Here is a 72,089-nt window from a genome sequence, read left to right on the forward strand (position 1 = left end):
TAATGTAGGTGTTCTTAGAATAATGTTGAATTTGTTTTAAGTGTATTTAAAAGAGTTTTAGGTGTTTTAGTTGTTTTAGGTGTAGTTAACAGAATTTTAGGTGGTTTAGTTGTTTTAGGTGTGGTTAACAGAATTTTAGGTGTTTTAGTTGTTTTAGGTGTAGCTAACAGAATTCTAGGTATTTTTTTAGTTAAAGCAATTGTTGTTATTTTTTAGATAAAGCAATTTTTCCTGTTATATGCAAATTTGCAGTGGACATGTCATATTTTGAACGTGTCACATTTTGGACATGTCATATTTTTTCGAGTGGCCTATGTTTTGCTAGAAATGTCGATTCGTTTACATTCTGCCAAATTTCAGGCGCTCGATTAGTCCTGTTTTTAGCAAAGGTCATGTCAAATTTTGCTAAGTGTTTATTAATTTTGTTTTCATAATTAAGCATTTTGTTCTCAACATCGACGATGCCTATCCCGCATCCTCGTCGTCGACTCGGCGGAGGAGTCCTGCTTGAGCCGAGGGCCATGTCCGGGACTGGGCTCCGTCGGGCTGGTACTGGGTTGTGCTACCTTCTGGTGAGCGCAGCTTAGTGAGGAGCCAGCCTATTGTCGACCCGGAGCTTCTTTGGTGGCGGTCACGTGGGCCTGCATCGATGGAGAGGCTTCAGTCCCCCGCGCAGGTGGTACAACACCGTGTCACGGAGGAGAACACGCACGTCCAGCACTACTTGGTTGCGTTGGCGAACGGCCGGTTCTCCAATACCTGCCAGATTATTTGGGGATCTCACCGGAGCTATGATCCGGTGATGGTTCCTTCTCTTTGGGTGTCCACCGCGGCCCACTCAACCTAGAGGAGCTATTATTCGAGGTGTATTAGTGATATTATATGATGATCTTTGCTACAAACTACTATATATGTATTCGATGATGGATTATCAATTACCTATTAGTTATTTGCTTATTGGATGCAAAAGATGAGCGCGGTTTGTGCTACAAACTACTACATATGTATTCATGATGGATTATTAATTACCTATTAGGAAATTTCTAACGACGAAAGGGAATTCGCTATGTGCGATTACTGCGAAGATGAGCGCGGTCTGTGCGACAGGCCTCACCTGGTAGAAGGTCGGCGCTTCAGCATCAAGCTCCAAGAGACCTTCGATGTTGATACGGTACGCAACGATGACAAGTGTTTTTTGTTATTTTTGCACGACTTCTCTACTTCTTCAACGTGTAATTTCCGTCTTTTACAATTCGACTAGCTTATCCCATGCCATGCAAGATGCGATGTCTTAGAGAATATGGGTTTTGAAGATCATGAAAGCACGGAGACAAAGATAATTCAACTAAGGACCCATCATGGTTATGATTTTGTTGTAAAACTATACAATTCTGTGAACTCATCCAATTTTGGTTGCCCGAATTGGGAAGCCCTTTCCAAGGCGTATGATTTTCATTAGGGTATGCTTCTCACCTTCGATCTTGGTGATCCTGACATCGACGAAAATGATATGACCATTTGGGTCCTTCTTGACACGCTTCCAGTTCTACCGATGTGTGAGTTTCTTAAACATATTTACTAAGTAATTTATATTGTTTATTTCAAAATATTTGACAGCTTATTTCCATTGACAGCTTATTTTCATTCTTCAAAAAATGTACGGAAGATGGTAGACAGAACCTGCTACTACAATGATGAAGCACAATTAACTTATAAGGAGAAAGATGGTCTTATCACATTTTTTACTGATCTTGAGAATTACAATAGCTATTATCGAATTCCTCAAAATTATGGTCAATATGTGCCACTAGTGCATGCGGTGTGCTATGGTAATATCAATGGAGATAGCATGGTAAGATTTTCTACTATTACGACATCCGTGCATATTTTGCATAAATTTTTCTAAAACTAAACTACATTGCTAACTACAAAGTTATTACTATGTTTTAGAATAGAAAATCCCGATGGATTGTGTGCCTCATCTGATGTTGCCAAGAGGTCGCGTTGATGTTATGAGCTTACGGCCACCACGGCCAGGTCAGCCACAGTATCCACATCACTCATGTCCATACCGGATTTCTAAAAGCGAGGAAGCCATGATAATAAATGATTGCAAAAAATGTTTCAACCATCGTAGAGAGCTACTTGGAAGCATCATTATGCATAGGCCAAGACTTGGAGACAAGATGATCTCCGTTCTTCATTATGGAGAGTTCATTTTCCTTAATGAAGAGTCAATGCCTATCGTGTTTTATGATATTTTACCTAAGAGAGGGTAGAGTAGGTCCTATGAGAGGAGTAGGTCCTAGGTAGAATGTGTTATTATGTGCTATAATGTGTTAGAGTTGATGAGGAGGATGAGGAGTTGTGATTATGACTAGTGACCAACTTGTTATATATATGATGTCTCATTGACGAACATTGTTTGGTGGTGATGACTACTGGTAAGGAATATGCTATTTAAACAGACTAGTTCATGATGAGTTGTTATTGTATAAAAGATATATTTGTTTAAACATGTACAACGCCAAAATATTAAAAAAACATAAATGTTAGCAGTAGCGCTGGCCTAAAAATGTGCTACTAGTAGTTGAACTTACCAGTAGTGCTGGTCTAGAAACGCGCTACTGCTACAAAATAGCTGTAGCGCCATAGCAGTAGCGCTGGTCCCCGCGCTACTAGTAGCGCAAAAACAAGCGCTACTGGTCCCCGCTACTGATCGTTCAGTTTTATTGCTATTGCTTTCTTCATGTCAAATACTTATTCTTTCGACTATGAGATTATGCAACTCCCGGATACCGGAGGAATGCCTTGTATGCTATCAAACATCACAATGTAACTAGGTGATTATAAAGATGCTCTACAGGTATCTTCGAAGGTGTTTATTGGGTTGGCATAGATCGAGAATAGGATTTGTCACTCCGAGTATCGGAGAGGTATCTCTGGGCCCTCTCAGTAATACACAACATAAGAAGCCTTGCAAGCAAAGTGACTAATGAGTTAGTTACAGTATGATGTATTACAGAATGAGTAAAGAGACTTGCCGGTGACGAGATTGAACTATGTATGAAGATACCGACGATCATATCTCGGGCAAGTAACATACCGATGACAAAGGGAATAACGTATGTTGTCATAACGGTTCGACCGATAAAGATCTTCGTAGAATATGTGGGAGCCAATATGAGCATCCAGATTCCGCTATTGGTTATTAAGCGGAGAGGTGTCTCGGTCATGTATATATAGTTCTCGAACCCATAGGGTCCGCACACTTAACGTTCGATGACGATATTGTATTATATAAGTTATGTGATTTGGTGATCGAATGTTGTTCAGAGTCCCGGGTGACATGGACATGACGAGTAGTCTCGAAATACTCAAGAGGTAAAGATTGATATATAGGACGATAGTGTTCAGACACCGGAAGAGATCCGGAGGGTACCGGGTACATATCGGAGTACCGGGGGGGTTACCGGAACCCCCGCGGAGAAGATATATATGGGCCATATGGGCCATGAGAGGGGAGCACACCAGTCCACAAGGGGTGGCGCGCCCTCCTATGGAAGGAGGCCAAATAGGAGAAGGAGAAGAGGGTGTTTGGGCCCCCCTTCCTTCTCTCTTCCCCCCTTCCCTTTTCTTCTCCGGCAATTATGGAAGGGGGGAGGCCGAATTGGGAAAGACCCCAAGTAGGATTCGGCCTACTTGGGGCACCCCTGGCTACCTCCCCTCCCCTCCAACCTATATATATGTGGGGAGGGGCGCCTAGAACACACAACATCAAGTGTTAGCCGTGTGCGACGCCGCCCTCCATAGTTTACACCCCTGGTCATATTCTCGCGGTGCTTAGGTGAAGCCATGCGCGGATCACTTCACCATGCCATTGTGCTGATGAAACTAATCTACTTCCTCGGCATCTTTCTAGATCAAGAGGGCCGAGAGACGCCATCGAGCTGAATGTGTCAAGAACTCTGAGGTGTCGCACGTGCAGTACTTGATCTGTCGAAGCTAGAAGAAGTTTGACTACATCAATCATGTTATCAAATGCTTCCGCTTATGGTCTACGAGGGTACATAGACACACTCTCCCATTCTCGTTGCTATGCATCTCCTAGATAGATCTTGCATGAGCGTATGATTTTTTTTTTGAAATTGCATGCTACGTTCCCCAACAGTGGCATACGAGCCATGTCTATACGTAGACGATATGCACGAGTAGAACACAAAGAGTTCTGGATGGTCATCGTCATACTGCTTACCACCAATGTCTTATTTTGATTCGACGGTATTGTTGGATGAAGCGGCCCAGACCAACCTTACATGACCACGTTCATGAGACCGGTTCCACCGACAGACATGCAATTAGTTTTGCATAAAGGTGGCTGGCAGGTGTCTGTTTCTCCTACTTTACTTGAATCGAATTTGACTGAGGTCGGTCCTTGTTGAAGGTTAAAACATCAAACTTGAGAAATCACCGTTGTGGTTTTTGTGCCATAGGTAAAAACGGTTATTGCTAGAAGCCCGTAGCAGCCACGTAAAACTGGCAACAACAAAGTAGAGGACATCTAACTTGTTTTTGCAGGGCATGTTGTGATGTGATATGGTCAAGACATGATGTGATATATGTTATTGTATGAGATGATCATGTTTTGTAAAAGTTATCGGCAACCGGCAGGATCCTTATGGTACTCTCTATTGTATGAAATGCAAACGCCATGTAATTGCTTTACTTTATAACTATGAGGTAGCGATAAATGTAGAAGCAATAGTTGGCGAGATGACCATGACGCAACGATGGAGATCAAGGTGTCGAGCCAGTGACAATGGAGATCATGATGATGCTTTGGAGATGGAGATCAAAAGCACAAGATGATGATGGCCGTATCATGTCACATATTTTGATTGCATGTGATGTTTATCTTTTATGCATCTTATTCTGCTTACTACGACGGTAGCATTATAAGATGATCCCTTAACTAAAATTTCAATGTATAAGTGTTCTCCCTGAGTATGCGCCGTTGCGACAGTTCATCGTGTTGAGACACCACGTGATGATCGGGTGTGATAGACTCTACATTCACATACAACGGGTGCAAAACAGTTTTGCACATCTGGAATACTCAGGTTAAACTTGACGAGCCTAGCATGTACAGACATGGCCTCGGAACACTAGAGACTGAAAGGTCGAACGTGAATTATATAGTAGATATGATCAACATAGAGATGTTCACCATTGATGACTACTCCATCTCACGTGATGATCGGACATGGTTTAGTTGATTTGGATCACCTATCATTTAGATGACTTGAGGGATGTCTATCTAAGTGGGAGTTCTTAAGTAATTTGATTAACTAAACTTAATTTATCATGAACTTAGTCATGATAGTATTTGCATATCTATGTTGTAGATCAATGGCACATGCTACCGTTCCCCTGAATTTTAATGCATTCCTAGAGAAAGCAAAGTTGAAAGATGATGGTAGCAACTACAGGACTGGGTCGATAACTTGAGGATTATCCTTATTGCTGCACAGAAGAATTACGTCCTTGATGCACCGCTAGGTGAAAGGCTTGCTGCAGGAGCAGATGCTGGTGTTTTGAACGTCTGGCAACTTCGATCTGATGACTACTCGATAGTTTAGTGTGCCATGCTTTACGGCTTAGAATCGGGACTTCAAGACGTTTTCAACGTCATGGAGCATATGAGATGTTATAAGAGTTGAAGTTAATATTTCAAGAAAATGCCGAGTTGAGAGATATGAAGTCTCCAACAAGTTCTATAGCTGCAAGATAGAGGAGAACAGTTATGTTAGTGAGCACATACTCAGAATGTCTAGATATCATAATTACTTGACTCAGCTGGGAGTTAATCTTCCAGATGATAGTGTTATTGACAAAGTTCTCCAATCACTGCCACCAAGCTACAAAGGCTTTGAGATGAACTATAATATGCAAGGGATGGAGAAGGAAATTGCCGAGCTCTTCGCAATGCTCAAAGCTGCGGAGGTAGAAATCAAGAAGGAGCATCAAGTGTTGATGGTTAACAAGACCACTAGTTTCAAGAAAAAGGGCAAGGGAAGGAAAGTTAACTTCAAGAAGAATGGCAAGCAAGGTGACGATTCGCATCGGGAATGGTTCCAAGGTCGATGTGATTGCCGTCGACACGCTACCTCTACATCTACCTTCGGGATTAGTTTTAGACCTGAATAATTGTTATTTGGTGCCAGCGTTAAGCATGAACATTATATCTGGATCTTGTTTAGTGTGAGATGGTTATTCATTTAAATCAAAGAATAATGGTTGTTCTATTTATATGAGTAATATCTTTTATGGTCATGCACCCTTGAAGAGTGGTCTATTTCTATTGAATCTCAATTGTGGTGATACACATATTCATAATATTGATGCCAAAAGATGCAAAGTTGATAATGATAGTGCAACATATTTGTGCCACTGCCGTTTAGGTCATATTCGTGTAAAACGCATGAAGAAACTCCATGCAGATGGACTTTTGGAATCACTTGATACTTGTGAACCATGCCTCATGGGCAAGATGACTAAAACTCCGTTCTCCAGAACAATGGAGCGAGCCAATGACTTATTGGAAATAATACATACCGATGTATGCGGTCCGATAAGTGTTGAGGCAGGCAGCGGGTATCGTTATTTTCTAACCTTCACAGGTGATTTGAGGAGATATGGGTATATCTACTTAATGAAACACAAGTTTGAAACATTTGAAAAGTTCAAAGAATTTCAGAGAGAAGTGGAGAACCATCGTAACAAGAAAATAAAGTTTCTATGATCTGATCGCGGAGGCAAATATTTGAGTTACGAGTTTGGCCTTCATTTAAAACAATGTGGAACAGTTTCACAACTCACGCCACCTGGAACACCACATCGTAATGGTGTGTCCGAACGTCGTAACCGTATTTTATTAGATATGGTGCGATCTATGATGTCTCTTACCGATTTACCGCTATCGTTTTGGGGTTATGCATTAGAGACAGCTGCATTCATGTTAAATAGGGCACCGTCTAAATCCGTTGAGAGACACCGTAGGCAATAAACCTAAGCTGTTGTTTCTTAAAGTTCGGGGTTGCGACGCTTAAGTCAAAAGGCTTCAGCCTGATAAGCTCAAACCCAAATCGGAGAATTGCGTCTTCATAGGATACCCTAAGGAAACAATTGGGTACACCTTGTACCACAAATCCAAAGGCAAGATTTTTGTTGCCAAGAATGGAACCTTTCTAGAGAAGGAGTTTCTCTCGAAAGAAGTGAGTGGGAGGAAAGTAGAACTTGATGAGGTAACTCTCAATTTGTAAAGTAGCACATAAGAGAAATTCATTCCTGTGAGGCCTACACCAAATATAGAGGAAGCTAATGATAATGATCATGAAACTTCAGATCAAGTTACTACCAAACCTCGTAGGTCATCCAGAACACGGTCGACACCAGAGTGGTATGGTAATCCTATTCTAAAAGTCATGTTACTAGACCATGGAGAACCTACGAACTATGAAGAAGCTATGATGAGCCTAGATTCTGATAAATGGCTTGAGGCCATGAAATCCGAGATAGGATCCATGTATGAGAACAAAGTGTGGACTTTGGTGGATTTGCCCGATGATCGGTGAGCATAGATAATAAATGGATCTTCAAGAAGAAGACTGACGCCGATGGTAATGTTGCTGTCTACAAAGCTCGACTTGCCGCAAAAGGTTTTCGACAAGTTCAAGGAGTTGACTACGATGAGACTTTCTCACTCGTAGCTATGCTTAAGTCTGTCTGAATCATGTTAGCAATTGCCGCATTTTATGATTACAAAATCTGGCAAATGGATGTCAAAACTGCAATCCTTAATGGATTTCTTAAAGAAGAGTTGTATATGATGCAACCAGAAGGTTTTGTTGATCCTAAAGGTGCTAACAAAGTGTGCAAGCTCTAGCGATCCATCTATGTACTGGTGCAAGCATCTCGGAGTTGGAATATACGCTTTGATGAGATGATCAAAGCATATGGTTTTATACAGACTTTCGGAGAAGCCTGTATTTACAAGAAAGTGAGTGTGAGCTCTGTAGCATTTCTAATATTATATGTGGATGACATATTATTGATTGGAAATGATGTAGAATTTCTGGATAGCATAAAAGGATACTTGAATAAAAGTTTTTCAATGAAAGACCTCGGTGAAGCTGCTTATATATTGGGCATCCTGATCTATAGAGATAGATCAAGACGCTTAATAGGACTTTAACAAAGCACATACCTTGACAAAGTTTTGAAGAAGTTCAAAATGGATCAGTCAAAGAAAGCGTTCTTGCCTATGTTGCAAGGCGTGAAATTGAGTCAGACTCAATGCCCGACCACTACAGAAGATAGAGAGAAAATGAAAGTCATTCCCTATGCCTCAGCCATAGGTTCTATCATGTATGCTATGTTGTGTACCAGACCTGATGTGTCCCTTGCCATAAGTCTGGCAGGGAGGTACCAAAGTAATCCAGGAGTGGATCACTAGACAGCGGTCAAGAATATCCTGAAGTACCTAAAAAGGACCAAGGATATGTTTCCTGTTTATGGAGGTGACAAAGAGCTCGTCGTAAATGGTTACGTCGATACTAGTTTTTACACTGATCCGGATGACTCTAAGTCACAAACCGGATATGTATTTATTTTGAATGATGGAGCGGTCAGTTGGTCCAGTTCCAAGCAAAGCGTCGTGGCGGGATCTACGTGTGAAGCAGAGTACATAGTTGCTTCGGAAGCAGCAAATGAAGGAGTCTGGATGAAGGAGCTCATATCCGATCTAGGTGTAATACCTAGTGCATCGGGCCCAATGAAAATCTTTTGTGACAATACTGGAGCCATTGCCTTAGTGAAGGAATCCAGATTTCACAAAAGAACCAAACACATCAAGAGATGCTTCAACTCCATCCGTGATCAAGTCAAGGAGGAAGACATAGAGATTTGCAAAATACATACGGATCTGAATATAGCAGACCCGTTGACTAAGCCTCTTCCACGAGCAAAACATGATCAACACCAAGACTCCGTGGGTGTTAGAATCATTACAATGTAATCTAGATTATTGACTCTAGGGCAAGTGGGAGACTGAAGGAAATATGCCCTTGAGGCAATAATAAAGTTGTTATATTTTCTAATTTCATGATAAATTTGTATTATTCATGCTAGAATTGTATTAACCAGAAACTTGATACATGTGTGGGATACATAGACAAAATACAGTGTCCCTAGGAAGCCTCTACTAAACTAGCTCGTTGATCAAAGATGGTTAAGTTTCCTAACCATAGACATGTGTTGTCATTTGATAAATGGGATCACATCATTAGGAGAATGATGTGATAGACAAGACCCATTCATTACCTTAGCATTATGATCGTTCAGTTTTATTGCTATTGCTTTCTTCATGTCGAATACATATTCCTTCGACTATGAGATTATGCAACTCCCGGATACTGGAGGAATGCCTTGTGTGCTATCAAATGTCACAACGTAACTGGGTGATTATAAATATGGTCTACAGGTATCTCCAAAGGTTTTTGTTGGGTTGGCATAGATCGAGATTAGGATTTGTCACTCCGAGTATCGGAGAGGTATCTCTGGACCCTCTCGGTAATACACATCATAAGAAGCCTTGCAAGCAAAGTGACTAATGAGTTAGTTGCAGGATGATGTATTACAAAACGAGTAAAGAGACTTGCTAGTAATGAAATTGAACTAGGTATGAAGATACCGATGATCAAATCTCAGGCAAGTAACATATCGATGACAAAGGGAATAACGTATGTTGTCATAATGGTTTGACCGATAAAGATCTTCGTAGAATATGTGGGATCCAATATGAGCATCTAGGTTCCGCTATTGGTTATTGACCGGAGAGGTGTCTTGGTCATGTCTACATAGTCCTCGAACACGTAGGGTCCGTATGCTTACCGTTTAATGACGATATTGTATTATATGAGTTATGTGATTTGGTGAGCGAATGTTGTATGGAGTCCCAGATGAGATCATGGACATGACGAGGAGTCTCGAAATGCTCGAGACGTAAAGATTGATATATAGGACAATAGTGTTCGGACACCGGAAGTGTTCCGGAGGGTACCAGGTACATATCGGAGTACCGAAGGGGTTACCGGAACCCCCAGGGAGAAGATATGGACCATATGGGCCATGAGAAGGGAGCAAACCAGCCCACAAGGGGTGGCGCGCCCCCCTATAGGAGGCCTCATAGGAGAAGGAGAAGAGGGGGTTCGCCCCCCCCCCCTTCATTCTCTCTTCCCTCCTTCCCTTTTCTTCTCCGACAATTATGGAATGGGGAAGGCCGAATTGGGGAAGACCCCAATTAGGATTTGGCCTACTTGGGGAGCCCCCTGGCTGCCTCTCCTCCCCTCCAACCTATATATATGTGGGGAGGGGGCGCCTAGAACACACAACATCAATTGTTAGTCGTGTGCGGCGCCCCCTCTACAGTTTACACCCCCGGTCATATTCTCGTGGTGCTTAGGCGAAGCCCTACGCGGATCACTTCACCATCACCGTCACCACTCCATTGTGCTGGCGAAACTTATGTACTTCCTCAACATCTTGCTGCATCAAGAGGGCGAGGGATGTCATCGAGCTGAACGTGTGCAGAACTCGGAGGTGTCGTATGTTCAGAACTTGATCGATTGGAGCTAGAAGAAGTTTGACTACATCAACCGCGTTATCAAAAACTTCCGCTTACAGTCTACGAGGGTACTAGACACACTCTCCCGTTCTCGTTGCTATGCATCTCCTAGATAGATCTTGCGTGAGCGTAAGAAGTTTTTTTTTGAAATTGCATGCTACGTTCCCCAACAATGGGGCTCGTCTTCCAAAGGCCCAAGTGCAGCACACTCAATGTTGCAAACTTTGCACGGAGGCGGGAAGAGATTAGACTGCCTCATGCGCCATCCACCGGCTGCCGAGGCGGCCGATCTGATCCAAGCTTCACCCAGCCGACGCGTAGCTTCAGCCAGTATGTTTTCACTCAAAAAATGTTGAATTGTAGATGGGCCTTGGGCATATACATGAAATAATTCCTAAAAACCCCTCAAGAGCTCATGTGGGATTCATAGCATGGTGGGAAGTTTAGTGCTACAATGGTTTTGGACCTTCGGAAGAGGAGTGGTACACGCGCCATCCTCCGCCGCCCGTCCCGTCCCGGTCCTCGCGCCATGTTTCGTGCCGAGCCGACCGATGGCATGTGTGCTTAGTACATGATGATGATCACATGTTTACATACCAGTATGGGATTACTACTGCGATTGCTATCATCATGATTTTTTATGGATTAAATTAATCGAAAATTTCTAATTTAACCAACAATAATCTTGAGTTTTGTTGGTATCTCTAGGAGAGTCCTTCATGCCCAAGAAATTCGAACTTCAAACTCCTTTCAGATTACACACGATAAAATCAAACTGTGTGCCCTGCCCCTTACGCAAAATTTTAGGGAAGTTTTAAGGTGTCTTTCCATGGACCAACCAAATGGACTAAACAAATTGAAGAGTTTGTAGACATGTATATTTCGCCTTTGTAAAAAACAAAACCCCAAAATTGATTCCTGGTGCATCCCCAAACCACTCCACGGGTTCGCAAACACACACTTATGTGTATTGTTGAGTGTATTTTTCACTCATTCTGGCCTGTGTTTAAACCAGATATTATCATATATATTTTTATCACTTTGATTTGCCTACTAATGACTAATAAATACAAATGATTGCAGTTCTCCTTGTTTATGTTGTTCCTTGCAGAAATGAATGTATTTAGGTGGAAAATCAAGACATATATGGAATATGATGGACATGAAGATCATTTCCATTCAACCGGTCACGCACAAGAGGTTCTAGAAGATCATTTAGCACGCATGTGACTAAAAGTGGTCGTATTACAAGGTGCTACTGCCTTCATGATGTCATCCCTAGCATATTTTGTCAAGGGATTTGAGTCCAATTGGCAATAGAAGCATGTCAAAACAATTCCGCCCATTTGCACTATGTTGAGGAGAAGGACACACTAGCAAAGGAGATTCTCAAACAGAAGAGAGTACCTGCCATTACCATCTACACAACTATCATAACCATCCCATCTCCATAGCCTCCATCTTCATTAGTGTTATTATATGTAATCAAGACTCTATCATGATCAACAACATTCTAAGACTGTGAATCATTCATCTTCAAGTGATAATTTATACAGTGTCAATTTCTTGTGATTTGATCGCTATGTGTGAGCAATTCCCATTGGCTAAGGGGCAAGGCGTAGCCTGAAAGTGCGTTATGTCGACTAGAGGGGGGGTGAATAGGCGAATTTTATGAATTCTTCACTGAGGAATTTGCCGGTGAGGAAATTCCTTAGCGAAGAACTATTAGCAGCGGAATAAGTACTCAAAAGTAAGCATAACAGAATACAAGCATGGTCATCATGATGAAATGAAGACTAGCACAGAGTACAGAAAGCGTAATCACAGGATAACACAAGATGAAGACAAACAGACTGAAGAAATTGAACTGAGGAAATTGAGAAAGTCTTCAGTCAAAGTCTTCAAACACAGATATGAACAAACACTCAACACAGTAATGAGGAAATGCAAGGGTTGAGGAAATAGAACCAGTAGGTTGGTGAAGACAATGATTTGGTAAACCAGTTCCAACTGCTGTCTCAGTTGTACGTCTGGTTGGAGCGGCTGAGTATTTAAACTCGAGGACACGCAGTCCCGGACACCCAGTCTCTGAGAACGCAGCTCAGGACACCCAATCCTCACCGTATTCTCCTTGAACTAAGATCACACAGATCCCGTCCAATCACTTGTGGTAAGTCTTCAAGCGACTTCCAAACCTTCACAGACTTGGTCACTCGGTGCTCCACAATTCCTCTTGGATGCTCTAGACCTTGACGCCTAACCGTCTGGAAGAAGCACAGTCTTCAAAGGTAACAAGCCTCGGATCCACGCAGGATCAATTTCTTCAGTGATGCTCAATCACTTTGGGGTTTGTAGGTGTTTGGGTTTGGGATTTTCCTCACTTGATGATTTTCGCTCAAAGTCCTCGGAGGATGGGTTGCTCTCAAATGACAAGTGTCAAGTTCTCTCGGAGCAGCCAACCAGCTAGTGGTTGTAGGGGGCGGCTATTTATAGCCTAGGGAGCAGCCCGACATGATAAGACATAAATGCCCTTCAATGATATGACCGTTAGGTGGATAAGATATTTTGGGACAGCTGGCGCGCAGCACAGCAACGATCGGAAATTTGACTCTCAAATTCCTCAGGGCTATCATGTTCCTCACTATGTAGGTAATTCGCACTGACGAATTCCTAACTCCTCAGTCAGAACAAATTCATCCGCGACCAGAAGAACTTCGTCTCTATCACTGAAGAAAGTGACTGAAGTGTATGAGATTTCCAAAGGCTTCACTCGAAGGGATTGGTAGGTGTAGGATTTTGAGTTGAGCATCACTTGGAAATTTTTCCTTAGTATTTCCTCGACCCCCTTTAACAGTATGGTGTTTCCTATGAATCAAGAAAGAGAAAATGAAACTACGAAAACAAAAGTCTTCACGCTTCATGTTCCACAAATGAATACCAAGTCTTCAAGGTCACACCAATTTCTTCACTTTCAAAGTCTTTAGAAAGTCTTCAGAATATCAAAGTCTTCAGTTGAAGAACTTCATTTTTAGGGGTCGACTTTCTCTGCAAATATCAAACTCCTCATAGACTTATAGACCTGTGTACACTCACAAACGCATTAGTCCCTTAACCTATAAGTCTTCAATACACCAAAATCACTAAGGGGCACTAGATGCACTTACAATCTCCCCCTTTTTGGTGATTGATGACAACATAGGTTAAGTTTTCAACGGGGATAAATATATGAAGTGTATACACTGATATTGAGGAATTTGATTACAAGATATAGAAGAACTCCCCCTGAAGATGTGCATAGTGAGGAATTTGCTTTTGAAGCATTGCACATTTGAAGAGTTGAATCATGGAGATCTCCCCCTATATCTTGTAATTCATACATGCATTTGATATATAATATGACGAATTTGAAATGCATGATGAAATATGGTGCCTGATGAGATTTAGCATGTGTGCAATGTCATTAACGAGGAAATAAGCATGCAGAGCATAATGCAACAAAAGTATCAGTGCACCATCGGGTTTAAGATTACAACTCGATCCAAATAAAAGTCTCACAAGAACGAGAGTTGTAACTTAAAAAAGTGCCCTTAATATAGACCCGCTTGAAGACTAACTCAGATTTCTCCCCCTTTGTCATCAAATGACCAAAAGGATTGAAACTGAGGACTAACGCCCCTGAAGAATTTCAAGTCGATGGAGGAGCGCCAGCGTTGTCGGGGTTGTTTGTTGTAGTAGGGCCTGCCGCAGTGTCGTCCAAATCTTCATACTCATCAGTGTCACGCGATGAAGAATAAGAGCTGGCCACCAAGGAAGGAACTTTGACCTTCTTGAATTTCTTCGGTGGAGGTGCAGACCAGTCAAATTCTTCCTTGAGACCCATATTCTTCAGATCAGCAGTGCTGTAGACATGAGAGAGAACAGCCCAGGTACGGTTGAAGGTTTCATGGAGGTAGTATTGGTTTTTCTTCACTGCATTGTGTGTTGAGGTCATTTTGTGAAGAATTGAACCAAACTGACGCTTGACCCATTTATGATTGCGATCAACCTTCTGATGAAGACTGAGTAACTCACGGTCAGTCATCACCCTGGGTGCTGTGGCTTGAGGATTTTGCTTGGCTGAGGTATTGGCGGCAGAGTCATGTGTGGCAGAATCGTCATTGGTAGAGTAAGATGCAGCCTTGCAAAATTGACCATCCAAAGGACGAATGCCTTCATCGATCACAGCAGCGGCCTTGCCTTTATCATCAGCTGATGAAACGGTCCGTTTGAGGACTTCAATGGGAGGCAAGTAGCTACCGTGGTTCAGAGTGTCAGCTTTGTAATTCAGTGAAGATCTTGCCCTGATGAATCTCATAATCCAAGGAGCATAGGGCTTCAGCTCGAATGGTGACATAGCAAGATTGGCCAGAGTCCTCATGAAGAAATCATGGAAGTTGATGGGAACGCCATGAATGATGTTGAAAAGCATATTCTTCATGATGCCAACGACTTCTTCATCATTTGAGTCGTGGCCTTTGATGGGACTCATTGTCTTCGTCAGAATTCGATAGACAGTCCGAGGCACATAGAGTAATTCCTTGACGAGGAATTTGGTTCTTGGGGCCTGCCTTGGCTTCAAAGGCTTCATCAGCACTTGCATATAGTGATTTGAAAGTTCTGGTTCGTTGTAGATACAACGAGCATCATCAACTGGAGGACTGAGTGGTAGAGCATGAAGCAATTCAGTTGCAGGTGCCTTGTAGTGAGTATTTTCAGACATCCAGTCTAATACCCAGGAGTTCACGTCTTCAGCGTCTCCGGTGATGTGCAGGGTTGCATAGAATTGAAGAATGAGTTCTTCATTCCAGTCACAGATATCAATGCAGAAATTTAGAAGTCCTGCATCGTGAAGAACACTGAGGACAGGCTCAAAGCCGGGCAGAGACTCCATGTCCACATGAGGAATATGTGCATGATCGAAGACTTTGTCTTTGTTGAAGAGCACTGAGGAATAGAAATTGGCTTGGTTGGCAGTCCAGAAATGCCTCTTCCTTATGCGAGCAGAATCATATGGATTATAATCAGTGAAGAATACATGCTCGGCAAAGAAATCTTCAGCCTTGAACTTCTGTTTGCTTGAGAACGGATTCTTTTGCTTTGGCAGGGGGATGTCAGTGTTGCATCACCACCTCAGGAATCGCGAGCTCAGGTTCTTCAGGCTGAGGAATTTCTTGTTCCTCAATAGGTGCAGTATGAGGACCAGTAGCAGCAGGTTCATCAGCACTAGTGGCTGGAATTTCTTCATGCACAGAGAGAGTGGGTTGAGTTTCTTCAGAGCCCATTTGAACTGTTGGTGCAGGGGACTGAGGAATCTGTTGGATCGGGGTGAAGAGAGGAGTATTGGGATGCTGACTTTCCCAAAAGTCATCATTCATCATAGGTGTGGTGCACCCTATATCCACATCTTCATCTTCAATTTCCTCAACACCAGCCTCTTCAGCTGTGAACTGAGGCATAGCTGAGGAAATGACTGGCGTTGAAGGGATTGCGTCCACTTCAATTTCTTCATCAATCTGCTCTAACGAAGCAGCAGAATGATGTTCTTCATCAGATCCGATGGGGATCTCATAGTCTTATCCAAAAGGAACAAGGTCCTTTGATGGCATGGAGGAAATAGGAACAACATCAATTGGATTTTCGAGTGAGCTGGTCATTGGCTTCAGTTTCTTCGCAGCCGAAGAGTTTGACACAGCTGATGCCTTCCTTTTCTTTACTGCAGCTCGCTCTGCAGCCTTGGTCTTCTTCACAACAAATGCACATGGAAGAATTGGAGTTGGTGTAGGTGCAGATGGAGCTGAGGAATCTGGTTGATTTTCTTCAGGCACAACTGATGCAGTTGCCCTGACTTCTTCAGTTTCTTCAGGCGCACCACTAGTGGATGCCCTGGCAATTTCTTCAGCGGCTGAAATGGGATCATCAGCCCTGGAACTAGCATTTTCATCAGCAGCCTGAACTTCATCAGCGGTGCTGGCATGTTCTTCAGTCGGCTGAGCTGAGACTTCAGCCTGAGGAATTTCATTTTGCGTTGGAGCAGTAACATTGGTGAATTTCTTCGTCAGGTTGACGAATCTAACTTTGGCTCCTTGCCAATCAGCATAGTAGGCATCAAAATCCTTGCTGAGGGCTTGAATTTCAGACTGAGCCTGGAGAAGTTCCTCAGGTGTCATTCTGACAACGTTTTTCTTCAGGAGCTTCTCCTTTCTGTATTGAGCTTTCTTAATCTCTCTTGCCTTTTCAAACTTCCATTTCTCTTCAGTGATGAAATGGGTCAGCATGTGACTTTGACCAGCAGTCAGATGAAAATCAGGCATGGGGGTGTTCGGATCCTTGTGCCAGAGATCAATATAATCGAGGATTTTCCTCGGATCCAACAGCAGTGGCACAGATGTGCCTTTGGCTCTAGCGGCCTTCACCTGTCTGTCTCTGATGATTTCTTCGAGTTCATCATCAGAAGGCACATGGAATGCGACCTGTTTCTTCTTTGAACTTGGCCGAGGACCTCGTCCAGCTGTTGCTTTGGTCTTCAGCAGAGTCGGGCCAGATGATGACTTTGGTGCAGCTGAGGAACTTGCTGAAACACCAGAGGCAATCGAGAAACCCGCAGTCCTTTGACATGTAGTCAGATGCACAGGAGCTGAGGACTTTGAAGGAGCAGTAGCAGTGTGAGGAATTTGCCGTGAGGGCGCTGCTGAGGAACTTGGCCGTGAGGGTGCTGTTGAGGAACTTGGCCGTGAGGGCGCTGTTGGTGAAGCACTTGGCTTACGAGCAGGCTTCTTTGGCATGAATTTCCTCAGTTTGACTGAGGCCTCAGTAGCAGTAGCAGTGGCAGAATCCTCATTGAATTTCTTCACTGCCTCCTTGGCTTGTCTTGCCAATTTGGCTTGGCGCTTAGCCCATTCTTCAGGAAAGTCCTCACCACGTTTGATGCTTGTGGGGTCAGCTACTTGGCCAGGTGCCAATGGAGCTCTTGGGCATGGAGGATTGAGGGCGAATTTCTTCATGTACTTTGGAGTAACATATCTGTATTCCCTCCATTCCCTTGCCCATCTCCGTTCAATCTTCTGAATGCGCACCTTGCACTGATTTTTGTTTTCTTTGCCATATTTTGCTTCATCAGGTGTGCAATAGTCAGCATAAATTTCCTCAGGGATTTCAAACGCAGTCATAACCTCAGGTTTCTTTCCTCCTTTCTGCGGCTTCTTACCATCTGCCATATTCTTCAGTTGAGGAATTTGAACAAATGAGTTCTCTGAAGAAGTATGCAGTTTTTCTTCGAGGAACACTGCAAATGAGTTAAGTTGATGAGAACCTAGTGATTCAGCAGCAGACATGATTACCTGTGAACAGAGTACAGGTGCGAGGAATTTGGAGAGGTCATATGCGTTCTGTGAAGGTTTTTGAAAAGAACAAGTTTTGAGGAATTTGACCAGATGAACCTTGAGGAATTTCACTAAGCGTTCTTATCTTAGGTTCCAGAGTTGTACAGATCGAAGATCCACACAATTAGGGAATCTTGAAGAAAATGGTTGCTTAGAGAAACAGTTCAAGATCATATGAAGTGTGTGGTGTTCGTATGTGTGAAGATTTGAAGAATAAACACCTTTGAAGATTTTCAGGAAAGCTTGAGAATCAAAGCGAGTAATAAAAGTAACTTTTAATTACCTGAAATGAAGAACACGACGAACTAAGAAGAACAGACGGGAAGTTCGTCAGGTTAGATCTTCCTTGCCCTAACTCGGCGGAGGAATACAGCTACGGCGGCGGCGGAGTGAAGATTTCCACGGTCGGCGTGAGTACGACGGCGACGAGGTCGAGGCAGCGAAGCTCTTCCTCACCGGCGGCGATGGAGTAGTGGTGGCGCTAGGATTTGAGGAGCTCGAGCGGGAGAGAGATGGTCGAGCGGAGTAAATGAAGTGAGGAAGGGGAGAGGGGTATTTATAGACACGGTGAAAAACTGTTCGCCCGAAGATTTAGGACGAATGTGCCCCTGCCCTTTCTCCTTCACGCGACATGTGTCACCCACGTACTGTGTAGTGGAGATCGTGTACGATCGTGGGTGAATAGAATAATGCATCGTGGGATGCGGAACAGTTTGAGCGGCAAAATTGAAAATTTGGATAAGATTTGTTTTATCAGTTTCGTTCGCAATTTCTTCAGCTGCCAAGGACACAGTGAACACTTTGAACGAGTTTCAAATAGAACGCACATGAAGAATTTGTGAATAGATTGGGTTGAGTATAGCATAGGGGGGAAGGGTCCGATCACATTCACTTAGCAGAAAAAACAACTTGAAGAAGTAGCTATAAGTGAATGCTGTAGAGGACATAAACTCATATATATATAGCCAATGAAGAAAAACGAAGGAAACAGTGAAGATTTTGCAAAGTTGAAGAATTTAAAAAAACTGAAGAATTTCAAAACTGAGGAAAAACTCAAATTGAAGATTTTCAACTTTTTGTGGTGGCGTGACCCACCGTATAAGAATGATGATTTCAGACACCGCGTACAATTGTCGTAGGGTTCTGAGAATCAAATTCTTCATTAATTTCTTCACACTTAGAGTATTATTCTTCATTGGTTGAAGAAAAACGTTTCTTCATGTGTTGCACATCTAAGTCATCAATTTTGCATAAGTGTTAGGATGTGTGTCCTTTTCAAAGAACATTCGAAGATTCTAAGATATTTAGCTCACACCGCAACTTGCTAAATCTCTTCTCATCCAAGGGCTTAGTGAAGATATCATCTAGCTGTTCTTCAGTCTTCACGTGCTCGATGGAGATGTCGCCCTTCAACACATGATCACGAAGAAAATGATGACGAATTTGAATGTGCTTTGTCTTCGAGTGCTGAACTGGGTTGTGAGCAATCTTGATGGCACTCTCATTGTCGCAGAGGAGAGGCACATTCTTCACGTTGACGCCATAGTCCTTGAGCGTTTGCTTCATCCAAAGCAGTTGAGCACAGCAAGAGCCAACAGCAATGTATTCAGCTTCCGCAGTAGACAGTGATACGCAGTTCTGTTTCTTCGAGGACCAACAGACCAAAGATCGTCCGAGGAAATGACAAGTGCGAGAAGTTGACTTGCGGTCCACACGATCACCAGCATAGTCAGAGTCAGAATATCTAATGAGATCAAAAACAGAGCCCTTGGGGTACCATAATCCTAGTGTTGGTGTGTGAGCTAGATATCGAAGAATGTGCTTCACAACCTTATGGTGTGATTCCTTCGGTGCAGCTTGAAATCGGGCACACATGCAAACACTAAGCATTATATCTGGCCTAGATGCACATAAGTACAATAAAGAACCAATCATGGAGCGATATACCTTGTGATCGAAGTCAATACCATTTTCATCAGTGCATAGATGGCCTTTTGTGGGCATAGGAATTTTGACGTCTTTGCAATCTTGCATGCCGAATTTCCTCAGTACATCTTTGAGGTATTTCTCCTGAGATATGAATATGCCATTGCGCTGTTGACGAATTTGAAGACCTAAGAAAAATTTCAACTCTCCCATCATAGACATTTGATATTCTTCACTCATCATATAGGCAAATTCATCACTATAACGTTGGTCAGTACAGCCAAAGATAATATCATCAACATATATTTGGCACACAAACAGTTCACCATCATAAGATTTAGTAAAGAGAGTAGGGTCGAGTGAACCGGGTGTGAAGCCATTCTTCACGAAGAATTCCTTCAATGTATCATACCACGCCCGAGGGGCTTGCTTGAGGCCATAGAGGGCCTTATTAAGTTTGAAGACTTTGTCAGGATTCTTTGGATCTTCAAAACCTGGGGGTTGAGCAACATATACTTCTTCCTCAAGCTTACCATTAAGGAATGCACTTTTCACATCCATTTGATATAAGATGATATCATGATGATTAGCATAAGCAAGTAATATGCGAATAGCCTCAAGTCTAGCAACAGGTGCAAAAGTTTCATCGAATCAACCTGTGTGTAGCCTTGAGCTACTAGTCGTGCCTTATTCCTTACCACAAGGCCATTTTCATCTTGCTTGTTGCGGTAGATCCACTTAGTGCCAATGATATTATGCTTGCGAGGATCTGGACGCTTAACTAGTTCCCAGACATTGTTGAGCTCGAACTGATGTAATTCTTCTTGCATATCCTGAATCCACTCCGGCTCCAAAAATGCTTCATCTACCTTAGTGGGCTCTGTGATAGAGACAAAAGCATAGTGCCCACAAAAGTTAGATAAATGTGAAGCTTTTGAGCGTGTGAGAGGACCTGGCGCTTCAATGTCATCGATGATCTTGTCAACTTGTACTTCTTTTGCAACGCGAGGATGAGCTGGTTGTCATCGAGGTATTTGATCATTTTCCTCAGCACCATTGTCTTCAGCATTATCTTCAGGTGCGTCAGCTCGACGTTCTTCGTGTACTGGAATGAATTCTTTCAGCAAATTCTTCAGTAGGAATGACATCCTTAGTTGCCTTGAACTTGATAGAATCCTTAGGTGCTGGTTCATCTAACACAGAAGGTAGGTGCTCTCTTTGCGAGCCATTAGTTTCATCGAACCGCACATCTACAGTTTCAACAATCTTGTGAAGAACAATGTTGAAGACTCTGTAGGTGTGCGAGTCCTTTCCGTAACCAAGCATGAAACCTTCATGTGCTTTCGGTGCGAATTTAGAATTGTGGTGAGGATCTCTAATCCAACATTTAGCACCGAAGACTTTAAAATAACTCACATTGGGTTTCTTGTCAGTGAAGAGTTCATAGGCCGTCTTCTTGAAGAATTTGTGAAGATATACTCTGTTGATGATGTGGCACGCAGTATCAATTGCATCAATCCAAAAACGATCAGGCGTTTTGTATTCATCAAGCATAGTGCGAGCCATCTCAACAAGAGTTCTGTTCTTGCGCTCCACGACGCCATTTTGCTGAGGAGTATAAGGAGCAGATAATTCATGAGTAATACCAAGTTCATCAAGATAGTCATCAAGACCGGAATTCTTGAACTCAGTTCCATTGTCACTTCTGATGTGCTTGATCTTCACACCAAAGTTGGTTGAAGCCCTCGAAGAAAATTGTTTGAAGACTTCCTGCACTTCATGTTTGTAAGTAACAATGTGTACCCATGTATATCGAGAGTAATCATCAATAATAACAAAACCATATAGAGAAGTAGCATTAGTGACTGCTGAGTAATGATTAGGTCCGAAGAGGTCCATGTGAAGCAATTCGAATGGACGAGTAGTGGTCATGATAGTCTTCGCTGGATGCTTGGCCTTGGTCATTTTTCCAGCTTCACAGGCTCCGCATAAGTGATCCTTGAGGAATTTGACATTCTCAATGCCAATGGCATGCTTCTTTTTCGCAAGCGTGTGCAAATTCCTCATGCCTGCGTGACCAAGTCGTCGATGCCATAGCCAGCCTTCTGAAGCTTTTGCAAGTAGGCACACGGCTGGTTGTGGTCCTGTAGAGAAATCAACAATATACAAATCTCCTCTCCTAAAGCCTTTGAAGACTTTGGAATTGTCAGCTTCCATAATCACAACACAGTGATACTTGCCAAAGACAACAACCATATCAAGATCACAAAGCATTGAGACTGACATGAGATTGTATCCTAAGGACTCAACAAGCATGACTTTGTCCATGTGTTTATCCTTAGAGATCGCAACCTTACCAAGACCCAATACCTGACTTTTGCCTTTGTCAGCAAAGATGATATGCTTCAGATGTGACGGTGATAAGGGAGCATCCATCAAAAGATTCTTGTCACCAGTCATGTGATTTGTACATCCACTATCGAGGACCCATTCAGTGGTTTTGGGTTGATCATCCTGCAGATGAATTAGTGTAACTTACAATCTCATATGCTTCATCAATGAATAATATGATATCAAGTTCATCAGATCAATTTCATCAAGCAGTAAACAGATATAGCAATATGAGGACGTGTGAAATGAAAGTTCATTTCATCATGGCTAGCCTGCGTCCTTTCAGGCAATTTTGTCAGGTCCCCAGCAAATTCTTCAGACGTTAAGGCACGTCTGGAGACCTGACCCTGCAGAAGAGATTAGTTCTTTTTCTTCACCACCCACATCTGAAGGGGTGGCAAAGAGTTCATCACTCTGCGAGCACCATACGAGAATGGTGGCATAGAAGCCAAACCATTTCGTTTCACATATGAGGGGTTAGGGTAAGCATATGAATAAGCAGAGAAATTCTTCGAGGACTTATGAACATAATGATTTGAAGAATAATGTGCATATTCGTAGCCCTTAGCTTTACCCTGCGAAACAGAGTTGTTAGCACGATGATAGTCATATGAGGACTTTGATCCATTTGAGGAATTTGATCCTCGTGAGGAATTTGGTCCATATGAGGACTTGGATCCATATGAAGAATTAGGTCCATATGAAGAGTTTGTTCTGGGGTTCCTATTCTTCACAGGTGGTGTCATGAGGACATTCACCTGAAGACTTTCAACATAACTTTTGGGAACCCAGATTTTCTTCATAGGGGAACTGTTCCTGCAGTTAGTCCCAACATATCTAGCAAATACTTCACCATTCTGATTTTTGAACAGTTTATAGTTGGAGTCAAATGACTCATCAGAAGAATGAGGAGATTCACATGTAAAGCCAGATAACATGGATGGATCAACTGGAGGTCCCTTTGCAGCAACCCATGAGGTTTTGGGGTACTGCTCAGGCTTCCAATATGTTCCATCAGCATTAAGTTTCCTCTCAAAGGCAATACCCTCTTTCCTAGGGTTTCTGTTGAGGATCTGCTTTTTGACCACATCACAGATAATCTGATGCCCTTTGAGGCTTTTGTACATGCCTGTTGTGTACAGTTCCTTCAGCCCTGCATCGTCAGTGATACTAGTAATGTCCTCAGATGAGGAATTAGTGATAGCAGAGGCAGGTGAAGAATTTGTAACAGTTGAAGCATTTGAACATTCAGGTGAAGAATTGGCAGATTCACGTTCAATGCACTTTAAGCATGGAGGAACAAATTCTTCCTGAGAAGTGCTGATTTGTTGAGCAAGTAATGAATCGCGCTCCTTCTGAAGATCTTCATAACTCACTCTTAGCTTCTCAATATCTTGCTTTCTTTGAAGAAATTCATAAGAAAGTTTCTCATGATCAGATAAGAGAGTGTTATGATGACTTTGAAGGTTATCAAACCTAGACTGAAGTCTCTGAAGATTTTCAGTCAGGGCTTTAGTGCGATCCATTTCTTCACCCAACATATCATCACTTTTGTCTAGCATGTTTTGAACCTTTTCAAGAGCCCTCTGATGTTTTACAGCAATCTTTGCAAGTTTAGAGTAGCTGGGCTTGAGATTCTCATCAGATTCATTTTCACTAGATTCAGAGGAGGTGTATTTGAGTACCTTTGCACCTTTTGCCATGAAGCAATAGGTGGGAGCGTAGTCATCGTTATCTTCATCAGGCTTGTCGGTGGGGTCAGTTTCTTCAGTGTTGAAGATGGACTTGCTAACGAAAGCAGTAGCGAAAGCCAGACTCGCCACCCTAGATTCGGATTCTTCAGACGCCTCCTCTTCCTCATTTTCCTCAGATTCAGCTTCAGAGTCCATTTCCTTGCCAATGAATGCCCGAGCCTTCTTGGAGCTGCTCTTCTTGTGAGATGAAGACTTCGAGGATTTTGATGACGAAGATTTTGATGATTTCTTCTTCTTCTTCGCATCATCAGAACTATAATCCTTGTATTTCTTCTTCTTCAATTCCTTTTCCCACTGAGGACAATCTTGAATATAATGACCAGGTTTCTTGCATTTGTGGCACAGCCTTGTCTTATAGTCACTTGATGAGGAATCACTGCTTCTTGAGGATTTTCCAAAGCGACCACGTCTTGAGAACTTCTGGAATTTCTTCACGAGCAGTGCTAGCTCCTGGCTCAGTTCTTCAGGATCACCAAGGCTACTACCAGAGTCCTCACATTTAGACTCAGACACAACCTTGGCCTTCAGGGCACGTGGTTTGCCATAGCTCGAACCATAGAGATCTCTCTTTTCAGCAAGCTGGAACTCGTGAGTATTTAGCCTTTCGAGGATATCGGCAAGATCAAGAGACTTGTAGTCAGCCTGTTCTTGTATCATCAGACCCAGAGTATCAAATGAGGAATGAAGCGATCTCAACAGTTTCTTCACCACCTCATGGTCAGTGATGTCAGTGGCACCGAGGGCTTGAAGCTCATTTGAGATGTCAGTGAGGCGATCGAAGGTTTGTTGGACATTTTCATTGTCGAGTCTTTTGAAGCGGTTGAAGAGATTTCGAAGAACATCAACTCGAGAGTCGCGCTGAGTTGAGACTCCTTCATTCACTTTGGACAGCCTATCCCAGATAAGCTTAGCAGTTTCCAAAGCACTCACTCTTCCATACTGTCCTTTACTCAGATGGCCACATATGATATTCTTCGCTTGAGAATCGAGTTGCTTGAATCTCTTCACATCGGTAGCGTTCAGTGAGGGTGAAACAGAGGGAACTCCATTTTCCACAACATACCAGAGATCGTTGTCAATTGCCTCGAGATGCATTCGCATCTTGTTTTTCCAGTAGGGGTAGTCCGTTCCATCAAAGGTAGGACACCCAGCCGAGACCTTGATCATACCTGCGGTCGACATAACTAAAACTCCAGGCGGTTAAACCAAAATCACAAAGAACAAGGGAGTACCTTGCTCTGATACCAATTGAAAGTGCGTTATGTCAACTAGAGGGGGGTGAATAGGCGATTTTTATGAATTCTTCACTGAGGAATTTGCCGGTGAGGAAATTCCTTAGAGAAGAACTATTAGCAGCGGAATAAGTACTCAGAAGTAAGCATAACAGAATACAAGCATGGTCATCATGATGAAATGAAGACTAGCACAGAGTACAGAAAGCGTAATCACAGGATAACACAAGATGAAGACAAACAGACTGAAGAAATTGAACTGAGGAAATTGAGAAAGTCTTCAGTCAAAGTCTTCAAACACAGATATGAACAAACACTCAACACAGTAATGAGGAAATGAAAGGGTTGAGGAAATAGAACCAGTAGGTTGGTGAAGACAATGATTTGGTAAACCAGTTCCAACTGCTGTCTCAGTTGTACGTCTGGTTGGAGCGGCTGAGTATCTAAACTCGAGGACACGCAGTCCCGGACACCCAGTCTGTGAGCACGCAGCTCAGGACACCCAGTCCTCACCGTATTCTCCTTGAACTAAGATCACACAGATCCCGTCCAATCACTCGTGGTAAGTCTTCAGGCGACTTCCAAACCTTCACAGACTTGGTCACTCGGCGATCCACAATTCCTCTTGGATGCTCTAGACCTTGACGCCTAACCGTCTGGAAGAAGCACAGTCTTCAAAGGTAACAAGCGTCGGATCCACGCAGGATCAATTTCTTCAGTGATGCTCAATCACTTTGGGGTTTGTAGGTGTTTGGGTTTGGGATTTTCCTCACTTGATGATTTTCGCTCAAAGTCCTCGGAGGATGGGTTGCTCTCAAATGACAAGTGTCAAGTTCTCTCGGAGCAGCCAACCAGCTAGTGGTTGTAGGGGGGGCTATTTATAGCCTAGGGAGCAGCCAGACATGATAAGACATAAATGCCCTTCAATGATATGACCGTTAGGTGGATAAGATATTTTGGGACAGCTGGCGCGCAGCACAGCAACGGTCGGAAATTTGACTCTCAAATTCCTTAGGGCTATCATGTTCCTCACTGTGTAGGTAATTCGCACTGACGAATTCCTAACTCCTCAGTCAGAACAAATTCATCAGCGACCAGAAGAACTTCGTCTATGTCACTGAAGAAAGTGACTGAACTATATGAGATTTCCAAAGGCTTCACTCGAAGGGATTGGTAGGTGTAGGATTTTGAGTTGAGCATCACCTGGAAATTTTTCCTTAGTATTTCCTCGACCCCCTTTAACAGTACGGTGTTTCCTATGACTCAAGAAAGAGAAAATGAAACTACGAAAACAAAAGTCTTCACGCTTCATGTTCCACAAATGAATACCAAGTCTTCAAGGTCACACCAATTTCTTCACTTTCAAAGTCTTCAGAAAGTCTTCAGAATATCAAAGTCCTCAGTTGAAGAACTTCATTTTTAGGGGTCGACTTTCTCTGCAAATATCAAACTCCTCATAGACTTATAGACCTGTGTACACTCACAAACGCATTAGTCCCTTAACCTATAAGTCTTCAATACACCAAAATCACTAAGGGGCACTAGATGCACTTACATAGCCTCACACCCCTGTGTATGCGCAATGAGGGGTCGCCACATTACTTAAAGATAGATTTATTCCATATTATTGTGCAAACTTTTGCCTCTTTGTCTCTACCTCAATCCCAGGGCTCACCGGTACCCGAGACTCCCAAGATCTGGACAGAGAGGTAAAGTGCAGAGGTGAGAGGAAAGCTATGACGAAAGTGGTGACACTAGGCCAGTATGGTAGGCAGAATCAAGTCTCTGGGGAGACTATGACACACTCAATGTGTTAGTCTAGATATTTTGTTAATAAACAAGGTAACTCCACGAATCGGATAGGGCTGAGGTTGAAAAATAGATCCTCAATGTCGGAGGTAGTCGGTCGTGTTGTTATTAGTATGCATCTCCCACATAATATGTTCAGATGATATATGTAATGGTGTTTACCGCTGCCATTGTTGATTAACACTTTGAAATAACAAAGTACTTGAAGGTACTTATTCACTAAGCTTAATTCACTTTCTAGATTTGATAAATCCATTCCTATGGTCTCTAGGGAGGGAGGCTATATCTACATCCGAAACTGGGTCAAAGGTAATCAACCTTTTTTCTGCCATCGTTGTTGGGGAAGTATTTTTCCTACCCTAGTGAGGTTACTAGAGTCTTGTTATTTATTTTATTTTTAGTTTTTATTTATTGTCATTGTTATTTTTATTTCCCAAGTTAAGAAAACACAAAATCATTGTATTAAATCTAACAAAAAGCTTGTGATGTTTGCTACTCCCAATAATGATTATATGTGTGCACTTATTGCACAACATGATGTAAAAAATGAGAATGGGATAAAACCAAACCTACTAACTATGGTTCAGCAAAACCAATTTGAAGGCTCTGCTGTGGAGTACGCAAGTATGCATATGCATATTTTTACAGAACTTTATGACATGACTCGCATAAAAGATATTGATCCCGATGCACATAAACATTACACTTATTTCCTTTCATTAATAATTTTGCCTAAATAATGTCTAATTAGTATTATCTAAAGGAGCAATTAGTTTCTGCAATATGTTCGTGACTAAATATTTTCTACCTGCAAAAATCGTATAACCACATGCTAATATTTCAGCTTTTAGGTAGGAAGACCGCGAGCCATTGGCGCTTGAGTGCAAATGCATGAGGAAGGCGTTAGAAACTTTCCTAAGCATGGCATCAAAGGAATGGCTAATCCTTAATGTATTTTATAATGCCTTAAACACTTTATCAAACAACATGTTTGACATTGTCGCAGGCGAAACTATCATGGGAAAACAGGCTACTCAAGCATATGAACTCCCGGATGATATGTAAGAAAAACCATGCTCAATGGCATGTTAATAGATCCACGTCTAGGAAGGTAAATGACATCAATGAAAAAAAGAATGAAGAGCTTATGGTAAAAATTGGTGAGCTCATAGGGTATGATAAAAGGTAAAGAGAAAGTCCTCATAAATGATTTTGTGAAGCTAATGCCAGTGATGTCAACTTTATTGCTTGCAATACTTACAGTCATGGGTGGAAGGATAAAAAATGGTTCTAATTATAAGAAACAACCATATCCTAACACTGCATGAGCACCGAATAATTATAATTGAGGGGATAATAACACTAATCGCCAAACCCTAGAGAAAACCCTCAAAGCTTTTATTACTACCTAACTTGAGCAAAACAATACCTTTACGCAAACTCTTGAAAGCTCATGATTATTGTCTTCGTCAAATGACCCATAAAGCTAGACTAACAACTGATGTGCATGATCCTCAAGAATGAACGCGCAATATGGAGGCACAAGTTGTTAAAATAGCTAAGAGCAAAACCCTCATCGAAGCCAAATTTCCAGGTAAACTGGAACCAAATCCGATATAAACAGTAAAGATGATGAGGAATGATGAAGACATGTCTGAAATACTTGACAACAATTACATTGTGAAAGATTTCGATAAAATGACAAATTTTTTGAAGAAACCAGTTCTGGAAGGATGAGAATATGAACCCCACAAAAAATGCATTCATCTTGTTCCCACATACTTACACGCATTAAATTGGGAATATAAAAGATTGATTGATAAGTTGTTGGCTCAACAAGAGGACATATTTCAGCCTACTATTGAACTAGAGTTGGGAATTAACAAGTTCAAAGCATGATGTGATCTAGGGGCTAGTGCTTCCATCATTGTAAGTCTTTATATGACAATCTTTTTTTATTAGCAAGCTTAAATTGAACACTGTTGATTCCACTCATAAGCAAGTAGTGGGTGTCAAAAAAACATTTGTGTGCAAATTAATGGACGTCTTACTCTTATTGATCTAGTCATAGTGGATATACATGAAGATCTGATTGACCCTATAATTCGTTGAAGTAAATCACAACACAATGAAAAGGGGATCAGGGTAGGGTTAATAAGGATGTGAGCTCTCGGCCTTTTTTGTGTGAATTGACTGAAAGATGAGGATCAGTGGCGAAGGAACGCCGGCGACTGCCAGAGTAGCTTGTTATGTTGCAGGAACCCAGCGACAACGATGATGGCTACAGATTATGCCCTCCTCTCACTCCCATGTGTTTGAATGGATGAGGAAGGGGAAACTGAGTGAACAGATGAGAAAAAATTGGGTTCCTACCTTTTATATCCCGAGGGATCAGCTCGGAGCCGCACAGACAAGCTCTCGGGAGCGGGGAGGATCATTAACCCCCCCCCCCTAATTTGGAACGAACGGACAGTGAAAACTGTAATTCATCAATGACCACTCTGTAAAACTGGCCGGTCGTTCTTGACTTATTATTAGTGACCCACCTAATGTTTGTGGCCGGTCAGTGATGACTCATGTGTCATCAGTGATCAGTCTAGAACACTAGGGGAATGGGATCAACAATGACAAGTCATCAGTGATCCCCCAAGTTGGTCGTTCAGTGGTGATTGTCATCATTGATGCCTTTAGAGTGGCCGGCTAGTGATGACCCACATCAGTGACCGTCCCAAACTGGTCGGTCACTGATAAGGGGTCATGGTGTTCGGTCCTGTAGTAGTGAATTATAGATACGTTGGAGACGTGTCACGACCCACACGTAATGAGGTCCACTCATCATCCACCTCTTTAGGTTGCACTAATGTAACTAAAGAATCAATGTCCCACCACTTCCTAGACATCGAAAATGTACATCACTAAAAAGATCAGACGGTGCGGACAGAGAAAATCGTCTGGATGGCCCGAGGAGGCGGTTACTCCAGCATTCTTTATAGCATGAGGAGGCGGTTACTCCAGCATCCTTTATAGAAGTAACGACAGGTGGTTTGAACCCTATTTTTGAAGAATGTGGAGAATTGTTGTATATACATAGAAGGAGAAACTGGTATTTATTATATTATTGTTTATGCAAGGGAGTGATATCTAAGCCGTTGCTATAAATATGCCACATTACACGACGAGATTGCCATCAATGGAGCATTATATTGTTACTTAGATAGCTATTTCGTGAGAACCATGGAGAATCAAATCCGCATAAATAAAATGTTCATGTTGTAGCCCGAAGGTGGCCAGAGTGGACCATGGACCCACGCCGACTATTTCTCGCATTAAGCGAGCCTGTAGAAAACTCTCGATGAAGGGTGTAGAATAGTTGGGCCGGCCCATTTTTGCACACAGTTAAACTGTAAAGGGAATGGAAAAATGGGAGAGGTGGGGATCAATCTCTGCTCTTCTTGGAGAGGGCTCGCTAAGCTAGCCACTGCGCCCGTGTCTTGCATGCAACAAGTCGTTGGCGCGATGTGTACTTGTTTAATAGTTTCAAATACATGATTAACATTTTTTCAAATACTTTTCAAACATTTTTTCAAATACTTGTTCAACATTTTTCAAATACTTATTCAATATTTTTACACACATGATCAACATTTTTTCAAATGCTTGTTCAACATTTTTCGAATATTTGTTCAACATTTTTCAAATATTTGATCAACATTTTATATACATGATCAACATTTTTTTAAATACTTGTTTAACCTTTTTCAAATAGTTGTTCAACATTTTATAAATACCTATTCAATATTTTTTTCAAATTTTTTAAGAGTGTTTTTGTAATATATATAAATATATTTAGAATATTTTAAAGTATAAAAAATAGTACAGAAATAAAAGAAAAAAGATGAAAAAAGGACAGCAGTTGTCGTCTCCTAAACTCATGGGCCGGCCAGCTCGCTCACCCCTTCAGCGAGTCTGAAAGCAAACTCGCTGAAGGCGAAATATAAGGGTGCCCCATTGACCACCCTGGGTTTTTGCCATTAGGCCATGTAGGCCGATGTATTGCTTCAGCCCAAAAAACAAACACAACGCCGAAGCCCAGAATGTTTCTTGGTATGGGTAATAGATATTCCAAATTACGTTGCTGAACCCATAAGAGTCGACCCATATCCTTTTTTTTCTATAAAGGGTGTTATTTATTAACACATAATGAAGCATCAAGAGGATACAAACACAATAAGCACACACCTGGTCACTGCACGACTAGAATACACACAACCAATCCCAACGTGCCCACACATAGGATAATGCTAGCAAGGACCAAAAACATGCCAAGACGGAGGGAAATACAAAAGGAGCGGAAAAAGAGCAACATAAATCTTCACCGAATAGTTGCTGGCCCCAAAGAAGACCATGCAAGCCCGCACGATCCAGACATGGACCCAGCCATGCTGCTAAAAACCATGCACACACCAGGCAAGCAGCTAATCACCAAATGTCGCATGTGGGTCCAAGAATATTCGCTGATACACGAGTGATGTTGATCGATGGGACAACAAAAGACACTACCGCAGAAATCTCACGTTGGAGACGCTCTGGCGATCCCTAGCCTTCAAAGCAAGTATATTCAGTGGTAAATCTAGACATGGCAAATAACCCACAAACAATACACCACGGTTCGCCACTACATGTCGCCAACTTGAATCTGACATGTGAAGCTAATCCCATGGTCACTATCTAGCTCCATCAACTTCGATGAGCATCGATGACTTGGTCATTTGCATCGCCCTCAAACATCACCAACACTGCCACCGCACATCACCTTCCAAAGCCAGATTGCAACGGAGAATCGTTGGTACCCACCGCCGTGCATCATCTCCATTCCTCAGCCACCCAAATCACACAAGAGAGACAATGAAGCGGTTGCAGCACAATACTCCCACCAGTCCACGGGTCCCTCAAGCCAAGATCATCTTCAAAATGATGCCCCGGACGGTCCTAACAAAGGTGGCATCATCGTCCAATATGAGGAAATTTGAACCTCATGTTTTCCCCTACAGCAAATGGGGTTGGGACGGGAGAAGCGCGTCTTAGACGATCTATCAACGCGACACCCGTTGGCACCGTCGCCATCATCTTTCGACGGCAGACTCACAACCCAATCCACCGATCGATTGGGCAGGGTCGACTACCATCGCCACCAACATCGGATCTGGGTGTCACACAGACCACGGGCGCTCACGACACCTGTCTACCGAATGTTGCCCGAGCCACCAAAAGGTGCTTGAGCTGCCAGCATCAGCTCCAAGCTAGATCTGAGTCGGACGCTGGTGCCAGCTCCCATGTTTTTCTGCCACCATCGCCTCCGCATAGCGGCCATTAGGAAGGTGGCACCAAAGTCAAGCCTGGGTAGGGCACGACCGTCGCCCCCGAGTATCGTGTCGACCGTTCTCTGTGTCAAAAGTCCACCTATTCACATAGGTCATCTACAACAGGACACACCCATTTTGACACTTTTAACGAGTCAAGTAATTTCTTTTTGCGTATTGTAGCGGTAGTAGACAAAAAATCAGCCACAATAGGTAAAGTTAAAAAGTAAAATAAAAAACGTATTCCTTTTAAACTGTTTTTAATATTTTAAAATTATAAGAAATAGAAAAAAATTGGTGAACATATTCTTAAAAACTAAAATCATGTTTCTAAAAAGAGAACATTTTTTGTGAACCATGAATTTTCTGAACTCTTTTGGAATAATGCAAACATGTTTTAAAAATAATAATAATTTAAATTTTTCAAAAACATTTTTATAAACTGTGATTTTGAGCAATTAAAATGTAAAAAGAAAAAAGAAAAGAAAAATAACAAATTTTGAGGCAAGAGAGAAATAAAAAATGGAAAATCAAAAATAAAAACCGAAAAAACATGTCCCAAGACTGAAAATTGTGCAATAGGAATGTAAACAGGCCGGACCAGTTGGTGGCTGCTGCCGCAACAGTTGTGTGATTGCTAGGCACTTTACTGCAGTGAGCGACAAATAGGATTTCTTCTGTCTACTAGACGAGACCACACGCCTTGATCAGCTGCTTCATGAACTGGCCAACAAGAACATTAAGGTTTATTTGCTAGGGTGCATGGAAGATGCGTGAGGGCAAAAGTTCCCTACCCAGCCCACTTTTGGGTGTTTGGTAGCCTACATAGAGCGTCCTCAACATGCACGAGCTCAACCCAAATACCATCATAGCATGCACAAAGAGAGAACACCCTAGCAGCCATTCGTTGATCAGCATGCACGAGCAAAGTGAGTGACGACGTGAAAGGTCCATAAATTCAAATTATGGTTAGATTTTCAAAAAATGTTCAAAAATTCCAAATTATGTTTAATTTTCAAAAAATGTTCAGATTTTTTAGTTTTTAATTTTCAAAAAAACAGAATTAAAAAAATTATATTTGCACTTTTTTAAATTCCAAAATTTGTTTAAATTTTCAAAAAATCTTCATAATTTTTTTTCATGTTTACATAAATTGTTCACGTTTTAAAAAAATATTTGAAACTCAAAATTGTTCGGCATGTCTAAATATGTATAGGCTATGAACAAAGTCTCAGCTCAGCATGTCTCAGCCCATACACTGCTACCAAACAACTGCAAATGCATGCACTAAGCATATCTACACTCAAGATGTATCAGAGAAGAACAACCATCTTAGGTCAAGAATGATTCCAAATAAACCCTTAGTATCTCGTATAGCATATATGCAGGATTTTTTTAAAAAAAAATTGTTATTATTTTAACAAATTCAAAAATTGTATGTCGTAATTCAATTTTATCAATTATATGACCCCATCGGCCTCGCTAAGGCCAAAGACGAGCTTTTCAGTCTCCCTTAGGCCGAAAAGGCCTTTTCGATCTATGTTATAGACCAAAAACTGAGTGCCCGGGGCTTCGGTCATGCTTAGGCCGAAAAGGCCTCTTCGGCTTTTGCCAGGCCAAATAGTACTTCGGCCCGGCACTTCGCGTGAACGGAAGGACAAAGTTGCATGTACTTCGGCCTAAACCAGGCTGAAGAGTACCTTTTTTTTCTTTAATGGGCTATGTATTCAAGGGCGTGCTGGTCGTGCAAGACTGAAAATATATATAGACTGCCAAACAAAGTCTCAGCTCAGCATGTTTTAACATATACACTGCTACCAAACAAAAACAAATGCATGCATTAAACATGTCTACACTCAACATGCATCAGAGGAGAACAACCATCCTAGGTTGAGAATGCTACCAAACAAACCCATTAACCCAGTATCTCGGATAGCATATATGCAGCGGAAGCCGGCCACACGACAGGTTTCTTACGGTGGACGTCGATCCTAGCAAGTGCACTCGTGCAGCTCAGTGGAGACATAGGATCCTCTTTGGAGCAACGAATGATTGGCGGGGGCAAACGCACATGACAACAGAGCAAGTAGTGCTCCCTACAACTTTATTTGGAAGAGATGGGCTCGCTCTGGAGCTACCTATCGCCATGGCCACAAATTAAACAAGCACGATTATATACTAGAGTACCGTCGTGTGCACGCACATACGCCATGGCGCTTCATGGGCTCGCTTTGCCTCGGGTCGCCCTGCCAGCAGCACGCGCGAGTCCACCGGTCACAGCCGGACTAAGGTCAAGCCCGCTTCGTGCATTCCTCGCCGTCTGCGAACCGCAAGCTCAGCGTTTGCTCGTCGTCCACTGTCTACTCGACAACCGGCGGCAAGGTATGTACGGTATAGTTGTGCTCAAAATGTATATATGTTCCCTCCGTCATTTAGTTCCCGCATAGGAAGAAGGGGAAGCAGGGGCAGACGCGCAAGAGCTAAAGCTTCTGGGGACGTGGAGGGGGCCATTCGCGCTGTGAGTGAAGCTCGCGCTGAACTTCAAGGGCTTGAACTATGAGTATGAGGAAGAGGACCTTGCCAACAAAAGCGATCTTCTCCTCGAGTCCAACCCGGTGAACAAGAAGGTGCCCGTGTTCATCCACAACGGTGTGCCCATCTACGAATCGCTCGCCATGTTGGAGTACATCGACGAGGTCTACCGTGGGATGGGATCATCCCTCCTCCCCGCCGACCCCTACCAACGCGCTAGGGCTTGATTCTGGGCCGCCTACATTGACAACAAGGTTCATCATTTATTACCATTACTAGTCCATGTGCTAGTTTTATTAGTTTGTCGATGTAGTGTGTAATATATATTGTTTGTGTATATGCATATGTGTCTGCAGCTAGTCACTCCATGGTGGAAGATGTTTGTGGACAAGACAGACAAGGAGAAAGATGAAGGGACAAAGCAAACACTTGCAGCAGTGGAGATGCTAGAGGGGGCACTACAAGAAATATGTCAACTTATGACCACCACTATTAGTCACTGAAAGGTCACAAATTTCCATTTATGACCTTTTTGTGACCAAAAACATAAGGTCAAAAGCTGGGCGTCGTAAACTGACTATAGCGACCTTTCTTCTGGAATGGTCGCAAACGTTTATGACCAGAATACGTCTACTGTGGCATTTTGGTCACTAGCAACCTCCCCAGGACACGTAGGCATCCAGCGTGGCAATCTGACGTGGCACAAGATTCAGCCCGGTCCAATTCGGTGTTTATATGGGCCGAGCCCATTAATTCAGCCCATTTATATTTTTTTCCTCTGTGCTTTGATTGGCTAAATGGGCCTGGCCCAACAATTAGGATTTTTTTTCTGAGATGCAGTCTTTTACAATCCATTTTTTTTGGGCCTCAACCTTTTTAGAATCTGAAAGTTATATTGCTCTTTTTAGAAACAAGTCCAACATAGTTTGGGCCATGGCCTTTAGAGCCCAAGTATTGAGTGCAATATAAATTCTGGACATGGCCTTTTTACAATCCAATAGTGGGCCAAGCCCTCTTTTATTTACAGCCAATATTCTCAAGTCAGTATAGTAATAGTACTTCTTTCCCACAATAATAACACAAGTATAGAAAACTTTCTCACACAACTTTATCTCGCATAACATTAGACAAACGAACACATATCAATAACTTATCTCCTATGTTCACAAATACATAACTTTTGGAATAGCGGCACAAGCTGCGGCAATACAAGCATTCAAAAAGCAGAAGCCAGCAAGCAATATCCATCAGGAGGTGCCTTGCATATTGCCTCCTTCGAGCCTGCGAGAGAAAAAACAAGGTGAAGGTCAGTACGCATCAAGGATGCTACTGTTCTGGGTCAAGCCAAGTCAAGCGCATAAGAGAATTTAGTCAACAAAAAGTAATACACTACAAAACAAGGGAGCTCTCAAACCATACATCCTTGATGCTATTAATACACTACAAAACAAGGGAACTCCACAGCAAAACAAGGGAGCAATTCAGGGAAAGGAATACTACAGTTGCTTGAGACATGTGCTACTCGCTCGAAAGTAATCAGTAACCAACGAGTCAATAAAAGTGTGCAAGTAGGCCACTCTACCCAGTGAGATTAATACACTACAGAATCTATCTAAGACAAGACCACCACCGACATTAAACTGTACTATATTTCTGGACAGCAAACTAAATGGACGGCTGCTCTCAAACCATACATCCAAATGAAGCAAACGAGTACTCTACGGAAACCTTAGAGCATGCTTTACAACTCGTATGTAGAGGCCAACTTGAAATTATGAGCATAACAAACTCGTTTTTCAGTTAGAAGCTCGCTTCCCAAAACTGTCAGGTAGTGCAGTTTTTTAACTGAACCAAATTTAGTTTACGAAATGGCCAGAGAAATCCAATTCTACAGGAGACATGATCATATTCCTAATCATCATGCATTTGCCATGCAGATCAACCAATTCTTCTTGAAAAATGAAAATTACAGCAGTGATTCTGAAATGGCATTTACCTTCCATATCAAAGATGAAGCGTTCCCTTCTTTTAACTTCTTCAACCTAGAGCTCGTGTAGAAGAATGAAAATGACCGTTATCATGGCCGCCAATTCAAAATGAAAGCAATACCTTCCAACAGAGAACAGCTAGGAAAAGAATAATTAACAGAATAATAAATAGATACACAAGCAGCTAGGAGTCAATCCTGAAGCATGAGGGCATGGATAACAGTAGCAACCATGAGGAGTAAATGGTAGCAAATATTATATTGGTGGAAAAAGGTAAATACCAGCAAGCTCTAAGAAGACTCCAAGAGCTTGATGGCTCACAATACAATCATGTTTTCGATAACAAATACTACTAGAATTAAGGCACTGAACATATTCTAAGAAGTATCAACATCATGGCAGTAAAAATTAGTAGTAGCAGCTAGCAGGACATCAATCGAACACAACGTAATTATCATTTGAACAATACCGGTCACAACAAGTAATCAGAATATAGCAGCGAGTGGGTGCAAACACCAACCATAACCAGGAATACTGGAGAACTACAAGTTAAATGTACTCAAAGAAACCACCAAAATCTCTCAATACCGGTCACAACAAGTCATCAGAATATAGCAGCAACAAGTACCAGGAATAAATCACGTTAGTAACTAGAACAGAGAAAGAAAATGTAGAAGTGGCACGAGTCATGAATGGTGTCTTGAGTTACTGCTGCATCGTCCGTAACAGAGGTCGAGGAACTCGCTGTGATGGGTTGCAGCATCTATGCTGATGCAGTCTCAGCCACAGGCTCCTCCTCACACCTGAAGTGAAACACGCAGGTTGGTCAGCAGAACTACAACAGTTTAGCTTTTGGAGATGACAAATAACTCAAATTACCCTTGATATCTGTTTCAAAAAAATTAACCTTCTAGTATGGCCATGTTAATACATAAAATTAACCTTTTCCCTTTTACTTTCTATGAAAAATGTAAGAGACCAGAATTCTACATGTAGCTTCTGTAGACATAAATCCTAGAGAAATACAACTCTGTACGAGAATCACCCCAAATATGAAAAGAACAATTCGGTATCGCCTAGACAAGGAATTGAAAATGCATGAGCTGATGCTATTGTATGATACAGTTATATACTCCCATAAAAGAAGTGTTGTTTAAGTACACTCTCTTCTCTTTATTCCATCTATTAATTATATACTCCCATAATAGATAAAAGAAGTATATACTCCCATAAAAGACTTCCAGCTGCCTTTCAGTGCCTACGTATAGTGCTTTGCAGTCAGGTTTAGGACTAGCACAGTGAAAACAAAACTATCTACTTGTTGTACTTGTTATGTTAAACCATCAAAATCAATCTGGTGTGACACAGGTGGGTTATGCTATCCATGACACGAGCACTGCATTTGTTAATATCGACTGCAGTAACGAGGGACTGTTCAATGCTACGATTCAACCACGGAGTAAACTCAAATGAGCATGGAAGAAGAGCTCACCTTGTTGAAGGCGAGGATCTGGCCGTAGCTCTTCTTCACGCATTCTCGAGAGGCTTCCGAATTTGAATCATGTCCTCACCAGAACTTGGACTTTGCGTGGATCTCGCTGGTGGCCCAGAGCTTCATGCGATAGATCCTGGGATGCTCCTCGGTCGGCGTCGGCAGGCCCCTCCCGACAACCTCGTATTGGTGGAACTGCACGAGTGCGAGCGCCAAATGGTTAGTTCAGATCACATGACAAGAACTAATCCCCATGATAATGGTGCGTACGAGTAAGAGGGGCTCACCGTGACCGTGACCATCCTGGCCGGAGTTGCTGAGGTCGCCGTGCGTCGGTCTGGGGCGATGGGATTGCTGTTGTGCGATGCTGCGACGGGCTTCTGTTCGCGGGAGCCGCGCCAGCCCAGGGCCCCGCCGGTGAGCTCCGACGAGGGGAGGGGGGAGGGAGGCGACCCCCATCACCATGGCTGCCAAATCCCTCTGTCCGAATCGAGGCTGTGTCCGCCAGATCGGTGTGGCCAAGGCTGCCAATCCGCCTCGCCTGCTTGAACTGGGCCTCGAGGAGAGGAGGTGGTGGCCATCGACGGTGGGGATGGGGGGCGACGGCGGCGGCGGCGTCCATCTCCGCCTGGATCACGCGCATGGGGGTATGGGGAGGGGAGGGGAATTGGCTCGCGAGATTTGTTCGTGAGGGGGCGACTCGGACAAGAGGGGTGGTGGAAGGAAGGATGGCCGGTGCTGGGGGTGATGAGGAGGTCAGCGGCGGCGGGGGTGGGGGAGGCCGGCGGCGGGGTTGGGATGGCAGGGAGAGGGAGGTCTGGGTCGGGGACAGGGGGATCTGAGAGGAGGTGGCGGCGGTGAGGAGCTGAGGGAGGAGGAGTGTGGGTGCGGGTTAGGGTTTGGGCTGCAGATGGATGGCTGGATGGAGAGGTGGAGAGTTGGACGAATGGATGGGCGCCATGTCATCGATCCGTGTGACAACTAAACCCACCAATGAGAATAGAGCACATATAATTGTGTTTTTCCTTTTGTTTTTCTTCTACTTTTACACATGAAAAAAAATTAAAAAATGGTCTAACATTATGCACAAGTTTGTATCTTGAATGAAAAACAATGTTGCCTAAGAAATTTTTCATTTTCGTTGCATGAAATATTCATTTTCCATTTCTCGAGTGCTCAAAATGAGTTTTTTTGTAAAGAACATACCAAATATTTGTTGCAAAATTGTATCAAATAATTTTTCTAAAATACTAGACCATATTTAATGTACAAATAACCAAATGGTTGGGTGTCAAAACTTTTAATCTACCTCTCGTGAAAAAGACAAATTTCCGTCGATTCAGCTGGAAGCGGGTCAAATTTGAACTACAGTTGCCTCATAGTTTGCTATTTATTTTTTCCAAAAATCATTTCTAGGTACATAAGTATCTATTTAATCAGAGAAACATCAAAAGTTTTCCAAGATTCAACCACTAGCTAGGAACGGTCAAGCCCGCCGTTTTGATCGCATTTTGAAACGGGCATAAAAAATTCAAAAAAAATCAAAAAACTGGAAAACCTTTGCATTGTGTCATCATATGTGGCCAAGTTCGTAGGAAAAATAACAAACTTGTAATACGACAATTATTTTAAAAAAGTGTTCTCAGAAACGAGCTATCATGTGTGGAGATCAATGGCTTTCAAGCCAAATGATCAATCTTATGGCCACATCCATGGCATAGTTTGTTCAAATGATCTCATATTGTGCACAAGGGTGCATATTGGAATGGCAAACAATGTTGCCTAAGGAAGTTTTCGTTTTCGTTGGACGAAAAAACCATTTTCCATTTTTCGAGTGCCCGAAAGGAGGTTTTTTTGTGAAGGAACTACCAAATAATTGTTGCAAAATTGGACCAAATCATTTTTCTAAAATACTAGGCCATATTTAATGCACAATTGACCAAATGGTTGGGTGAAAAAAGTTTTGATCCACCTCTGGTGAAAAAGACAAATTTCCGCCGATTCATTTGGAAGCGGGTCAAATTTTAACTGTAGCTGCCTCGTAGTTTGCTCTTTATTTTTTACAAAAATCATTTCTAGGTACATAAGTATCTTTTTAATCAGAGAAACACCAACAAAATTCCAAGATTCAACCACTAGCTAGGAACGGTCAAGCGTGCCGTTTTGACTGCATTTTGAAACGGGCATAAAAAATTCAAAAAAAATCAAAAAATTGGGAAACCTTTGCATTGTGTCATCATATGTGTCCAAGTTCCTAGGAAAAATAACAAACTTGTAATACGGCAATTATTTTAGAAAAGTGTTCTCTGAAACGAGCTATCATGTGTGGAGATCAATGGCTTTCAAGCCAAATGATCAATCTTATGGCCACATCCATGGCATAGTTTGTTCAAATGATCTCATATTGTGCACAAGGGTGCATATTGGAATGGCAAACAATGTTGCCTAAGGAAGTTTTCATTTTCGTTGGACGAAAAAACCATTTTCCATTTTTCGAGTGCTTGAAAGGAGGTTTTTTTGTGAAGGAACTACCAGATAATTGTTGCAAAATTGGACCAAATAATTTTTATAAAATACTAGGCCATATTTGATGCACAATTGACAAAATGGTCTGGTGTAAAAAATTTTGATCCACCTCTCGTGAAAAAGACAAATTTCCGCCGATTTAGTTGGAAGCGGGTCAAATTTGAACTGCAGCTGCCTCATAGTTTGCTATTTATTTTTTCCAAAAATCATTTCTAGTTACATAAGTATCTATTTAATCATAGAAACACCAAAAAAATTCCAAGATTCAACCACTAGCTAGGAACGGTCAAGCGCGCCGTTTTGACCGCATTTTCAAACGGGCATAAAAAATTCAAAAAAAATCAAAAAATTGGGAAACCTTCGCATTGTGTCATCATATGTGGCCAAGTTTCCAGGAAAAATAATAAACTTGTAATACGGTAATTATTTTAAAAAAGTGTTCCCAGAAATGAGCTATCAAGTGTGAAGATTCATGGCTTTCAAGCCAAATGATCAATCTTATGGCCACATTGATGGCATAGTTTGTTCAAATGATCTCATATTGTGCAAAAGGGTGCATATTGGAATATGAAACAATGTTGCCTAAGGAAGTTTTCATTTTCGTTGGACGAAAAAACCATTTTCCATTTTTCGAGTGCCCGAAAGGAGGTTTTTTTGTGAAGGAACTACCAAATAATTGTTGCAAAATTGGACCAAATAATTTTTATAAAATACTAGGCAATATTTAATGCACAATTGACAAAATGGTCTGGTGTAAAAAAATTTGATCCACCTCTCGTGAAAAAGACAAATTTCTGCCGATTCAGTTGGAAGCGGGTCAAATTTGAACTGCAGCTGCCTCATAGTTTGCTATTTATTTTTCCCAAAAATCATTTCTAGTTACATAAGGACCTATTTAATCATAAATACATGGTTTGGTGGCGATACATCGAGGTTTGGGCGGTAGCCGAGGGCCCCAACTCTAGAGCGCGTAAACTCGCATGCCCGCCGCGTGGTCACCGCGTGACCGTGGCGTTGCCATGTGTTCTGGGCGGCCTAGGCATGTCTAGTGGGTTGGTCACTCCCCAGGTTGGTGCTAGGAAGAAAATTACAACATAAGATTCTCACGAGGAGACCAATCAATGCTCAAACATGAATTAGCAGCCAAGTGTTTGATTAGTGGTACGGGAAATGTACATGGCTAATGGGCGTGAGTTTTGGCTGAGGATGATCAGTTACTAAGAAGACCATTTTCACAAATTTTCAGCTCAAAAGGAGGAGCCTAGGTGGTACTTGCTTTGCAAACTACCACACTGGACATAACTACGAATGTTGAAGCTCGGCTCAAAATAATGAATGGATTGAGCTGGCATTTGGTGGAGGATGGTTATTTGGGCATAGGAAAGCACTGTAGAAAATGGATGCTATTTGGACATGCCAAAGTGGTACCTCCTTCACAAACTGTTACTCTGAACAGAATAGGAAAATGAATATTTTTGAATTATTTTTGAACTAGGCAAGGAAGATTTTTACATATTTAAATGAAGATATGACCCAAAGAATTTATGAGATTTTTTTGGGAATTTTGGGAATGATAGAAATATAGGTTGCTTCACAACCTAGGGCAAAAACTGCCACATGTACATGACACATAGGCAAAACTGATGAGATGGCGCCTAGTCATCACAACCCACCACAATCTACAAGATTATGACCATCTATATTGGTCATTAACAACTAGAAATAAGGCAGCGGACTAGCACTGTTTGCTTTGTGACCATTTTGTGTAAGGAAATTATGACCTTTCTGACCAAAATGGTCGCAATGGTTTAGGGTTTAAAGCCTCCTGAACAGCTTTTGACCAATTGGTCTAAATGGTCATAAATTTATGACCAATTCTTCGAGGGTCACTGACAGAAGGTCATAAGTTGACATATTTCTTGTAGTGGGGCCTTGAGGGAATTCTCCAAGGGAAAGCCATTCTTTGGAGGAGAGAACATCGGCTATGTTGACATTGTGTTGGGTGGTATGGTCGCATGGATGCAAGGAACCAAGGCACTTTGTGGTGTGGAGCTCCTTCATGCCACCAAGACTCCGCTTTTGCTGTCATGGATGGAGCGCTTTGGCAAACTAGAACCTACCAAGGTGGTTCTGCCAGAAGTCAATAGGTTGGTCGAGTTTGCAAAGATGAAACGTGCCCAAAGGACCCTAATCTAAGATGTCTGAATATTCCAAGAATAGTTGAGGATCTTAAAAGGAGTGCACAGAAGTAGTCATAACACCGGATTATTATTGTTCTCTCTCATATGTTTCTTGTGACAACGTAGAGTGTTATTATTCAGACAAGCTAGTATTTGGAGTTCAATCATCTACACGTTATTCCCCTCCTAGTACAAGTAGCACGTTGTCGATAAGCTATGATTTTTATGGAGTGAAAGGATTGTTGAAACATATGTCCTATCACCCCCCCCCCCAAATCAGTCCAGACATTTGGAGTAACTGGACGGAGCATGAACTTAATACGGTTAGAGAAAAGAGATCTTGAGTTCATGACCTTATCAATGCAGTATCTAAAATAATAGTTGCAACTTACATCAATCATATCCTAGATGTATGCACAAGGGAGACCAGTAAGGATCAACGATAAATTATTCTATTAGCCTTGTGTGACTACAGTATGCAGGAGCACAACACCTTTGGACGGTTGGAAACATGCCATGGAGGCAATGGTAAAGTGTTTACATGGTACCATTATGTTCATGTAATGTGATGCATGTAGGATGCGAAACACTTGGTGGAAGAGGCCAAAAATGATCATTGTCTTAGCATAGTTGTAAGAACATAATCAAAACATCGTTTCCATCCACAAAATAGTACCTCTGAGCACGCTTGCGATGAGATGTCACATTGCAAATGGATGTTTGGCTATTTCATTTGCGTTATGGTGGACAGAGGATGTGGCCCCATCATTGCTAGTGATACACTACTAGGGAAAATCCTAGTAGTAGCGCGGGTTTAAAGCCCACTAGTAGCGCGTGCTGTCGCGCTACTAATAAGGCGCTACAGCTATTACTTAGCAGTAGCGCATGTGGCACACGCTACTGCTAAGACACATAGCGTCAGCGCTTCTTCTCTCACGCGCTGCTGCTAATCAAGCTAGTTGCAGCGTGTTTACTATCCATCACTATTAGTATTCTTTTTTTTATTTTTTTAGTGTATTTATACGCCGTTATATAAATTTTGGTACAATACCTATTATGAGGTTTATATCATTATGTCCATAACAGTGTGTCAAATAAAGGTGGATTAGGTTCAAGTGGAGGCAATATGTGGTGCATGTTAAAAGTATACTACTAATCCAAACTTGATCTAGTTTGGACTAATAGTACTTTCGATGTGCACCACATGTTGCCTCCACTTGAATCTAATCCGCCAGCACAAGCTATTTAATCATCATCATAGTCATTACCACCAACAGTATTTATTTAATCACCATAGTCATAGTGTAGCACATAATCATCTTCAAACTCATTCTAGCTAGCTAATCACCACCAACACTAGATGCGGTAGCTATCTAATCACCACTAACACTAGCTAATAATAATCATCATAGTCGTTACCACCAACACTAGCTATTTAATCATCATAGTCATAGTGTAGCACATCATCATCTTCAAACTCATTTCTAGCTAGCTAATCACTCCTGCTGCTCTCTCTTAGGTAAAATAACATAAAACATGTGTAGCTCTCCTCCTTCATCAAGTTGGAGCATGCAGATGAACATGTTTCCTAATCGTGGGCTACACTTCTGATTGCTGCCCCCTAGTACTTCTCTGCGCTCCTCCATCACAAATTTGGTCCAGTCTTTCACTATTAAGAATTCGTCGCTAATCCTGAATGCACTAAAATGCATTATTGGATATCTTGGCCGTAAGCTAACAATACTCATGGTACCTTTAGTCTCGATCCCATGAGGCATAACATTCATCGGGAGTTCCTATTGAAGAACATCGTATGGTAACATACTTAGCAATGAAGTTTAGCTTAAAAATTAATGTATGGAAAAGATGCACTAAGGACAGATAGTAAAAATCTTACCATCTTTCCAAGATAGATGTGACCGTAGTTCATTACGAACACTATTGGTCGCATGTTTTCAGTACTAACATTTCTAAGTGCAGGAAGAAAATTTGTCTTGACAATATCAAGATCCGCAAGCCATGAAACATAATGACTTAGCTCCTCGCAGTTTAGTTCAGCCCCGGGACAGTAGTAGGTCCTGTCTACCAAGCGCTGGACATGTTTGCTTGAACGGAAATAAGCTAACAATAGAAATTAGTTGTCAACTATTTTTGAATAAACAATATCAAAGACATAAATATGATTGAGAAACTCACATAATGGTATAACTGAAGGCGTCTGCACATCGACTCAGATGTCGGTATTACCTTCAATATCATCTTCCGGACGAATATCAAAGGTGATAACCATATCAGGCTCAAATGCATAAGTCGTCCATAGTGCTCGTCATGTTTTGCATCCAAAATAGGTGTAGTCGTCTGTGTTGTATAATTTTGCATGGAAAATATAACCATGCTCGGCCTTCAAGTAAACTTTCTTTACCTCCATAGTACGACTGAAACCTATCTTATCCAATACAAAAACTCTTGCATGGCACGAGATACGCTAGTAGAATGGTAAAATAAATAAATTATAAGTTGAAGCAAATGAAGCAGATGTCATGCTTAATTACGAAAAAAGAATTGTCGTTGTGACTTACTATATCCACTTCAAAGTTCTCGTCCAGCTTGATGTTGTCCTATCATCATCTAGGAAGATTCCGTCGCACAGGCCGCGCTCGTCTTCACACTATTTGCAAATACCGAAATCCTTTTCGTCGTCAGACATTTCCTATGTTCATAGTTGAAACATTAATTGAAAATCGATCGAAGACAACTACCAGGATACTCAACACACAAATCCGAGGCACTCGATATTTCCTACATATTCTGGCACAAGTCATGTCAAAATTCACGGAAAAATCCGGCATGACCTTTGCTAAAATAGGACATATCGAGCGCCTGAAATATGCCGGAACAGAATGAATCAACACTCCGGCAAAACATAGGCCACTCGGAGGTGTAACCTGCAAACATGACCGGCCACTTGGGCAAGCACATATCCTATTTGAGCAACACAAGATAACATTTCAAAATATCTTATAAGACTAAGATTAGCATGCATTCAATAAGCAAAATTAAATCATCTGATGCGTCCGTACATCGTCGAATATTAACACTAATACATCCCGAATAGTATCATACATATAACATCACTAATTACCATCTAATTTGAGGAATCTAGGGGTGGAAAGTGGTAGCGGATATTCCAATTATCCAACTTAAATGTGAAATAAGTGGTCAAATTTTACTCGTTTTATGATTCATCTTAGAAATTTGATTCGTTTTCACCCTTACATGAACCCTAACTAATTTGAGCCGCATCCGCATCTGATTCGTTTCCATCCTTACATGAACCCTAACTAATTTGATGCAAATAAAATATAAAGAAAACCTAGGCAGAGGTAGGGGAGAGGGAGGAGCAGGCGTGCTCACCTTGGGTGCCTGCGACGAGGGAGGGGCAGGCGGCGTCGAGGTCGGGGTCGGGGCTCAGGCGCGCGGCGGAGGGCGGCGTTGAGGTCGAGGTCGGTGGCGGTGTCCGGGGCGGCGTTGAGGTCGGGGGCGGGGGCGGCGTTGAATCCGGGGTCGGGCGGCATAGAGGGTGTGCGTAGAGCGCGCGGCAGCCGACGGGCGACGGCGACGGCGAGAGCTGAGGAGTTGGATTTGCGGGAAGTGGTCGTGGGGAAGGACGAACCCCGTGGTTAAGTCAAAAGTAGCAGTAGCGCGTTCCAGAAAGCGCGCTACTGCTACGTTAGCTACAACGCTTTCTGGGATACGCGCTACTGCTACTCCTTTCTCTTTTTTTCCCTTTTTCATTTTTTCACATTTTATTTTTTTCCTTTCACCTTCTTTTATTTCTTTCATTTTCAATTACCTTTTTATTTGCTTTACATTTAATTTTATATCCTTTAGCAGTAGCGAGTTTAGAATAAAACGCGCTGCTACAAAGAAAGTAGCGGTAGCGCGGTCCGGTATAGATCACTACTACTATGTGTAGCCTATCGGTTAAGCCGTGGAAATTTTAGTAGTAACGTGTTTAGAATAAGGCGCGCTACTGCTAGAACTTTATCTGTAGCGCGGTTTGCACAGGCGCGCTGCTGCTACTTAGCACCAGCGTGCTTTTCTGACCCAGGCTACTGCTAAAGTTTTGTGTATACGATTTTCTTTAGTAGTGATATATAGGACCCCCTCATTGCTCACTTCGATAGCAGTTGTTTACGGATCAACTCACTAGTGGAGTTGGCACAGAAGATCTCATTGCGTGGGCAAGGAAACCTAGCAATATCGCCCCCTACCGGTTGGGGCAGTGTGGACGGCAAAATTCGGCCACGCCTCCCCCTGTTATTGTCGCTAGCAAAGCTTGCATCAAGCATGCAGTGATCCGGCACGATGTGGCCTTTCACATATGGAGCTTAAACAAGTTTTTAAATCTAAGTTTTAGAACTATTTTAGCCTTTGCCGAAATCACCAAATTTCTGTGAGTTTCAGATTTCGGTTTCATTTTGGCCAAAGGAACGAAATTTTCACTTGAATTTGATTGAGTCTGAACCAAAACATTCTAAAAAATGTAAAACTACTTAATGAAAATAATATGTGCTGAATTAATGAAATTTCATTGAAAAAGTGAGAACCATGCTATGCCCAATCATGCATGAGGTGGCACTAGCGGCACATAAAGATGTTGTAATTTTAGTGAGCATCTGATTTACATTTGTAATCGAAAATATTCAGCACTTCCTTTGCAAAAATGAAACAAGCCCCGGCAAGAAGAGCATTCTATCCGATCCATATGCTAATCACTTGTGGCCGGCTGCTGAAAAGCATGGGACCCACATACCGTATGAATGCAAGTGTCAGAAATGTGCAGAGTGTATTGTCGTGTATTTCATTTGGGAAACGATTTACAAGTTATACAGCAATTCGACGCTTGAATCTTGAGAACTGAACGAATGGCCGAGGATCTGCCGGTATCTAGTCGTTACCGCTCAATTTTCCGTTTCACTAAACTTGGCCCGTCAATGCACGTCTGGTCCAAATCTTCCGACACGGAAGCAAGACATGCATAGTCTCGAACATTATTGCAGCAGTGGCACCCTATACCCTATGGACTACACGTAATAAGATGGTGATGAAGAGGGCTTATGGCATGCTTCACACTTTGTGTTTAATCTTGGCATTTTTGCAACAGTGGCACCCGATATGTATGCGGTGGTACATGGACCGACTAGGCGGCACGATGGATGGTATTCAGGTGGTCGACCGTCGCCAGCTCGGTGCGCCTCTAACAGTTGATTCCTCGTATTGACTTGTTTTTCACTTTTGGCATGTCTTTATGTTGTTTTCCCAAGTGATTTTGTTAATTCATATTTAGATCTCTTGTTGTATGAACTTAGAGGACTTAATAATAATAATAATGCAGTTTTTAGAGAGAACTCTTGTCCGGTAGAGAAATCATAGTGCAGTTAATTTCCTACAATGAGCTGGGTAGAAATGATCTGTGATGTCGGGGCTGTTTGGATTGTGACTATGTTTGTCATATATTGCCACATTATTTTTACCACACTTGCCTAACTTGAGTTGCTCAAATTGTTAGCCACACTTTGGCTTGCCTAAGGGAATCTTGCCACACCTTTTGTGTCTATGACACGTGGGGTTCACTTTTCATAAAAAAAAAAAACTCTTACCTTAGGTGTGGCTAGAACCAAACACCCACCTAACTTGGTCAAACTTGCCTAACGTGAGGTGTGGCAAAGTGTGGCAAGATGTGGCTAGAAACCAAACAGCCCCGTAGTGCAGTTCGATGGAGACATGGGATGATTTGTACTCCAATGGGTTTTCCCGGTGCATGGTTGGGGGAGGGAAAATGTACAAGACAAGACGACACAGCAAGGACGAGACATGACTGTTGTTGGAAAGTGACACAACAGGAGACCATTCCAAGAGAAGAAACAGTGGATAGCGGTCCATTTATATCCTCGTACGCTCGCCTCTCAACCGTCCATGCGTCTATATAACGGTCCTACCTATCTTCCTGGATCGGGAACCGACCACACAAGCACGGTTAGACACGAGCTCAAATCTACGTGCGCATCTAGCTTGATTTTGTTTGCTTGTTCTAGTGTAAAACTCATGGCAAGCCAATGTATTGATCTAGATTCAGAAGAAATGTAGTTGTTGCTGTCAAGACCACTTCGGTTGTTTTTGCTCGCTGTGAGTGTGATCAGGCTGATGCCATGTGGATTCAAACTTAGGGTTATTGTTCTGTTTCTTCGTGAGTGTATTGGTCGGTTTTTTCTGCAAAAATTGTTGCTTGGCCATGTTTCTGGCTACAGTATAGTTTCCAGTACAATTGGGATTTGAACTAACGAAGGAGAAGCTGTTGCATAAATTGTTTTGGCATGCTTAGCTGTGTCATCGTGTATTCATGCGAACTGATTCATCTCCACTTATCGAAGGTATGGCATGGCAAATAGGTTCATGTCAGCTGATTTTTCTCCACTTATCCAGCCATGGCGGTTCATTTTTTAAAAGCAGGGTCGTGCTGTTGGGCATGAAGAAATGACAGGCAATGTAATAGCTTGCCTAGGGTGCTCCATTGTACCGTGGACCGGCTGGCAAGGGTGAGCACGCCTCCTCTGTCGCACAGATGAAGAACAGAGAGACCTGGCGGTGAGTTCGTTGGGTGGAGGTAGATGACAACAGTGGCTGGTTTGATGTGAGGGCGTAGTAAATTGGGAGAGATGACAGGACGGGGAAAAGTAAAGCACGGTACACGACGCATAGCTGTACCACTGGGCGCGGGCATCTCTCCATGCACATATTAAGCTGATTCCCTGAACAGATGTACATGAACATGACGACGTGGCGTGATTACTACTGTAAATGATAACACTGCTTGATCTCCCCGATTCAACACAATCACGCATGCAGCTATGGTGAAATCAAAATGAGAAGAGCTTATTGTTTATCGGTTTTGATCACACCCGTGGACAATTTGCTGGTGAAATCAAACATCATATTAAACATGACCAAAGATATTGTTGCTTGCTTAGTACTTAAAACGCTAATGGTGAACGCTCCTCCGTGCTTCGCTGGACGCAAACGGTCCACGTACGCCTTTTGCCAGCCATGCATGCACAGGTACGTACATCGCCCATGCTCTGCGTACACGTCAGATGCCTGTAAGATGCCTGGGTCCTTTTGCATGTGCGTGGGCCCTCGCTGGTTCAATACAGGCCAAAAATAATTCGAATACAGCTATCCATTTATAACCTCGTACGCTCGCCTTTCAACCGTCCATGCGCCTATATAACGGTCCTACCTATCTTCCTGGGTCGGGAACCGACCACACAAGCACGGCTAGATACGAGCTCAAATCTACGTGCGCATCCACGTACATACGCCATGGCGCTCCCTGGGCTTGCTTTTTCTAATTCTCAGGTCGTCATGTTGGCAGCATGCACGGGTCCGCCGGTAACAGCCGGACGACCTTCAAGGGCACGCTTCATGTATTCCTTGACGTCGGTGAACCGTAAGCTCATCGTAAGCTCGTCCTCTATCAATAATCCCTACACGGCAGCTGGCGGCATGGTATGTACGGTATAGTTTGGTTCAAACTTCGTACATATTTTCTTTTGATTGAGAATTTATGCATGTTGCATCGATTTGTTTTAAAAAAAATTGCGGTAATCATCGATTATTTATTTGAGCTAGCGTAGCAACAAGTGGCAGCAGGGGAAGACGAGCATGAGCTAAAGCTCCTAGGGACATGGAGGGGCCCTTTCGCGATGCGAGTGAGGCTGGCGCTCAACTTCAAGGGCCTAAGCTACGAGTACCAGGAAGAGGACCTTGCAAATAAGAGCGACCTTCTCCTCGCGTCAAACCCGGTGAACAAGAAGGTGCCCGTGCTCATCCACAATGGTATGCCTATCTGCGAGTCGCTTGCTATCTTGGAGTACATCGATGAGGTCTACCATGGGATAGGACCCTCCCTCCTCCCCGCCGACCCCTACCAACGTGCTAGGGCTCGATTCTGGGCCATCTACATTGACGACAAGGTTCATCATTAGTTATCATTACCGGTGCACGTGCGAGTTTTATTAATTTGTCGATACACTACGTAATATATATTGTTTGTGCATATGTTTGTATGTATGCATATGTATTTTCAGCTAGTCGCGCCATGGTGGAAGATGTTTGTGGGCAAGACAGATAAGGAGAAAGATGAAGGGACAATGCAAACGCTAGCGGCGGTGGATATGCTAGAGGGGGCCTTGAGGGAATGCTCCAAGGGGAAGCCGTTCTTTGGAGGAGACAACGTCGGATATGTTGATGTTGTGTTGGGTGGTATGGTTGCATGGATGCAAGGAACCGAGGCGCTTTGTGGTGTGGAGCTTCTACATACCACCAAGACTCCGCTTCTATTGGCATGGATGGAGCGCTTTGGCGAAATGGAACCCGCCAAGGTGGTTCTGCCAAAAGTCGATAGGCTGGTTGAGTTTGCAAAGATGAAACGTGCCCAAAGGGCTCTAATCTAAGATGTCTCAGTAGTCCGAGAATAGCTAAGGATCTTGATAGGAGTGCAATGCAAAGAAGGAGTCGCGACACCGAATACTATTGTTCTTTCTCTCACAGGTCTGTTGTGACAACGTAGAGTGTTATTGTTCAGACAACCTAGTACTTTGAAGTTCAATCATCTTCATGTTATTCCTCCCTAATATAAATAGCTCGATGTCGATAAGTTATTATTTTGATGGAGTGAAAGGATTGTTGAGACATATTTTCTATTCCTCCCTTCAGCTCAGAATTTTGGAGTAACTGGATAAAGCATGAACTTAATACAATCAGATCAAAGAGGTTTTGCATTTAAAACCCTGCCAACGCAACACTAAAAATATATTTTACAGTCTACATTGATCCTAGCCTAGACATATACAGAAGGAAGACAAGTAAGGATCGATGGTAGATTATTGTATTATTAGCCATGTGTGACTACATGATGCAGAAGCACAACACCTTTGGACGGTTGGAAACATGCCATGGAGACAATGATAAAGTGTTTATATAGTACCATTATGTTCATGCAATATGATGCATGTAGACTGCAAAACACTTGGTGGAAGAGGTCGAAACGGATATCGCTTATCGTTAGCGTCTTGGTCGGCTGAGAATTAGAGATTAATCGGAAATCCGATGATTAATCGATCTTATCGGTTGACTATTAATCAGTCTTTTTTTTGGTAAATCCCACGTTCCAAGCACTAAAACATGCTATATTCAACACAAAAACAATACTGAATAGAAGTGTTACATTGATTGCTTGCCTTTGAATTCTTGTACAACTACAAAGAAAATAGGACAACGGTACATATTACGTTACAAGGTCCACGAAATACAAATAAACATAGTTCTTGCACACATAATGGTAGAAATAGGCCCAAATTATCAGTATATTCCTGATAAATCGTTTGCAAGAGCGATAAATCACCACAACCAATAAACGACGATGATATGACATAATCTTATCGTTCACCCACCGAATAGTGACAAATCGGATGATACATCGTTGAATCGGTTGGTTTTTGAACAGTACTCTAAGCATAGATGTAAGAACACAATCAAAACATGGTTTACATCCACACGGGTCCTTCTGAAAGCGTTTGCGATAAGATGTCACAGTGTAAATGGATGTTTGGCTATTTCGTTTGTGTTATGGCGCACGGATGATATGCCCCCTCATTGATAGTGATAGGACCCCCTCATTGGTCATTGCTCACATCAATAACAGTTGCGTGTGAATCGCACGCGTGGTCAGAAGAACTCCTTGCATGCACAAGGAAATCTAGCCAATGTCTCGCTAATGGTTGGGATAGTGTGGACGGCAAAATTCAGCCTCGCCTCCCCTGATTTTCGCTAGCAAAGCATGCCTGAAGCCTGCACTGATCCGACATGATGTGGCACTTCGCATATGGTGCTTGAATATGGTTTTAAATTTAAGTTCTAGAAATATTCTAGACTTTGCAGAAATCACTACATTTCTGTGAAATTCATATTTTGGTTTTGATTTCGGCGAAAGGAGCGAATTTTCCACATGAATTTGATGGAGACTGAACCAAAAATTCTAAAAAATCCAAAACTAATTTAAAAATCATTTGAATTTATGTGTACTACCAAAATTACTGGAGTATTTTGACCGAGAGGAGACTATTTTAATATATGTACAGAAATTAATGAAATTTCACTGAAAGTGAGAACCAGTGATGCACTCATCATATGACCGGCGGTCATGAGCGTTTCGTGATTTTGATCCTCATACTATGACCAATCATGGCATGATGTGGCACCGGCGGCACATAAGATGTTGTAAAATTAGTAAGAATCCGATTTATTCCCCAAAAAAAAAGCATCCGATTTACATTTGTAATCTAAAATATTCAGCACTTCCATTGAAAATATGAAATAAGCACTGGCGAGAAGAGCATTACATCCGATCCATATGTTAATCACCCGTGGCTGGTCGCCGTACACGTACACATGAATTGCCTGACCACTCGGACCAGCTCGTCTGAGGCATCACCGAAGGGGGCGAACACGAAGAAGCCATGGCCCTGGCCCTCGAACTCGGCGAGCTCGACGGGCTTCCCCATGGCCCGGAGCCTCGCCACGTACTCAGCCACCCGGTCGCGCATCCGGTCACGGCCGGCCTTGGCTGTTGGCGCCACCTCCTCGCCGCAGCGCCCTTCTTCTACCTCTTGCCTCACACAAGGAGAAACTCCACACACACCCACGCACACATGCACCAAGGAAGAACTCACAAGCTTTGCCAAGAGACTCCCTTGGTGATCACACAGTGGCTACATTGTTTCTCCAGCCCTCACGGCCCCTTTTCATTGCTCAATGTGACACATATATACACAGGAGGGCACACAGCCAGCCATCACGTCTGGCCATCACGCACGCACTAACCGGCCAGCACATCCAGCCACTACTCCAACTAACTCCATGCATGATGCTATCCATTCCTATCCATGCGCCACCAACACACGGCCAAGAGCCACCGGCTTGGACTCATTCCAGGCAAACTACACCGACTCATCCATGCACTAACTAACCGAGTGACCTGACTAGCTAGTACCGTATTAAACGTCACCTAACATGGTTTACTCCAACACACTCCCCCTAAACCATGATCTCGCCGTCACCGGAGTTGTTGCAGCTCCTGTCATTGTCGTCGTCATGGCCGTGACCCAGCCCGCGGATCCGACCCGGCGCATCGACGCCGGTCGCACCGCCACGGACCCGACCTGGCGCACTCGCCGAGCTCCATCTCCGCCGGCGACACACGCCTGGCGTCCCTTTGCGTCCCGCACGTCCCGCACGCATCCGACGTGCCCGACGAGCCCGACCGCACCAGTGCGTCCCGCACGTCCCGCGCGCATCCGGCGCGCCCGACGAGCCCGACAGCACAAGACGCTCACCGCGTGCCGCCTCCGCGTCCGCCCTGGCAGCCGTCACGCCACGCCTCCGTGCCACGCACCTTCCACGGTTGTCGCCCCGAGCCGTCGCGACCTCTGCGCCACCACGCAGGTCCTTCGCGACCTCCTCGTCTCCGCGACCGCCGTGCCCTTCGCGCGCACTCCCCACGTCCCCGCGCTCCCGCCGCGCACGTACACGATCTGCGCAACCAGGTCCAGCGCCTCGACGCGGTCCATTCCCGCGGTCCCGACGCGCCCGACACGTCCAGTGCGCACCCATAACACGCACCGGTCGCGCCCGGCTCGCCGCCGCGTCTTATTGCCCTGCACCGCCGCGGCCTCCATGCCGCCATGCACTGCCTCCACGCCGCCACACCGTGTTGCGCCGCCGCGCCATGACGCAGCGCCTCGGCGGCCTCCGCGGTCGCCGCACGTACGACGTCACCGCCCGCCGCCTCCGCCACGCGCTACGGCCGCCCCTCGAACCTTGTGGCTCTGATACCAATTGTTGGCGCCACCTCCTCGCCGCAGCGCCCTTCTTCTACCTCTTGCCTCACACAAGGAGAAACTCCACACACACCCACGCACACATGCACCAAGGAAGAACTCACAAGCTTTGCCAAGAGACTCCCTTGGTGATCACACAGTGGCTACATTGTTTCTCCAGCCCTCACGGCCCCTTTTCATTGCTCAATGTGACACATATATACACAGGAGGGCACACAGCCAGCCATCACGTCTGGCCATCACGCACGCACTAACCGGCCAGCACATCCAGCCACTACTCCAACTAACTCCATGCATGATGCTATCCATTCCTATCCATGCGCCACCAACACACGGCCAAGAGCCACCGGCTTGGACTCATTCCAGGCAAACTACACCGACTCATCCATGCACTAACTAACCGAGTGACCTGACTAGCTAGTACCGTATTAAACGTCACCTAACATGGTTTACTCCAACATTGGCAACCAGCACCGGAGGGAACCGCACGTCATCGAGCGGGGCGCTCTCCGGCCCGAACGGGTTCGCCGTCGGGTGGTCCCTGGTCGCTCCGTCCGGCAAAGCCAGCCGCCACATCTGGTCGAAGTTCTTCCCAGGGTCGAACTCGGACGACGGCGCCATGGCCTCGGCCTCGGCCTCGGCCGCCGTCCTCTCCACGCCACCGAAGTAGGGCCAGAGTATCACGCACCCGACGACCCGCACCCGGTCACCGAGCGCGAGGGCGCCCGAGCCGAGGCGGGCGGCGACGTGGTGCACCATGTTGCCGCCTGCGGAGTCGCCGCAGACGAACACCCGGCCGAAGTCGGCGCACTCGGCGAGCCAGGCGTCGGTGCCGGCGGCCGCCTGGTCGCGGAGCCACGAGAGGACGGTCTCGGCGTCCCGGTGCGCGGCGGGGAGGCGGTGCTCCGGGGCGAGCCGGTAGTCGGCGGAGAGCACGAGCGCCGGGAGCTCGCCGGCCAGCCGGAGCGCGCCCGCGTGGAAGTTGGGCCACTCGAAGCTGCCGATGCAGAAGCCTCCGCCGTGGAAGTAGACGAGCACCGGGAGCTTCGGGTGCTTCTTCTCTGCGCGGCCGGCGGTGGTTGGCCTGTACATCCGGAGGCGGAGGCCGTTGCCGGCGTCGTACACCACGTCTTTCCACTGGACGGGCAGGTCGGAGGGGACGTGTCTCAGCATCGGCAGGTGGGAGTAGTCCAGGCTGCGCCTCACGGTGCCGTCGCTCAGGAGCTGCACGATGCCCATGCAGTCCTCCACCATATCCGGCGGCGGCGCCGGCGCCGAACCCGAGACAGCGGACGCGGGCGAGGACGGTATAGTCGACATTGTGGTACGAATGGATTGGCTTGGCTACACGGCGGTCTTTCCTATACAAGCTACAAATAATAACCGGCCGGGCCAAGCAACTCTACATGTGCTCCGTTTAGTCACCCACAAGAAACACACAAACACAAAAAGCTTGGCTCATCAGGCTGGTGCCTCGTTGTCTTTTTTAGGGAATGGTGCCTAGTTGCCTGATGACCGTGTACTCCCTCCGTTTTTATTTAGCACGTGTATTAGCTTTAATCAAAAGTCAAGCTTTATAAACTTTGACGAAGTACATAAACAAAAATATTAACATATAGAATAACAAATCAACAATATTAGATTTATTATTGAATGTGCTTTCACATCATATAGATTTGTTATGGTAAATGTCTATATTGTTTTCTCTAAACTTGGTCAAACTTTCCGAAGTTTGACTTCAGTCAACTCTAATATGCAGAGTCGATAAAAATGAAGGGAGTATATATGAGGAAGAGAAAACAAATCAAGGCACATTACTCGTGGTGCTCTAGACGCCTTCAGCGGCGCTCACGCACACCCCGATCAGGTCGCGGCCTAGCAGAGTTCGCTACGCAACCTAGTTTTTTCCTTCCCTTTTTGTGTTGTTGATCTGGTAGATAAGAACCAGCTTTTTTAATACTTTTGATTTTTTTCATGAAATCTAAAAAGGTTTATGGATTTTATTAAAAATGCTCATTGATTTTGGAAAAAAGTTCATAACTTTTTAAAAGATCACAAACTTGAAAAAAGTTCATCGATTTTTTTAAAAATTCATCAATTCTAAATAATTTCACAAATTTAAGAATAGAAAAATAGAAAAAGAAAAGGAAAAGGAAAAGGAAAAGAGAAGAAAGAAGAAAAGGGGAGTAAGTAATCGCAACATGTGTGGTGCCCCAGTTGGTTACTGCAGTTTATGTTTTTTTTTAGGGTAAAGTTACTGCAGTTTATCAATAAGAAGGAGATCGTGGGTTTGAATCACCTTGCACGCACGTTTTTAGCAGGTTAATTGAAGATAAAAAAAGCTAAACGGGCCGGCCAGCGCGAATGGAGGTGTGCGCCGGTTTATGTAAAACGAAGAAATAGGTGCTGAAGGTGCCGAATAGGAAATGTCGTTGTAGTATGCACGCTATGTGGCAGGCCTGTTAATGAAAGCTCTAGACGTGAGTCATTCTTTGATCTTTTGTTTTCTTTGAAATCATTAGTAAAGGGTTACCCTTTGCGAAGTTTACTCTCCACCAATTCAGACGCTGACAAGTTAAGTACTACATGTATGTCACTTTGTCTCAACTGTGAGTTTTTTCCCATAGATTAGTTATTCAAAATATTCTTGAAATGTGTGTTTCACTGTTATATTTCTTTGTGGCGAGGTCTTTGAAATTAGATCCCATGTTAATAGGTCCCACGAACCTTTTTTACAAAAAGAAAAAAGAAGAAAGAAACAAAAAAAAACAAAAAACAAAATCGGTAACTGAAAAAACTAATAAAAAAAGCTGGAGCCCAAAAGCACAGTTGCAGTTTTCACCTTCTTTTGAAAGCATAGGCTATTTTTTTCCCATTTCTGGGAAGCACAGGCCGTGCTTCTTATGGAAGCAAGACTTTGGTTCTCGTGAAAGCCCAAATGTGCTTTTCGTAAAATCACAGGCTGTGCTTTTCTTTTTTCTGGTGAAGCATAATTGTGTTTTTTGAAAAGCACAACTACGCTTCCAAGAAAAGCATAGGCGGGAAATATAGGTTCTGCTTTTCATGAAAGCATAACATGTGCTTCTTGCGGAAGCAAATCTGTATTTTCAAAAAAGAACATGCTTCCGCCAGAAGCACGGCATGTGTTTTTCTTTTTTTTTATGAGAAGAACAACTTTGCAAAAAAAATCCAAAAAAGGTTTTCCACCCAGACCAGGGAAAGTTAGGCAAAAGCCAGAAAGCCAAAAGAACCCAAAAAAAAAATCTGAAAAACGCTTGCTAAAAAAAGAAAAATCCTTGCCCCTACCAGTGCATCCTGCACACGACATGTGGCGGCAACTAGACGGGCGCTCCCATAGTGAGGCCCCACAAGGATGCCCGTTCAAATAAAAGTTAGTTGCTCCCTCCTTTCTTAGCGTTCCATCGAGCTTAACCTCTTCTTTGATAATAGCGATCAACTCCGTGTTTACCTCTTCTTTATCTTTCATCACATAGATGAGTTCATCTACTTTGGCGGTCAACTCCGTGTTTTTTTCTTCAATAACATTGACCCTTTTGGTGTGTTTTTTTCCGGCAAAGTAGGTCTTTTTTTTCTTTGAGTAATATTAGTAGGCCAGATATAACCCTGACGTTCTACGGGCCGCTGCCAAGTCGTGTGTGGCTTCGACTGTTTTACTAGGCCGTCCTGATCCTTATCTTATTGGGCCCGGCCCACAACTTGCCGCCTATCTATCTTGCTTCCACGCCGGCCGCAACGCAGAGCGACACCGCCGCCGCCGCGGGGCCTCGCCGGAGAAGCAACCCAGCTTCCGCGTCTTCAGGATGGTGGCGACTCTGGGGAGCCTCGGTATCAAGACGCGGACGTGCAGGAGGGCCGTGAGGGAGCTTCGGTCGTACGAGGAGGAGGTGGAGAAGGAGGCGGCCACGACCGCAGCCATGAAGGAGAGAGGCGCCGATCCCTACGATCTCAAGCAGCAGGTGAAAAATCTCCTAACTTACAAGACTCTTTCTTTTCTTGTCTTCTTAGTAGTTCTACTTCTAGTCCGTTCCAGTTTCCCCCCGAAAATATTAACCTAAATGAATACTCTGCATAATTTTCTTCATCTATTGTCACAATAGAGACAATCTATTGTTCTTCAGGCTTCAGCCAGCAAAGAAAATCTTCTTCTACTCTTCATATATTGTCACAATAGAGTACTCACAACCTAGACTTGGTGGTAGTTGATTGAATTTCTGTCTGTGGTTTCTGCCCATGTGGTAGTCTTGATGTTAGAGTTAGAGTAGACAATCTATTATTCTTCAGGCTTCAGCCAGCATATAGATAATCTTCCAACAAGAACTGGTTTGCATTTCTTGTATGTATGTATGCATGTATGCTATTGGTCGGACAGCCTATCTAACTGTTACAAAGAAAAAAGCATCTTGAAGCCATGATGGGCATAGCATGCGACGAACCGTAAATCAAATGAACATGTGGTATATATGCTCTTTGCATCCCTTTTGACAAATATATATATTTTTCCATTAATTATCACATTTTCCAGGCTTAACGTGTAGCTACAACCACATGCTTATGAGATATTACAATTCACATGTGTTTGGAGAACTCTGACATGTTTTTTTACTTTTTTGTAATTGAGATCAAGAATGGCCATTGCTGTCAATGTCTAAGATCCTTTATCTAAGTGCCTCTTTAGATGAGGAAATGCCAATTTGTTGATCATACAAATATCTGAAGTTGTAGCTCCATGTGAATTGCACTGTATCTTAATGTCATTTATTTCTTCAGGAGAATGTTTTGGCAAGGATGATGATCCCAGACTGTCATAAGCGTCTTGAAGCCACACTGGCAGAACTGGAAGCAACTCTGGTACCGTTTCTGAAACATTTGAGCTAAATTTGACATTATATATGTGTGATCTTGTCATGAGCTGTTCCAAGCTATTTGCAGGCCGAGTTGAAGGAGTCAGGAGAACAAGGTGTTGAGATAGGAGAGGCGGAGAGCGCGATCACAGAAGTTGAAACTGTATTCGAGCAATTCGAAGATCAACTCACTAGTCAAGAGCGCCAGTGTGTTGAAGTTTTAGCAAGCATCTTGATAAAATACTTGCCCTGACTTGTAACTGATTACATGAGATGTTTTCAACCGTTGTTCGTACCTTAGAAACTCATTCCATGAGTTGTTTTCATGTGAGTTGGTGTACCCATTTTATTCGGTGTTTGGTTGGTTGCAATCTCATTATTACGCAGCTGAGAGCGGTTGACTCAGAAATTTGTCTCGGATGAATCAGATGGAGCTGTAACTTGATATTTGAGTGGATACATTAGAGACATGCCAATTCAGATTCTGTAAATTTTTCAGCTAGTTTGAACTATTTGGACCAGCGGAAGGTCTCACGAAAAATAGCATAAGCCGCAGCAGGCGCAGGCCAGAACAGTTAAATTCGAGATTTTACCAGTGCAAAACTGCAGACAATAGAGTTTAATTAGCTCTTAAACTTCTCAGTGGCGGAGCAAATGCGCAGTGTTACTTGAGATATATCTAGTCAAGAAGAGGAGGATTTTTGCAAGCAAAATAATGAGAGGAGTTAAGTAATTCACGGCATAACATGCTCGGCCTATCAACTGTGATGCATTTTATATGTAATCCTTATGGGTCATGGCATCTGTTTCGCATACTCAATCGCTTTAGGGCATTTGTAACCGATCACCTATCCGGTTGTAAGAGAGGATAAAATCGATTTTCGTCCCTTATGCAGCACAGCTGATCCCCTAAGCCGAATAGAGGATAATTTATCCTTCGGCGTCTATCAAAACCCCCGTCTGAAAAACGGCCGAGGAAAAATTTTCATCACGCAAAGGCCTCCTAGTGACCGGCCGGTGACTCGTGTGAAGCTCCCTTGTCAACGGCGGCCCTACGGAATCACTACAAGAAATATGTCAACTAGTGACCTTCTCTTAGTGACCCTAGTTGATTTGGTCGTAAATCCACAACAATTTCGCTTGGAAGGGCTCAAACCCTGAATTGCCTTACACCAAATGGTAATAAAGCAGACAAGAGTGGTCCATGACCTTATTTCTACCTGATTACGACCAATATAAATGGTCATGAGGTTGTGAACATGAATGCATTAGTACTTATTGCTATGACTAGACGCCACCTCATCAGTTTTGCCTATGTGTCCATGTGTCAATTTTTGCCCTAAGCAACCTATATTTCTGCCATTCCCAAAATTCGCAAAAAAATCTCATAAATTTTTTGGGTCATATCTTCGTCAAATATATAAAAATCCTTCCTTTCCTAGTTCAGAACTAATTCAATAATATTCATTTTCCTATTCTGTTCACAACAACACTTTGTGAAAGAAGTGCTATTTATATATTCTTGATTGTCCTTGAAATTTTTGGGCACTCTTTCCTATCCAAATCATTGCCTCATGACAAAATTCAGCTCCATTTGCCTAGCAAATCTTCCTCGGCAAATTTCCAAAGTTTTTGTCCACCTAGAAGCATTGTGAAGGAAGTACCTTTTTTATATATCCAAATGACATGAAATTTATACAGTTCCTTCATATGCCGAAATTATCACCCCCCTCCAAATTGCAGCCCAGTCAAATCATCTATGTGAGCCCAGGTTCAATTTATATTTTATGGCCAAATTGGCATGTTGCAAAGCAAGTGTTATCTAGACCACTCCTGTTACCCTCAAACTTTTTCGGCACTCTTCCATGCACAAATCATTGCCACATGATAATATTCGGTTCCATTTTCCTGGTAAATCTTTCTCAGAAAATTTTCAAAGTTTCTAGCTCGAGAGAAGCTTTGTGAAGTAAGTACTAGTACTAGCTAGGCTTACCCAAATGACCTGAAAATTTACCAGCGCATGACCATACCTATTTAACTTAGCTACACCAAATTTGAGCTCATTTCATTCATCCAATTTCTCTCGCTAATTTTCCCAAGTTTATGTCCATAGAAGAGCATTGTGAAGGATGTACCACTTTGGCATGTCCAAATGGTATCAATTTTCTACAGTGCTTTCCTATGCCCAAATAACCACCCTCCACAAAATTTCAGCTCAATCCATTCATTATTTTAAGCCCAGCTTCACATTCATATTTTTCTCCAGTGTGGTACTTTGCAAAGAAAGTACCACCTGGGATCCTCCTTTTGAGTTAAAAATTTGTGAAGACATTCTTCTTAGTAGATGATCATCCTCAGCCAAAACACATGCTCATTCGCCATATGCATTTCCTGTACCGCTAATCAAACACTTGGCTGCTAATTCATCTTTGAGCATAGGTCGGTCTCCTCGTGAGATACTTCTGTTATAATTTTCTTCCTAGCACCTACCTGGGGAGTGCCCAACCCACTAGACATGCCTAGGCCTCCCAGAACACATGTCAACGCCAAGGTCACGTGGTGACCATGCGGCGGGCATGCCACTTTACGCGTTTTGGAGTTGGGGCCCTAGGCCACCATCCAAACCTCGACGTATCGCCACCAAACCATATATTTATGCTTAAATAGATACTTATGTAACTAGAAATGATTTTTAGAAAAAATAAAGAGCAAACAATATGGTAGTTGCAGTTTAAATTTGACCCGCTTACTGCTGAATCGGCGGAAATTTGTCTTTTTCACCATAGGTGGATCAAAACTTTTGAAACCCAACAATTTTATCAATTGAGCATTAAATATGTCCTAGTATTTTATAAAATTGATTAGGTTCAATTTTGAAACAAATATATGGTAGGTCCTTCACAAAAAAAACTCATTTCGGGCACTCAAAAAATGTAAAATGAATTTTCCGTGCAAAGAAAATGGAAACTCCCTTAGGAAAAATTGTTTGGAATTCCAAGATGCACCTTTGTGCACAATATGAGATCATTTGAACAAACTATGCCTTGAATGTGGCCATAAGATTGATCATTTGGTTTGAAAGTCATGAATCTTCACGCATGATATCTTGTTTCTGAGAACACTTTTTAAAAATAATTATCATATTACAAGTTTATTATTTTTCCTGGTAACTTGGCCATATATAATGACACAATGCGAAGGTTTTCCAATTTTTTGATATTTGTTGAATTTTTTATACCCGTTTCAAAATGCGGTCAAAACGGCATGCATGACCGTTCCTAGCTAGTGGTTGAATCTTGGAAATTTTTTGGTGTTTCTCTGATTAAATAGATACTTATGTACCTAGAAATAATTTTTGGAAAAAATAAAGAGCAAACTATGAGGACCTGCAGTTCAAATTTTGAAACAAATATATGGTAGGTCCTTCACAAAAAAAACTCATTTTGGGCACTCGAAAAATGGAAAATGATTTTTTCGTGCAAAGAAAATGGAAATTCCCTTAGGCAACATTGTTTGTCATTCTAACATGCACCCTTGTACACATTATGAGATCATTCGAACAAACTATGCCATGAATGTGGTCATAAGATTGATCATTTAGCTTGAAAGCCATGAATCTCCACACATGATAGCTCATTTCTGAGAACACTGTTTTAAAATAATTGCCCTATTACAAGTTTAATATTTTTCCTGAAAACTTGGTCATATATAATGACACAATGCGAAGTTTTTCCAATTTTTTGATTTCTTTAAATTTTTTATGCCCGTTTCAAAATGCGGTCAAAACGGCTGGCTTGACCGTTCGTAGCTAGTGGTTGAATCTTGGAATTCTTTTGGTGTTTCTCTGATTAAATAGGTACTTATGTACCTATAAATGATTTTTGGAAAAAATAAAGAGCAAACTATGAGGCAACTGCAGTTTAAATTTGACCCGCTTCCTACTGAATCGGCAGGAATTTGTCTTTTTCACCAGAGGTGGATCAAAACTTTTGACACCCAATCATTTAGTCAATTGTGCATTAAACATGACCTAGTATTTTAGAAAATTAATTTGGTCCAATTTTACAACAAATATATTATAGGTCCTTCACAAAAAATCTTATTTTGGACACTCGAAAAATGATTAAAAATAACTACAAAGATCAGAAATGCATACAAATTAGTGCTCATCCATAAAATGTGGTCTAACTTGAGTGAAAATTTATGTGATGCCCTTTTGCAAAATATTTTTGATAGCTGCTTTACAAAATAGCTCTATTTTAAATCACTGATTTTCCGAACCAATCAAAACTCTTCCCATGGATCAATGACATGACGCCCATCCATCCATCCATCCCTATCTCAATCCCACATCCATCCATCCATCTATCTACAGAAAAAAAAAGATACCCCCGCAGCCCAAACCCTAGATCAGATCCCCCCATCGCACCCCTCCTCCCCGCTCCCAATCTCCTCGCCGCCGCCGCCACCTCCTCCCCGTCCCTGTCCTCTCCCACCCACAGCTGACCTCGCCGTCCTCCTCACCCACCACCGCCGACCTCATCCCTCCCTCCCCTCACCATCTCTCCCTACCCTAACTCCCATCGATGCCCTCTCGATCATCCTCTCCCCCGATTCAGATCGACCACCGTCTGCCCCCTAACCCGATTCAGATCGACCATGCCTCACTGGAGAGAGAGAGGCGTCGCCCCAAGCGACTACGGCTGGCTTGCTCACCGGCTCGCGCGTGCGTGCTTCGAATCCTTCGATGTGCGGCGCTCCATGGGGCTGGCTGGACCGCGGCGCGCGTGTGGCTTGCCTAGGGTTGGCGGTGGCAGCGCTGCATGCCGTGGCTTCGGCCACCACGACGGCGCCGGCGCGAACCTCGGAGACCGTCGTCCACCTCCCGCTGCAGGACAGGTTCGTCGTCTTCCGACGGCCCGCCCACTTCTCGGCCGCCTCCCGGGTACGGCACGCCCCCACCTCTCCGTTTCCCCCTCGCCCTCCGCCCCTGCCAACTCGGTCCGCTTCGCCGCCCGCAGCGGCGGCTCCCGCGCCGTCTCCCTCCGCGCCTCCAGGTCCGTGGTCAAACCAGATGTTGGATGTTCTCCTCCACGCATATTTTAAAGTGAAATACGTAGGATCATTTTATCTTGGAAGGATTCGGATCGAATCCCCTTGCCAGACTTCTTCTGTTGTGAGAACCGGTAAAATGAAGCCGGATCGATGCGTAGCTGCATACCATGTGAAATATGCAGCGATGGCCACAGGGGCTGATCTTGATGTAGCAGTGACACGCCTCGTTATGTTGATTCAGTCAGCTGAAAATTGTCGATTGGAGTTTGGTGAGTGCGTAATTGATGGCGTTGCCTGGCCTATATTGCCTAAGTTAGTTGCCTGCTAGTAGCTTGTGTGCCAAAGTGGTTGTCCCCACTAGGCTTATAATCAGCGCGACCCCATCCTAATTGCAGATCTTCTATCCACGACCCCTATTAAACAATCAGGTTTGCTATTTCACATGTAGATGTAAAATAATTATCTCACATCTAAGTCTAGGGTCATCAGATTTTATTTCTGTTCAAGATTTACGTAGCTTGTTCGGCTCGCTCGCGCTCGCTGGCATCCATCGTGCGCGGCAGCCAGTGTCCAGCCCATGTCGGCCTCTTGTCCTGCCTGCCCGTTGTGGGCTTTTTTGTTTCTTGTGGGTCCTTCTTTTTTTCTTTGTGGGCTTTCAGCCATGGAAAACGAGAATTGTTTTTCTTTCAGGGAGGAAAGTTTGTCTAGTCGTTCTACCCCTCCGTTCCTAAATATTTGTCTTTTTAGAGACTTCAGATGGTTACCACATACGGATGTATATAGATATATTTAGAGTATAGATTCACTCATTCTACTTCGTATGTAGTCACTTGTTGAAATCACTAGAAAGACAAATATTTAGGAACGGAGGGAGTATGTCTTTGTATAGTTTTCTGCTACCTGCCAATTGTTTGGTTTTTTGTCTCCCCGGATGTGAATGAGCTGACCCTTTTTTACTAGTTTTGGGAGAAGCTTCCAACCCTTTTTTGTCTTTTTCTTTGGTTTTTCTCTTTTTATTTTTTCGCCTTTTCAAAAACTCGTGATTTTTGTTGGTGTCTCACATCTAAGTCCTTCACCGTTCGATCTACAGTCTTTTTTTTCATGCGAGCTGTCACGACCGGTTTTCCGGGTATTAATTTTCAGAAAATGGCCGTTGTGCTCACCAGCCCCAGGATTACTGTTAGCTGATAAGGCACCAACTTGATACAGAAATTCCAAGCAAAATACAAAAAAATATGTAGTACAAGACCATTCTGGCCTGGGAGTACAACAAATGGTTTCCAGTGGTTGATGGCGGAAGCGGTTTGTGGATCATCAGTGTCCATGGAACTCCATTTCCCACAGGAACAGCTGACCAGGTTAACTCCTATCTTCGCGAGGCTGCTATCACAATTGCGTAGGTTCCGGGGCTGTCATCGCAACGCTCCTCTCCATGCAAGAAATCTGGCCAAGACAATAGCCAGGGACAAGCCAGTGAGTACTTTGAATGTACTCGCAAACATTATGAACACGGGTATAATATAAATGATAATCATGCGCTGAAATATTCTATGACCACATCGTCAGTCATAAAATAAAATCTCCGATGCATGCAAGCAGGTTATTTATATGCAACATGAATATGCAATAAAGGGGTAAAAATAACATGCACCGATCGGGTGTCTGAAGCGACGCCTCGAAAGGGCCATAATATGAAGCATGCGTCAGTCAGGCGTCTGTGTGACGCCACATAAAGGGCTTATAAAGTAAATAAATAACAAGCATGCCATGGTCGGGCGTCTGTGCGACGCCACATAAAGGGCTTATAAAGTAAATAAATAACAAGCATGCCACAGTCGGGCGTCTGCGCGACGCCACATAAAGGGCTTATAAAGTAAATAAATAACAAGCATGCCACAGACGAGCGTCTGCGCGACGCCACATAAAGGGCTTATAAAGTAAATAAATAACAAGCATGCCATAGTCGGGCGTCTGCGCGACGCCACATAAAGGGCTTATAAAGTAAGTAAATAACAAGCATGCCATAGTCGGGCGTCTGTGCGACGCCACAAAAAGGGCTTATAATGAAAGTAAATAACAGTGAATATCCAGGAGGTAGAATCGTCCCAGGGATACTCAATAAATCAAGTAATGACAATAGTTAGTCCACGATAAAAATAATCACAATCATCGTAATCAACACAAGTCACAAATCATGACCCATGTTCTGGTTTAGCAGTTTCTCCTCCGAAGACCGACACTAAGACCGACACTGGACCCGACCCAGACTGTTGTCCTTAACCATGGACACGGCTATTCGAATAGGTTTAATACCTCTGCAGAGGGTGTACCCTTTACCCACGAGTAACGGATTTCTTTAGTCCATCGGGACTAATTCCGTCTACGGTCTTTTAGTCGAAAACACGCCTGACTTGCACACACCAGCTTAACTTTACTCGTGTCTGGAATCACCCACGACACTTGTTAAGCAAAACTCTAAGTGGGGAGGCTACAACCTCGCGTAGCATGGGATCAAATTTCTATCCCGCGCTCTAAGGGGTGCCCCCCTCTCGGTCCCAACCGGAAACACCCATGCTCCCGGACCAGGTGGCATGCCTACCGGATGTAACCGGTATCTTCCACCATGGCCTCTCTGTACGGTGTGTGCCAAGACAAGGGTTGACAACTTACTGAACCATACCCTACCTACGGCAGGGACAAGTGGAAGCACAAAACAATTATGGGTGTTACTGGAACAAAACTCGATCTACGGCCGACTCAGGAGGCTTAAGTATTCCTTGCATGATATGTATAACAAATATATTTCAACCAACAGAATCACCACTCACTATACCTTACCATGCCATACCGGACATAGCCGTCCCGACGGAGACCGGAGACAAGCTCACGCCTACCCAAGGCAGAGGCTTTCCCGGATTTCTTTCCGGCATGCATGCAAGGCATTCGAGGATTATTATCATCACAAGAATATCTGTTTCCAACAGCAAGGAAATCTCCAATATGCATACATGCAAATTATCGTATCACCACATAAAATAACGAGTTCTCCGAAATGAGGTGGTGTTATAATCGTGTCAACCAACACACCAAAAATATTATGCCAGGGTTCAGGATGCTTGCCTTCAAGTTGTGGGGAGGCATGGTGCACTCCAAAACTTTTGAAAGCTTTATCTTCTCTCCAAAATCCTATTAAAAATATTTTTGAATCAACATATAGTTTCGAAAACAGTACCAAAAAGTTGTCTGAATTTTTTTAAAATAAATCTTGAAATAAATTAGACTAAATTTGAGGGAGGTAGGAAAAAGAATCAATTCATTTGGAGTTATATTTAAAAAGTTATAGCCAGTCAAAGTTTAGTCAATATTCTGTTTTTTAATAAAACAGAAAAAAGAAAAAAAAACGATTCGAAAATGAACACGTCGAAGACGTACTCTGGAAATACGCTTCCACTTAACCCACGTGGACAGGTGCGGGGTCACTGACAGTGGGTCCGGGAGGCCCACTGGTCAGGTTTGACCAGTTGTCCTTCCCTCCTCTTCCTCTGCCCGAGCGGAGGCGGGACTCCGGTGATCGTCGCCGGCGATTGGTGGCTCCTCACGGGGCCCCGAGGGCGGGGATGGATCCGCCACTCCAGGGCGGTCCTCCCGGTGGTCGCCAGGCAGGTGGGGACGGAGGGAGTCGCCGGCGGCGAGCTCCTCGGCGGAGGTGGCCTCGGGAGCTTTTGGGGCTTCTGGCTATTGTGGTTCCCGAGCGGGTCTGAGGTGTTGGGCGGCTCCGTAGGGTCATGGGGAGGAGGATGGAAGCACGGGAGGGGTCTGGGGGCTTTGGCCTTGGCCGTATTTTGCCGGAGCGAGGTGGCGGCCGATTCTGCCGGAGTTGGGGAAGAGAGTGCCCCCTGGCCAACTGGGTAGGGGGGAGGCTTCCTACGGCTCGAGAGAGGCTGCTGATGAGCCTAGGTAGGATCGAGAGGGCTTTATATAGCCCGGCGAGGTCGGTTCCCGTGGCCGCGGATAAGCTTGCCGGCGAACCGCCTCTCTGTTTGCGGTAGGGTGACGTGGTGGAGGCTAAGGGGTCGGGAGGGCGAGCGGATGAGGACGGCCTGCTCACGAGGGCAGCTGGCGAACGGAGGAGGCTCGGGCGGCGCCATCCGTGGCAGAGGCGCACTGCGGACGCCGGCGTGCCGCCAAGAGTGCCCTGACGGCGGCGCTGTAGGGTGTCGGGGCTGCTTGGCGTGATGCGGTGAGAGGGAGAGTGCGTGGCGCGGCTCTGCAGTGTGGGCAAACCCAGGGGCGCGACGCGGAGGCTCGGGCGCGACGCGGCGGCTCGGGCGCGGCACGTGCAAAACGCGTGCTCTGCTCGCGCCCAGAGCACGCATGGGACGTGCTCGACAAAATGCCAGGGCGTGCTAGATGTCTCGGGGGAGGTTGGGGTTTAACAGACCTAGGTTAGGAGTAACTGGGAGTCTATTGGACAAGGTGGTTAGGCAAGGGAAGCAAGTTCATAGTGCAAACTAAAACTCATGCCAAATCGGTTCATGCTCTCAAGGTGTTTGACAAAATGCGACGGGCACCTAGGCATTTCTTGGAGTGGCCAATTCTTCCAGATTGGGGTCTCTTTAGATGAATAAGAGGGTGGTGAGGTTAGTTTGTGAAAAGCACAAACTTGTTAGTGCAAGTTTTGTAGAACTTCAATTTCTGGACAGGAGGTAAATGGCATTATTTCATGAACCAAAAATATTCCAACGAGCCCATCCTCCTGGACATAAGGGTTTTGTAGGGTGTGCTATAAGCAGGAGAAAGTATCAAGGGCAAAAGGGCAAGCAAAAATATGGTTGCTGTACAAACCATCAAGTTGGACCAGAATGAAAGTGAGGTTGATTGACTCAAATTTTTCAAAGAACATCACTGGGTTTTTGCATAAAGTGGAATAATATGCTCCTATTGACATCCCAAAATTTTGGTAGAGGTTTTAAAGAAATATTTAAATAGGTTGTAGTGTAAAATTGCTCTCTGGACCAGATTTGAAAATTTGATGCAGAGCTCAAAATATCCAAAGAATGAAATATCTTTTTGCATAAAAGTGATTTAAAAACATCACATGACATCCCCAAATTTTGGTGGGATTTTTAAATGAATTTATCAAAGGGTTGCAGTGCAAATGGAACCCTAAAACTTATGAAGAACCAATTTAGAGAAATAAAGCTCAGGGGGAAAATAATTATATAGATAATCCCACTGATAAAAGAATTGTTTTATTTGAGAGGGAAAATAAGTCCAACAATGATTGAAAAGTTTTCACTTGGGGTAAAAACTCCATAATAATAAGGAAAAGAGTGGTTCTGAAATCAGAAGGAAATCCAGAAAATAAAAGTTTTAGTTTCCTGGCAAAATTTTAATTTATAAAACAAGGTTAAAATTTTGGGGTGTTACAACACTACACCCCTTAAGAAAAATCTCGTCCTCGAGATTTGTTAGGGGTTGTTTTGAAAATATCATTCCTGTTAGCTGAAACCAAAAAGGTTTATTCATAGCACAAACTTGCGTCGTCGAGGTTGGTCTTTGGCAGCTACGCTTGGGATAAAAAAATGCAATCGCACATCAACCTATTCATGCATGCTTATAACAAAAATAGGGGTGCACAGGCAAACAATATTTAATTACGGCGATACAGGATCACACAATTACAAGGCGACGACATACTAAGACTCGGTACTGCTCGGGTGACTCAGTCTACCTCGTTAATATCTAAGCGGGCTTGCCTTGTGGACATCGGGGTTTCTCCACGGTTCTCACCGTCAGGATTAGCTGGAGGGGGTTGAGGAACTGCAGGGTCGGGGTAGCGATGATGACCATCTCGGGGATTGTTGGCCACAATCCCGTTGGAGCGTGTTCCCAAAAGGCGACGAAGCACTTCTGGGGTCATCAAGGTATTTTGGTCGATGGCTGGGGCAGACCTCAAGGTCTCGATCGGTTGTCCGAACAGCACGACTGGGTTGTCGGCGTCGGGCTCATCTTCTCTTCTTGCCGGGACTCGGCGAATCAGCTCTCCACGAGCTGCGACCAGATCAATGGTGATTTGATCGAACAGTTCCTCTAGTGCACCTACATAGTGCACTAAGTGCAACAAAGCAGGATCCGTCTCGTGATCTCCGTTGGCAACTTGGGGTGGTCTACCATATCCGTTACGGCTGGGGTAGTAGTAGAACGAGCGACAGTTAACTCTGGGCGACAAATGCCGGAGTTAAACTATAGCCTCTCGAGCAGCTAGTTGGATGGCTTGTGGCTCAAAGGAAGTTGTCCTTCCGGTGAACCTGTAGGGGCGTTCTGGCAATAGACCCCTACCATAAATATGCACTGTGGCCCAGAATTGACGGCTCTCACCGCTTATGGATCCTTGGTAAACAACGTATTCTGGGGGCTCTTCTAACGCGAAGGCACGGCGGGTGAGGTTTGTGAGCACGGTCACAAAACCTCCAAGGTTGGTTGTTGTGGTCTCATTGTGCACGATGGGGCCAGGCATTCTGGCTCGGTTTGAGGAATAGGCTGGGTTGTGCTGTGTTGAGGCTAGCGTGCCCTTTTTATAGAAAAAGGGACGGAGTCTTCCTTCGCACGCTTGCGAATAAGACAGATTATGTGTCGGTCACTGGCGCGTGATCGACAGGCTAGGCTGATAGGTTGGGCACCGAATGCCAAAAGGTGTCGGGTCACTGTGTGGCTATCTTGCACGAGAAGCTTAGCTGGGATTACGTTAAGGTCTGGTGGGTTGGTTTGCCTAAGTTTTTCGACCTGGCTAAGATAGGATTAGCCAATGGTCAGCCTGGCTCTGATACCAAGTTTGTCACGACCGGTTTTCCGGATATTAATTTCCAGAAAATGGCTGTTGTGCTCACCATCCCCAGGATTACTATTAGCTGATAAGA

At 43.6% G+C, this 72,089-nt stretch overlaps 3 protein-coding genes and 1 pseudogene across 4 annotated transcripts; 3 read left to right on the top strand and 1 right to left on the bottom strand.

Annotated features, from left to right (window-relative positions):
• Positions 1-34,784: 34,784 nt before the first annotated feature.
• On the top strand, positions 34,785-43,308 carry LOC119323351 (annotated as a pseudogene).
• A 7,312-nt stretch (positions 43,309-50,620) lies between these two features.
• Positions 50,621-52,050, top strand: LOC119323729 (probable glutathione S-transferase GSTU6). 2 transcript variants are annotated; one of them, XM_037597433.1, is made up of 3 exons: positions 50,621-50,870; positions 50,990-51,328; positions 51,443-52,050. In XM_037597433.1, the coding sequence occupies exons 1-3, from the start codon at positions 50,676-50,678 to the stop codon at positions 51,806-51,808; spliced, it is 900 nt and encodes a 299-aa protein (XP_037453330.1). In that variant the 5' UTR covers positions 50,621-50,675; the 3' UTR covers positions 51,809-52,050. The 2 variants fall into 2 exon arrangements, with proteins under 2 accessions (XP_037453330.1, XP_037453331.1); XM_037597434.1 differs by having other exon boundaries at positions 50,621-50,861; positions 51,443-52,048.
• Positions 52,051-53,639: 1,589 nt separating this feature from the next.
• LOC119321884 (probable carboxylesterase 15) lies at positions 53,640-56,646 on the bottom strand. The gene is made up of 2 exons (XM_037595400.1): positions 55,712-56,646; positions 53,640-53,974 (listed from the first exon to the last, which is right to left on the bottom strand). The coding sequence occupies exons 1-2, from the start codon at positions 56,570-56,572 to the stop codon at positions 53,774-53,776; spliced, it is 1,062 nt and encodes a 353-aa protein (XP_037451297.1). The 5' UTR covers positions 56,573-56,646; the 3' UTR covers positions 53,640-53,773.
• Positions 56,647-59,050: 2,404 nt separating this feature from the next.
• LOC119321887 (tubulin-folding cofactor A-like) lies at positions 59,051-60,536 on the top strand. The gene is made up of 3 exons (XM_037595404.1): positions 59,051-59,229; positions 60,041-60,121; positions 60,203-60,536. Exons 1-3 carry the CDS (start codon positions 59,074-59,076, stop codon positions 60,365-60,367), a joined length of 402 nt encoding a protein of 133 aa, XP_037451301.1. The 5' UTR covers positions 59,051-59,073; the 3' UTR covers positions 60,368-60,536.
• Positions 60,537-72,089: the final 11,553 nt, after the last annotated feature.

The sequence above is a fragment of the Triticum dicoccoides genome, chromosome 6B (assembly GCF_002162155.2).
Source record: "Triticum dicoccoides isolate Atlit2015 ecotype Zavitan chromosome 6B, WEW_v2.0, whole genome shotgun sequence".
In the NCBI taxonomy this organism is placed as follows: domain Eukaryota; kingdom Viridiplantae; phylum Streptophyta; class Magnoliopsida; order Poales; family Poaceae; genus Triticum; species Triticum dicoccoides.

What these genes read in the sequence shown, in the direction of transcription:
- LOC119323729 (XM_037597433.1), top strand. Translation starts at nt 50,676, where the DNA reads ATGGCGCTCCCTGGGCTTGCTTTTTCTAATTCTCAGGTCGTCATGTTG. An exon ending in CTGGCGGCATGGTATGTACG is followed by an intron (nt 50,871 to 50,989) that starts GTATAGTTTGGT and finishes GAGCTAGCGTAG; the next exon opens with CAACAAGTGGCAGCAGGGGA. An exon ending in CCATCTACATTGACGACAAG is followed by an intron (nt 51,329 to 51,442) that starts GTTCATCATTAG and finishes ATGTATTTTCAG; the next exon opens with CTAGTCGCGCCATGGTGGAA.
- LOC119321884 (XM_037595400.1), bottom strand. Translation starts at nt 56,572, where the DNA reads ATGTCGACTATACCGTCCTCGCCCGCGTCCGCTGTCTCGGGTTCGGCG. An exon ending in CTCCGGTGCTGGTTGCCAAT is followed by an intron (nt 53,975 to 55,711) that starts GTTGGAGTAAAC and finishes CCAACAGCCAAG; the next exon opens with GCCGGCCGTGACCGGATGCG.
- LOC119321887 (XM_037595404.1), top strand. Translation starts at nt 59,074, where the DNA reads ATGGTGGCGACTCTGGGGAGCCTCGGTATCAAGACGCGGACGTGCAGG. An exon ending in CCTACGATCTCAAGCAGCAG is followed by an intron (nt 59,230 to 60,040) that starts GTGAAAAATCTC and finishes TTATTTCTTCAG; the next exon opens with GAGAATGTTTTGGCAAGGAT. An exon ending in CAGAACTGGAAGCAACTCTG is followed by an intron (nt 60,122 to 60,202) that starts GTACCGTTTCTG and finishes AGCTATTTGCAG; the next exon opens with GCCGAGTTGAAGGAGTCAGG.